Source organism: Saccostrea cucullata, unplaced genomic scaffold, assembly GCF_032062105.1.
Source record: "Saccostrea cucullata isolate Sc308-1 unplaced genomic scaffold, CSIRO_AGI_Scuc_v1 ctg3415, whole genome shotgun sequence".
NCBI lineage: Eukaryota > Metazoa > Mollusca > Bivalvia > Ostreida > Ostreidae > Saccostrea > Saccostrea cuccullata.
In genome coordinates, this window is record NW_026933351.1 from 1 (window position 1) to 55,930 (window position 55,930).

The following is a 55,930-nucleotide window of genomic DNA, read 5'->3' on the forward strand; positions in this document are numbered from 1 at the left end:
AAATCATGACCGGCCGTGGGGAGGGGGGTAGGGCTGTGCCACAATAGGTATTACAAGTTTTTCTTACTTAATATCATGAGTTCCAAAATACAAAATAGGAGCAGAGCAAACACGGACCCCCAAAACATCAGAGGCGGGATCAGGCGCCATGGAGGAGAGTGCATCCCATGCCGACCGGTCACATCTGGTCATGATCGAGATATAACGGAAAAATCCGTCGTCAATTCAGTGTAAAAATAATGGACTAACAATTAGTATGAAAAACGCCAGGCAGCATTTGACTCAATGATAAATTGCATTTGCTGACAAGGTCATGGTATTGACCCAATCTAATTAAAAATCAGATCCTTTGATCCGCTCACATAGATCGCTACACAAGGTATGTGAGCGGATCAAAGGATCTGATTTTAATCAGATTGGATATCGACTGTAGAATGATGACTTTAAAACCAGACTGCTGATTCAATAATTTATAAAGGAGATGGGTGAACATGACGAGAGATAAGCCCATAGTGCAACAAACAAACAAATTTGTCTTCAGTCAAATGATAATTTTTTTAATTGGTGTATGAAACATATAGAGATAACGAACAGTATTCCAGATCAAAAGTCCTTAAAACAATACAAGATAGGAGCAGAGCAAACACGGACCTCCGAAACATCAGAGGTGGGATCAGGTGCTACCAGGTGTTTAAAATTAAAAGCTGGATCCGCAGAAGTATGGACCTTCCTTAATTTCAAACTTGTTTATGATATTTTTTTAAAAATTATTTTTAAAATATTTTTTACCCTACTCTTGAGTTCCTCTTTTACAAGTTGTAATTTCAAGTGGTGTATGACACTTTGTGTAAAGTGCAAGTCATATCATGACGAGATTTGTAAGATAACCAATTTCATTTCTTGCTAATAAACAGTGTATTTGCGCAGAGAAAATCAATTTCTCCTTTACATGATAATAAAAGCAGATTTTAGAACAACACTTAAACTAATATAACTTTCCCACGTGAAGAAATATTATTATAGAAAGCACAACGAAATTCATTTTTATAAATATACCAACAACAGCCTCAAGCCGGGGTTGAACTCCCAATCTCCCTGACAAAAATTAACTTTTGTTAACAGTAGTAAATACTTTGATTTACTTTGAAACTTTATTCCAGAACTTTTTTGATGATTTAGGGATTTAAAATTCTTAAATTACATGTATACAAACGGTGTACATTTTCAAGATAATATGCAAATATACGAGTAAAACTTCCTTTTAATGTAAGAAAATACATGTAGGATGTAGGCATTTAAGAGATAAAATATAAGATATAACGATCTTTATTCAAAGTAAATATACCTTATTAATTATAGTAAAACACTGATACCATAGTAAAATGTAGTTAATAATAGTATAATAGAGAAAAATTTGAAAATGTGAAAAGTTTACAGACAGGCTGACAGCAGGTGATCACAAAAGCTCATTTGAGCTTACAGCTCAGGTGAACTAAAACTGAGTTGGAAAAAATATGTCGATTACTTAAAAAAGATTTTTTTTTTAATTTGTTATACAGCAGAAAGAAATAAACTGTTCAGATGAGGATGACTCTCTCAAAGATGTAATGTATGGTGCCCATATAAACATGTTTTCATTCGTCACTCACTCTATTATTTTTTGATGAAAGGAATCAAAAGAAACCCTTTTTTTAATGATTAGATACTTTTACAAACACTTCATATGAAGAAGTTTTAAAGATTTATTAAAAATACCCGCGTATTTTTCAACTTAAATGTTTTAAATATGACTGAATGCAAAAAAGCTCAAAAAAAAAAAAATGAATAAAACTAGTAAATCTTCAATTATCACATTTTTACGTCTTACATTGAGCAGAGAATTACAAATTAGTAAAGGGGTGAGAAAATCTTTGAACGTGACGATTAATCACGAGCAATTCTCCAGCTATCCAGGTTTTGTCCCTTTTCTAAATCTTAATTTCTTGGAAATTTAAGACGAATATCATTTTGACTATCGTTTTAGTATTTAACACGTATAATAAGGTTGAAATGGTGTTAATGAAGTGATAAAATGCCCTTAATATAGGTATTTATGTTGTGGCTTTAATAAGAGTCTAGATCCCCGTGAATGTTCTCAGAAAAACTACGGTTTGACAACTCCATTTGTATTCAAAGCAAACAAAATGTTACATAACAGAGATAGGTCTTTCACCTTTCCTCATATAAATCAATTATTCCTTTTTAAGAGAATTTAATGAGATAATTAAACCTTAACCTACATTAGGAAAAATGTTTAATTTCTAATCACACAATACAATCAAAATATTTAACGCAGAAATCAAAATTTTGACATATAATTTCATGTCAGAAATGTGAAATCTTCTTTGATGTTTTTTCATCCTTCTTCTTTATGCCCATGTCTATTTTTATATTCTCTAAGTTACTCAAATCCTGAGATGAAGAACACTCTAGTTCTTGTCTTAATCTCAATATTTAGATATATAAACAACGTTTTATCAATTAACAATGGTTACTTTCATGTCATGTGTTCTCTTCATATTCTACCGATATTGGTAAAAAAAAAAGACACCTCAAGGACAGTCAAATCGTTGAAAGTTTGAATGCTAATATCTTTCTTACTAGAAATGATAATGGCAAACTAACAACAATACTGTATCAAAGTCGACATGAATTAAGCTTTCCAAGTTAAACTTTATCTACGTAGTAGTTTTCCACTTTAATTTACAATAAGCTAATTTAAAGAATTATGGTCTCCCTCTTTCAGTGCCTTTGTGGATGAGATGTGATTTTTAATGGGATATTGCGTCAAATATGAACGCCCTATACTATCAAATATCATTCAGAAGTTATCAACGAAGATGGTTTTTTTTTTTTACATTTGGTCAAATTTGAAGGTCAAGGTCACAAGGTGAAAAAATCATTAGTGTATTTAGAAAGTTCTTGTCACAGGCGTTACACAAATTTAATATAAAAGCCCTATCTCTACTCATTCAAAAGTCATGACCAAAGTTAAAATTTTTGAAAAGTAGGTCAAACTTCAAGGTCAAAGTCACAAAGTCAAAAACCATAATCACAGTGTATTTAGAAAAGTCTTTCACAGGTTATACCCAGATAGCATGACTATGTTGGGCCAACATTTGTTAAAGGTTGTATGGTTGGCGTTGGGGGAACAACGTTGGGCCAACGTTGGACCAATGTTACCAAGTCAACCTTCTCGACCATGACGGAATTCCTATGTTGGCCCAACCTTGGTCCAACGTAAGCAACTTCCATTCACTTTAGTTTCCAAAGAAGAAAGGATCATGGCGTTGGCCCAACGTTGGACCAATGTTTATAATACACCCTTAAAGAAAGTGTATTTACAAGTTGGTAGTAGTATGTTGGCCCAACTTTGGCCCATTGTTTGTAATACACCCTTAAAGAAAGTGCCTTATCAAGTTGGTAGTAGTATGTTGGCCTAACGTTGGCACAATGTTTGTAATACATCCTTAAAGAAAGTGCCTTATCAAGTTGGTAGTAGTATGTAGGCCCAACGTTGGCCAATTGTTTGTAATACACCCTTAAAGAACGTGTCCTATCAAGTTGGTAGTAGTATGTTGGCCCAACGTTGGCCCATTGTTTGTAATACACCCTTAAAGAACGTGTCCTATCAAGTTGGTAGTAGTATGTTGGCCCAACGTTGGCCCATTGTTTGTAATACACCCTTAAAGAACGTGTCCTATCATGTTGGCCCAACGTTGGCCCATTTTTTGTAATACACCCTTAAAGAACGTGTCCTATCAAGTTGGTAGTAGTATGTTGGCCCAACGTTGGCACAGTGTTTGTAATACACACAAGTGTTATTTTGTTTAGGTCTTTCAAAGATGGGATATTTATATTGGGCCAACGTTGGCCCAATTATCATACTTCCAACTAATTGATGGTGTTAATTTTATAATTAGCTGCTGAGCTTTACGTTGGGACAAGGTTGGCACATTCTGAAATAATTAAAAGGACTTTCTATGTCCATGCTTATCATTGGATGACTGCTTTTGTTTAGATATGATATTTTCAACATTTTAACTTTGCACTTAAATGATCAAGCACCAAAGAGTGTTTTATCTATTTTTTGAATTGTGTATATGCTTATTTATTTGTAATAACCCAGATAGCGGAACACCGTTGGCCCAATCTTACATTATGGTTCTATTATCTATGTTGGGTTACCTTGATTGGGCCAACAATGGCCCAACATGGAATATTGATAGCTGGTTATGTATAATAGTGCGCTAATGTTGAGCTAACTGTTGGCATTATATTATAAAACTATAATCATGAGAGAAAATATTTGTTTGGGGATTGGCATCGGCCCTACGTTGGTCCAATATACCATGAATCTGACTGAGGATCATGGGTAGACAACAACCGGGCTACTTGTAATATCCGCGCCATTTTTAATCTGACACGAGCGAGCGTAATGAGTCTGATACCTTGCATATCTGCATCCACTTCGTAAGTATTAATAATATGTTTGCCTCCGCACTGCTGAATTAACGTTTAGTTTTTAAAAGATATCATGTACAAATCTGTGTAAATCAGACAAGGGGAAGTGCAGAGGCCAGGTGCTGTTGGGTCAACACTGTACAGATAGCATGCTAACATTGGGCCAACGTTGGGCCAATGTAATCGGTTACATCGGGCCAATGTTGGAAAATGGCATTGACCCAATTTAAGTTGCTCATCGGCCCAATGTTGGCCCGATATGTTGGGCCAACGTTGGCCCAATGTAGAGTGTTATTTCTACAGATATTGGCCCAACGTTGCGCCAACATTGGCCCAATGAATGCGACATTGTTGGCGAAACGTCAACAAGAACATTGGTCCGATGTTGGCAAATGACGTTAGCCCAGTGTCATTTTGCTCCTTGGCCCAATGTGGCCCGATATATTGGACCAATATTGGGCCAATGTGTATAAACATTTAATTGTTACAAATCTGTATATTAATAAATCTGATCGTCTCTACAATCAGAAATAAATCTACAACCAATCCTTCTTGAAAAATCAAGCTAGCTAAAATAAATTTAAAATTCTTATAATTTATCAAACAAAATAAATTATCAGTGATTAAATTTTTTGTTTCTATACAAGAAAAATAAATGAAAGTATAAAAAATGTGTTTTGATACAGTTAAAACAATAAATGATTTGCTCCTTATTTAAATTGAAATTTGTGTCTATAGTAGAATACATTTCCGAAGTCTGACTTAATGTACTAGTCTTATATACACTTAACGTCGAGTACATGATCAAACATTTTGAAAATGATGAACTTGCTGAAGTTAAAACAAAATTTATTCAGTACTAAAAATAATTATAAATTGGGTTCTTTCATTTAAAATTTGTTCATTGTAACGACAAATTTTCAATACATGTATTCTATATGGGGCAACATTGAATCAAAATTGTTGTGATGATGATTATCAAGCGTATAAATATCATTCATAAATGCCTTCATCACGCAAGCTAATCACTTAATCACACCATGAAACAAAAAAGACGGTTGTTCCTTAATTGACAGCTTAAACATATAGTGATATACTTGTTAATTTAATCGTATGTTTACTCTTTACTGAGAAAAGTAACAAATGTATTAAGTACTAAATATTACAATTTTAGTGGTACTGGAGATTCTAAAAAGACATGGAGAACACAATCAAAGAATGGCTAAGGTATGCCAAGGACAGGGATGGGGGAGGAAGAAACGGACAGAGAAGAAAAGAAGGGGAGGAGGAGACTCGGGAAGAGGAAATGGAGACTTAGGAGAGGGATCAGATGGAAAATGGCAGTGCCTAACTTTTTTTCTGTAATATAGTGTGACATACCTGTAGTTCTACCCTTTTTTGTGTCTGTTTGTCGGTTATAAACACGATGCAGATGCCAGAAACATTTTTTTGTGTAAGTAAACAAAATGACGGTATTCATTTTAGTATTATTTTAAGAACAGGGGGGCTTTGTTTATTTGTTAGACGTGCTTATTGATACCTGTAATTTACTGAACTTGTGCATAATTTACATCAGAGAGGGAGTATACAGTCATGTAACCCTACATGTATCGCTTGAAGTGAGCATCGACTTTTAATTCTTTATTAATGTTTTCTTCATGCACTGAGCAATAAAATTATAGTATGTTATAACTTAATTTTATATTTTGATTTCCTTTTCCTCAGTTATTTAATTAATGTAGAGCTACTTACAATGCAATACTTGTTGATGGCAATTCTATGAGATATTGAGAATATGTATTAAACTATTAATCTAGCATATATAGCATACAAGATAGTATTAAAGGGCTTTTACCATTAAACTGTACAACAAGTATAACCTTATTGTATATATTTGTTTGTCAATTTTGAGGACAAATGGCCAACCAGTGAAGAGCAAATGAGTTGTCATGATGGAGAGCCAATAAGATACAAACCAACGTTGGCCCAAAAATGATGTTTTTCTAATATTGAAAGAATAAGTGGCCCAACAATGGCTCAATGATATCCGTTCGTTGGTCCAACAATAAGCCAACAAGTTGGTCTGATTAAGGGCCGATGAACAAACTACCGTTGGCCCAACATTAATTGCTTACAATGGCCCAACTGTACAAAAATGACGTTTACCCAACATTGAAAAAATACATTGGCCCACAAGTGGCCCAATATTAAATGTTACATTGGCCCAACGATAAGCCAACAAGTTGGTTTGATTAAGGGCCGATGAGCAAATTACCGTTGGCCCAACATTAATTGCTTACAATGGCCCAACTGTACAAAAATGACGTTTACCCAACAGTGAAAAAATACATTGGCCCAACAGTGGCCCAATATTAACTGTTACATTGGCCCAACGATAAGCCAACAAGTTGGTTTGATTAAGGGCCGATGAGCAAATTACCGATGGCCCAATGTTGAATTCAAACAGTGGCCCAACATAAGGAGCGTTGTTGACCCAACAAAGGTCCAATAACATCCTGCTATCTGGGTACACATGTTTAGTATTAAGTCCAATCTCTTCTCATTCAAAAGTATAGCCAATTTTAAGTAATATTTAATTTTTAAAAGTAGGTCAAACTTCAAAGTCAAGGCCTTGGGGTCAAAAGTCATAGCGTAATCAGAAAGGTCTTGTCACAGGTTATACTCATGTTTAATATGAAAGCCCTATCTATCTCATTCAAAAAATATGACCAAGGTTAAATTAACTGCATTATTACAATGCACTTTCAAAATTACGCACTTTGAAACATTTTGCAAAGTGCCGTAAAATTTGGGACCAAGTAAACGCACTTTAAAACAAAAATATTTCTTTTTAAAGAGCGTTGATATTGACCATATTGACGCATTTTGAAAATAATGTGAGTGGCTTGGCTAATATTCTTTCTAATATTAAGTATGATGGATAGCTTTTTGAACCTGGTTGGATAACCTCTGAGTGATGACGTGGATCTGAATATATACGTCTTGTTCCTGAAGGTTCTCATCAATGTTATAAATAAGAAATGAGTCTTTAAGAAATAATAGAGGAATGATTGTTTTTTAAGCACAATGATTTTTATCTATTATTTCAGTCATTCTGTTGTGGATGTAGGGGTCAATAAGTGACTTTAAGCGCAAGTTTCTCTGTGTACATTTCTACGCGTGAGTATACATGAAAATGGCATTCAAGTCAATTGCACAGGTAGCTGAGTAGAAAAAGAAAAAAACAAAACGAATGTAAATATTTCTAAATAGAAATTCATCGCAGCTCATTGCAGGAAATAATACCTGTACTGAGTAACACAGCTTGAATTATTCTTCTCTTCAAAGAAGTGTGCTATACCAAGGCATTGTTCAACTTGATTATTTCAGGCATAATATTTATTTATCTATGAGTTCTTTGGTTTCTATTTTTAATAAATATGCATTAAGGAATGAAAACTGAAGAAAAATATTAATTTTTGCAGAAAAATTTGTAGTGTTCATGGCAAAAGTGAGAATTTAAAACTAAAGTATAGAAGTGTTGTGTAGCACTATATGGATTCCAACCGCGACTCTAGAAAGTACCTGTCAGTTCAATTGTCAGCTGTGGTAATGGTCAGCTCTGTTGATAGCCAGCTGTGTTACAGATGAAACATTTTTCCTAATTAACGTTAAGATTTACTTATCAAAATTCTCTTAGTGTAGTGTGGCACTATATGGATTCCAACCGCGACTCTAAAAAGTACCTGTCAGTTCAATTGTCAGCTGTGGTAATGGTCAGCTCTGTTGATAGCCAGCTGTGTTACAGATGAAACATTTTTCCTAATGAAGGTTAAGATTTACTTATTAAAATTCTCTTTAAAAGGAATGATTGATGTATATGACGAAAGATGAAAGATTGATCTCTGTTATGTAATATTTTGTTTCCTTTGAATGCTGATGCAGTTGACACTTCACTTGTAATACATTAACTTCATTACCGCCATTTTAACCTTATTATATGTGTTAAATACCAAAACGATAATTATAATGATAATCGTCTTTAAATTTCTTAGAAATTAAGAAGAATGACAAAAACCTGGACAGTTGGAACATTTCTCATGATTAAACGTCACGTTCAAAAACTTTCTCAATCTTGAAGTGATTTGTTATTCTGTGCTCAATGTAAGTCGCAAAAATATGATTATTTCATATATACTAGTTTCAATCCTTCCTAAGATCATTTTTTTGCATTCAGTCACAATTGAAACATTTAACTTGAAAAATGCGCGGGTATTTTAAATACATCTTTAAAAAGTCTAAAAGTCTTCATCATAATGTTTTTTGTAGTAGTATTTTTCATCAAAAAAGGTTTTATTTTATTTCTTTTATTCAAAAAAATCCCGAGTGAGTGATTTATGAAAACATATTTATATGGGCACCATTCATTACATTTTTGAGAAAAACATCCTCATCTCAACAGTTTTACTTCTTTCTATTGTGTCTGAAACCGTGTCTGACTTTTTTTCAGAAATAAAAATCTTGGGTAAAGGGGAGTTTAAATTCTTAAAATGGACAGCATAGCCCATTTACAAGGGGAGATAATTAAGAATAGACAAAAATAGGGCGGGGTCATTAAAAAATCTTCTCCTCAAGAACCACTTGGCCAGGAAAGCTCAAACTTATTTGGAAGCATTCTTGGGTAGTGTAGATTCTAAATTGATCAAATTGGAACACCTGGGGGGTAGGGCAGGGCCACAATAGGGAATCCATCTTTTACATTGAAATATAAAGGAACAATCTTTAAAAATCTTCTTCTCAAGAACCACTTGTTGAAACTTATATGGAAGCATTTTGGTGTAGTATTGATTCTAAATTGTTCAAATCATGACCCCCGGGGGTAGGGCGGGGTCACAATAGGGAATTCAGGTTTTACATTGAAATATATAGGAATTTAAAAAAAAAAAATCTTCTCAAGAACCTCTGGACCAGGAAAGCTTAAACTTATGTGAGAGCATCCTAGGGTAGCGTAGATTCTAGGGCCATCTTATTTATCACATTTCTATTTGCTTCATTTTTGTCTCGTGGTGTTGTGTAATAAGATACTTTTTTTGTATTGTATGTAATTATGGATTTTTTAATTAGCTTTTGGACATTTCCGTTGCATGACCTCCAGCAATACCAGAAATGGTTGATGGTGGGGTGTATCCATGGTAGCAGACTGCAGTTGAAAGCTTTCTTTGCCAAATCTCCCAACAAATAAGCCAGTTTTTTTTAGCTTTGTGCGATATGTCAAGGCTGTGGTGAATTTGGCAAAATCTGTCCATCTCTAAAGAAAAAAATCTCAATCTTATCATACTGTTTATTATTTTCAATTGCGTTAAACCACAATATAATATTATGAAAATATAGATAATTACTCAATAGAGCAATGATAGTTTTACTGCCGTCTGATACGATCTCCCAAACTACAAGGGGAAAATTGTAAACCACAGTTTCTAAACCTCTCTCAATCAGCAATTTCTCCTTTCATGAACTACTTCTTTGAACTTCGCGCAAGTCGGCAATATCTAAATGAACGTTTTCCATGAACACCGCAGTGACTTTATTTGCTGAAAAACCTGCAATGTATATTCCACATCATCACAGATTGTAGATATGTACAAATGTTACAAGTATGTGTTCATAAAATATCAATCAGTTGACCATAGTGCATGCAGCAGGTCTCACAAGCTTTCTTTGTGAAATTTTATGTGATTATAAAACAGACAAATTTGTGTTCATTTTTTACTGCCAATAATTCTATGACAGTATATACCAGCATAAAAATGATAATATAGCTGTTTATCTCATACGTATGGGTGATACAGGCCGTTGGATAAACTTATGCTTTATCAACGGGTAGATACTTTATCAATAGCACTTCCGGTTTTGACATGATCCCTTGCTTCAAGATTTTATTTTATTGAAACTTTTATTTGTGAAAATTATTGCCCTTATAAAATGAATGATAATGGACAGTAATATTGTTAAAAGCAAGAAAAAGACTCGTATATGTCAAAGAAGTGTCTTATTTTATCAAGAACCTGTATTGGCTACTTGAAGACAGATGTTACCCCCCCCCCCCCCCCCCTCCCTTTAAGATGTTAAGATGTTGTTATAAGATTCCTTTAACATCTTCAATAATGCTTTCTTATATTATACTACGTATGCCTACCTAGTACATGTAACGTAAGTGTAACTTACCATGGATCAACAATGAGTCTACAAAGCCTTGCCTAGCACGTTTTGTACTGCCACCGTACAAAGAGTTAATTTTCACGATCCCATGGTCCTTACAACTTTCAGTCAGAAGTTCGTTTGATGTAAAAATCCAGCAATTGTCTCATAATATTTTCAAAGACGCAGATAGCAAAAATTTTAACTTTTGAACATGGTCTACTTTCTTTCGAAGCATGTCAACATCAACGGTGCTACGTCATCAAGTTATACGTCATCGATTTGAATTGGCAATCATTCATGTAGTTTTGCAGGGGAAGTCTCAAAAGTTTTGTTAAAACGAAAGTTGTATGAGATAAATAGAACATCTTTAATTGTGTGATTTGATATTGGCTTTATCCAACTCGTTACATGGTGTATATTCGCTCGGCAAGCCTCGCGAATATATGCACCATTTCAACTCGTTGGATAAAGCCAATATCAAATCACACAATATAGATATCCTCTATTTATTCATGACTACAGTAGCTAAAAACTGACATCCCTTTAGCTATAAGAGTACATATCTCCTGAACTTGGTGAGTCATCACGAACGTCCACTGCTAGACTCAAGGGCTTGCCCGCTAATTTTTTATGCACATTACTCAGGTGTTTTTCAAAAAGCTGTTAATTGCCTCCTGCAAATTTAGAGAGTAACATCTAGTTTGTCAACTTTGATCTTTTTAAAATTAATTCCAAATATGATTGATTTTTAAAACAATCGACTATTTTCAGAAATAGTAACAGGAAATAAAACGCGGGTGCATTATTTTTAGCGCAAAGAAATTTTTATGATAAAGTATAGATGACAAAACACGGAGAGCCTCCAGTTATAGCCAACCGCTGTCAGAGCACAAAGAAGATTCTCTATGCCATTGTCTTTGATAGGGAGGGTGTTGTGTTACAATTTCCTGAAAAGATGTCCAAATGTGAAATTTCGCATAAACTTAAACAGCAATACAAAACAAACGTCCCAAACCTGGTTTTAAGGGTCTCTTGTTGTTGCACGATAATGCTTCACCCCACAAGTCCAAATTGGTCACAGATTCTCTAGATCTTTCCCCCTGTGACTTTTTTCTCCTCTCAAAATTTAAAAGACATTTAGCTGGAAGACGCTATAACTCTAGGTCATCAATTGGTTTCGAAATTCATCAGTTTATGAAGGGTCTGCCTAAAAAGGAACATAGGAAAGCTTTTCAGGAGTAGATTTCTCGACTAAAAAAATGTTAAAGGGGAGTACTTTGAAGGAATGAAATAAAGAAATGTAAATTATTTTATGTCCTTATTTTTTTTATTCCACTAAGTACTAAACTTTTTGAATAATCTTCGTACATGTATACAAATGGTTTACAATTTCAAGATAATATGCAAATATACAAGTAAAACTTCCTTTTAATGTAAGAAAATAGGTTGTATGAATTTAATAGATGAAATGTAAAATAAAACGATCTTGATTCAAAGTAGACATACTTCGTTAATTATATTAAAACTCTGATAATATAGTAAACTGCAGTTAATAATACACTTAAGTTTACTTTAGCATTTTTTTATTTGGGGACCTACGGAATATGTCTTCTAGAAGTAAGTACTGCGTTCTAGACCGCTAGGCCATCTAGGCAAATCAAAAAGGATAATTCGTAGAAAATACATTCAGTAAATAATGACCTTACATTAAGTATGAAAAATGCCCATGAGCGTTTGTCTAATTATTAGTTTGTATTTGTCGATAAGGTCAATATATCTACCATAGAACTTGCCAAATGATAACTTTAAACGATACTGTTGTTATCCTTGTTTCATTAGTATGTTTGTCCATAGCTTGATTCGTTTTAGAAATTGTTTTTACGCAGATCATGCTTTTGTGTATCGAATTAAAAGAAAGACGTATATCCCATATGCAGTGATAAGGGTATAATTTTAGATAAGGAAGGACAGTTGACGATTGAAGTTGAAGTCATAACGTTGTTGTTAGATTATCATTGAAGTATTTTGAGTAAAATATCCAAATATAAATAAGATATGTCAGACTCTGTGGAATATTTTATTTTCAGCTTAATTTGATATGTATCAACTCGACAAATGGATGGAATTAACTGTTGTTAATTGAAAATACATGGTTAACTTAGCTTGATGTCGAATTTAAAGCCACAGGAGTGTTTTCTTCTTAACATAAAAAAATTGTGAAAAGATTTCTGTTTGTGCTTACAACGTTTATTATTCAACAAGTTAAGAAACCCTTCAACTGCTTCTGTTGGAAAAATCTGTTATAAAAATATCTTAATAGTTCAAATTCAATAACTTATGAATTATGAAAGACTAGTAAGTAGTAAGTAAGCGCCGAGAAATTCAAAATTAAGAGGCCAAACCCGAATAACCAGATGAAGATTTTCATAAAGATACAAGTTCTTAAGATTGCAGTCAGTAAAAAAAAACCCCAAATTTTCTAAATGTTGTCTGTAGGACAGAATTTGTTTAGTATATCATAGAATATTAATTGATAAAGAAAGCTGGAGACGCAAGATTTTATTAAAATTCTTTAATCATCAAATGATTGCACACTGATCTCTTCAGATTAGATTTGTTTTTTAAACTTCAGTTATTGTTGTTTGGCCGGTGACCTGCCTTTCTCCATTCTTGTCCTTTTAGTGTCAACCATAATCTGTAATATGCACATGTATAATATAAAGATTGTATCATATTTGAATTTCTGTACGAAAGTTATAGTAAAAGCTCTTACATTTTATTCTTGAAACAGAAAGATGATAAGGATTTTGTAAAAATTTAACAAACTAGCAATGTTAAGAGGAAAGAGCATAATTAGGAAGAGTTTAAACAAAATATATTTATATATTTATTGTTAAATTCACATATTATGCATTGACATATACTTACTCGGCATAATGTCACAGCAGTAGCCACGCTTAGATGGGAAAATGGACACAATTTGGCAAAATTGTCCGCGGTTACAATCGAAGTCATTGTAACACAACATTTTTTGTTCTCCAGATGGATGCCAGTAAGCTGAAATTTAGAGTTTGTAAATTTAATTTTAATTCCCCAAAGTATATTATAAATTTCCATCTGAAAATTAAATTGAAAACTGAACTCGGGTGATCATCGTGTCTTTTAATCATTCATATTCAGTAAATGAATTACTCATCGTTATTAAAACTAGTTTTAGAAATACCATATTGTCTCTTTTTTGAAATGGAGGGGGTTGGAAAATAAAAAATTGTATGATCAAGATCAATGCACTTTTAAGTGGATTCATAAGAGAAATAAATTGCCATCTTATTTCATAAAGAATGTTGGAGAAGGATAACGTAAGGAAACGTAACTATTGTTTACCGTAATCTTTAGAGAGACCTAATTTACTATTTTGTTGTTAGGTATTCTTTTAAATACAGTGATTTCATAACACAATGCCCCCACAAAGTCTTCTAGATCATAAATTGAATACCTGGGTGTACTAAAAAAAAAACAAATTACAGAGAGAGAGAGAGAGAGAGAGAGAGAGAGAGAGAGAGAGAGAGAGAGAGAGAGAGAGAGAGAGAGAGAGAGAGGAGGGGGTAAAATAATAGAAGTGAGCTTACCGGTCGTCATTGCCACCAGACAGAGAACGGTCAATAGAAACAACAGTTTTCCCATGATGATTTAGGACGCTGCAGATAACTAGAGAATCGAGATTGAAGCCTTATATACTGGAAGAGTATCTACAGCCACCAATCAAAGCGTCTTCCGAACAATTTCCTTGTTGAATTTTTTTTTCAAAGAATCTTTGGGCAGAAAAGAGATAAATTATGTTAACGTTTTGGGAAAACAAATGATAATTATTTGTGCCTCAAATTGTTGTTATCACATATTTGCAATTTTTTATATTTTGAAAACGTTATTTCATTAAAAAAAGTTTCATTTCTTTTTCTGAAAAAAGAAAAACTCCTTAAAGCTTTGTGTTACGCGCGTTATCTTTCATGTATGGGAGAGATAATGTCTGATTCAATTTTAAATCAACTGTTTGCTTTAATTAGTACGTTTATTGTACTATTGTTCCCTTTTTCTAATTTTTTCTAAAGAAATGGGCTTTTTATATAGCGATTGACGTTAGACGAAAAAGAAATTATCTAACGTTAATTCTTTTCAAACAAAAAAATTACGCTTTAATGCACATCATTTTAATATGCATCTAAAGTAGTATCATTATTTTCTACATCTTCATCTGTGATGGGAGGCTAGTGCTAGGCACAAGGATGGTTGAATACAATTATAAATAATAAAACTTTTGATTTATTATAGAAATTCTCTTTGAGAATTTTTATTCATATTGAGACCCTTCCACTTGCCGGTGGAGGGCTGCAAATTCAGACCTATACTCGGCACTTGGGTCTTTTACGTAGTTACAGATATTTTTCGTGCCAGCACCTTCTGTGAAAAAGAACCTCGGTTTACAGTTCTTTTCTAAAGAATCGGTCTGAAGGTCTCGAAGTGGGATTTGAACCCGCAACATAAGGATCAACACTTTAGAGCAAACTATTTTACCACAACGCTTGGAGAACTACATTTACTTTTTGTGATTCTGCTTTGAAACAAATTTTATGTAATTAAATGTTCGAAAAAATAACCAGAAGCCCCTGGCATACGACGCTCACCTGAGTGACATTGGCCATGCTGTTCTTCACTAGATTTTCCCATTTGAAAAACTTAATGTGTCCTCACCCTACGCCTTGGGGTCATGATATCAACAATTTAGAATCCACGCTACCCGTGCATGCTTTCACATAAGATTAAACATTTTTGGTCCAGAGGTTCTTGAGAAGATTTTTTAAAAAGTTTCCTTTATATTTCTATGTAAAACCTGGATTCCCTATTGTGCCATCGCCCTACCCCCGGGGGTCATGATTTGATTAATTTAGAACCAACACTACCCGAGAATGCTTCCATATAAGTTTCAATTTTTCTGGCTCAGCGGTTCTTGAGAAGAAGATTTTTAAAGATGTTTCCTATGTATTTCAATGTAAAAGATTGATTCGCTATTGTAGCTTCTCCCTAACCATGAGATGTTATAATTTGATTAATTTAGAATCTACACTACCCCCAAAATGCTTTTACATAAGTTTGAGCTTCCCTGACCATGTGGTTCTTGAGGCTATGATTTTTTATTGACCTGAACCTATTTTTGTGGGCTGTCCATTTTAACCCACAAAGCAACGAGGACGATATTTGCCTTTTTTGTGATTCTGCTTTAAAACAACTTTTCTGTGATTAAATGTCCGAAAAAAATAACCAGAAGCCCCTGGCATACGACGCTCTTCTGAGTGACATTAGCCATGCTGTTCTTCACTAGATTTTCCCATTTGAAATACGTTATGTGTCCTCACCCTACGCCTAGGGTGGGGAGGGGGGTAATGATTTCAACAATTTAGAATCTACACTACCAGTGGATGCTTTCACATAAGTTTAAAACATTTCTGGTGCAGAGGTTCTTGAGAAGATTTTTTAAAAGAGTTTTCTATATATTTCAAAGTAAAACCTGCGTACCCTATTGTGACCCCGCCCTACCCCAGGGGGTCATGATTTGAACAATTTAGAATCAACACTACCCCAGAATGCTTGCATATCACTTTCAACTTTCAACCTTTAATTTTTACAGGCTCAGGTTATTGAGAAAAAGATTTTTAAAGATTTATTCTATATATTTCAATGTAAAAGATGGATTTCCCTATTTTCCCCCGCTCTATCCCCCAGGTGTTACAATTTAATCAATTTATAATCTACACTACCCCAGAATGCTTCCACATAAGTTTGAGTTTTCCTGACCAAGTGGTTCTTGAGAAAAAAATTTTTTAATGACCCACCCTATTGTTGTCTATTCTTGATTATCCCCCATTTGTAAATTGGCTATGCTGTCCTTTTCAATAATTTAAACTTCAATTTACCAATGATGTTTTGTACCAAGTTTGGACGAAATTGGTCCAATGGTTCTTGAGAAGAAGTTGAATACGTGAAAAGTTTACAGATGGATAGAAAGAGGTGATCAGGTGAGCTAAAAACTGAATTGGAAAATATGTTGATAAATTGAATTTTTTTTTATTTCGGAAAAAAAGTCAAACACGGTTTCAGACACAATAGAAAGAAATAAAACTGTTGAGATGAGGATGCCTTTCTCAAAGATGTAATGAATGGTGCCCATATAACATGTTTTCATAAATCACTCACTCGGGATTTTTTTAAATAAAAGAAATAAAATGAAATCTTTTTTAATGATAAAATACTTCTACAAGAAACTTTATGATGAAGACTTTTAGACTTTTTTTTAGATGTATTAGAAAAACTCACACATTTTTCAAGTTAAATGTTTTAAATCTGACGGAATGCCAAAAAAAAAAATATCTTCGAAAGGATTAAAAGTAATACATATGAAACGATCACATTTTTGCGTCTTACATTAAACACAGAATAACAAATCACTAAAGGAGTGAGAACGTTTTTGAACGTGAAGTTTAATCAAGAGAAATTCTTCAACTGTCCGGGTTTTTGTCATTCTTCTTAATTTCTTTCTTAATTTCTTGGAAATTTGAAGACAATTATCATTAAAATTTTCGTTTTAGTATTCGACACATATAAGAAGGTTAAAATGGCGCTAATTAAGTTAATTTATTACAAGTGAAGTGTCAACGGCATCAGCATTCAAAGTAAACAAAATATTACATAACAGAGATTTCATCTTTCGTCAAATACATCAATATTTCTATTTCTATTTTTTTTTCTCTGTGATAACTCTTTGCAAAATAGCGGATTTGATGTCTTGATAATTCTACCGGAATGTAATTATATAAATTAGGCAGGTCGATAGGTCAGGGGCTAAGGATGCCTAATATGCATGCAAATCTCGTGTGCATCTGTCTCTGTGTCTAACGCTAAGGAGACAAAATATGCAAATTGGCACGGGAGTCCTCGTGTAATTTAAATCTATGTCTACATTTTTAAAGTCTAAATCTAAAATTTTAATTCACAATGAAATGGCAATATAAGGAATAACTCTCTAGTTAGTATAGAATGCCAAGGACATCAACGATAGTGGGACACATGAGATAATTTATGTCATAACGAGCTTCGCCCGTCATGCAAATCATCCCATGTTTCCCACTATCGTTGATGCCCTGACATACTATACTAACTAGACGTACATTCTCGGATCCCTTCATAATTCAACCGAGTTCAATTTGTTATACTGGTTACTGAGATAACACTATTTTTCTTATGAATATACGTTTGCTAAAGCCTCTATATCAATTCATAATTTGAAGATTGTAAATATTTTCCCCGATATATTTCTGGTATGAGTGTTTAAAATTGGTTGCTCAAAGAGGAAAATTCACTGCTTTGTCGTACAAGATGGCAGGGTAGAACTCCGAGGCAAAGTAGGTCAGAAGAAAGTCAAATGAGATATTTTTTAATTGGTGTATGAAACATATGGAGATAACGAACAGTATTCCAGATCAAAAGTCCTTAAAACAATACAAGATAGGAGCAGAGCATACACGGACTTCCAAAACATCAGAGGTTTGATCAGGTGCTAAAAGGTGTATAAAATTAAAAGCTGGATTCGCAAAAGTATGGATCTTCCTTAAGTTCAAACTTGTTTATAATTTAAAAAAAAAAATATTTTTAAGATATTCTTTACCCTACTCTTTTGCAAGTTGTAATTTCAAGTGGTGTATGACACTTTGTGTAAAATGCAAGTGATATCATGACGAGATTTGTAAGATAACCAATTTCATTTCATGCTAATAAACAGTGTATTTGCGTAGAGAAAATCGATTTCTCCTTTATATAATAATATAAAAGCATATTTTAGAACAACACTTAAACTAATATAACTGTCCCAAGTGAAGAAATATTAATATCGAAAGCACAACGAAATTCATTTTTATAAATATACCAACTACGGCCCCAACCCGGGGTTGAACTCTCAATCTCCCTGACAAAAATTAACTTTAGTTAACTATAGTAAATACTTTGTTTTACTTTGAAACTGTACTCCAGAACTTTTTTGATGAGTTAGAGCTTTAAAATTGTTAAATTACATGTATACAAACGGTGTACATTTTCAAGATAATATGCAAATATACAACTTCAAGTAAAACTTCCTTTTGCTGTAAGAAAATACATGTAGGATGTACAGTTGTGTGCCAAAAGTGAAGATAATTTTATTTTTTTCTTATATATTTCATTGAAAACAATATTTTGTAAAATCGCTGGTATGACAACATTTATTGACAGATTTTATAAAAAATTTCTTGATTATCCAAGAAATTGTTGTAGTTAAAAAAAAAACAAAAGTTTTTATCTGAGAAGCATTGATAATTTAAAAATATTGTAATTTAAGTGTGACATGAATTTTTAAGTCATATACTCACAATGAATTATATAGTCAACATTGATCTTGAATTTTAGAACTGATGTTTAGTGATGAATTATATTTTACTACATATTAAACGTGTAATGATCTTTTAAAGAAAGATAACTACACATTTTCTGGTTTAAGTACTGAAATAGATAATTAAATTGGACAAAAGTTGACCATTTACCTATGATTTTACAAAATGTTGTTTTCAATGAAATATATAGAGAAAAAATAAAATTATCTTCACTTTTGGCACACAACTGTAGAAATTTAAGAGATAAAATATAAGATACAACGATCTTTATTCAAAGTAAACATACCTTATTAATTCTAGTAAAACTCTGATAGTAAACTGTAGTTAATAATAGTACACTATAGTTTACTTTAGTACTTTTTTATTATGGGAACCTACGGAATAGCAGTAACGAACGGCGTTCTAGACCGCTCGGAAATCTAGGTAAGTCAAACAAGGATAATTCGTAGAAAATACCTTCCGTAAATAATGACCTAACATTAAGTATGAAAAATGTTCATGAGCATTTCACTAATTACTAGATTTTATTTGTTGATAAGCTCAATATATCAACCATAGAACTTGCCAAATGATAACTTTAAACGATACTGTTGTTATCCTTGTTTCATAAGCATGTTTGTTCATAGCTTGCCTCGTTTTAGAAATTAATTTTAAGCAGAGCATGTTTTTGCGTATCGAATTAAGAGAATGACATATATCCCGTATGCAGGTGATAAACTTTAAGGTATAATTTTAGATAATTAAGGACAGTTGACGAATGAAAAGTTAAAGTTATCACATTGTTGTTAGATTATCATTAAAGTCTTTTGAATAAAATATCCAAGTATAAATAAGATATGTCAGACTCTGTGAATTGTTTTATTTTAAGGTTAGTTTGATATATCGAGTCGACATATGGATGGAATTAACTATTGTTAATTGAAAATACAATTTATCGATATTAATTTATCGTAATATCGAGTTTAAGTCCACAGTAAGTGTTTTCTTCATCACATAGATAAAATTGTGAAAAGATTTCGGTTTGTGCTTATAATGTTTATTATTCAACCAGTTAAAACATCCTTCAACTATTTATGTTGAAAAAATCTGTTATAAGAATATCTTGATACTTCAATTTCAATAATTTTTAAATTATGAAATACTAGTAAGTAGCAAGTACTAAGTGCTGAGCGATTAAAAAATAAGAGGCCAAATCCATAGAATCAGATGGAGATTTTCATAAAGATACAAATTCTTACCATTTCAGTCAGTAAAAAAACAAACACTAATTTTCTAAATGTTGTCTGTAGGACAGAATCTGTATAGTATACCATAGAATATTTAAGAAATGAATTTAATTTTTGAAGATTCATGAGGTTATGAACTACAACTCTTCACGCCGGCATATTTCATGATGCGCGTTAGCGCTTCATGATAAATATGCCGGCGTGAAGCGTTGTAGTTCATGTACCTCATGAATCTTCAAAAATTAAATTCATGTCTTATATTTACATTATTTTTCTGATGACTTGCCATAAATTTTCGCCATTCAACTGTCATTTTTAAAGCAAAACAGTGTGTGTTGATGATAATCTTCTTATATGTGACGTTAAAGTGCATGTGACATTAAGTAATTATTTCTATTATGACATCATCTTAATTATGACGTCATGGTAATGTCATGTTATGCAATGTTTTGAATAATCAGTCTAGATAAACAAGTCAATGTGATTAGAGGTGTTTTTCTTTCTATCTGACTCAACATTTGGTGCCGTGGCCATTGGGAAATTAATAGCAAACTACAATAGAGATGGATGTGATCAAGTTAAAGGCACAGCGTTCAGGCCATCGTGGAGTTATAACCAAAATTTTGAGGAGAATGAAGATGAAAATGGAAAAGCTGAAATGATCAAGATACTGGAAGAGAAATGGGACACATTAGAAAAAATCAACAGCCAGATTCTACAAGAACTAGAGAAAGAGGAAGAAATTCAAATGGAGATCGAAGATTCAGATGAGTACATGTTACAATTAAGACTGAAATTAGCAGATTTAACAAAGAATGGGAAGGATTCTGAGAATTTTAATCAATCTACATTTAGGAATTTTTAAATGTTAATGCACCACAGTTCATTCTAAAAAGTGAATCATTGGAACCCAGCATAGGAAAACCTAACATTCAAATTCATAAACTGACGAAATTAAACCTGCCAAAATTTTCAGGAGACTAACTTGAATGGCAAACATTTTGGGATTGTTTCGAGACAAGCATACATGGGAACAACAGTTTATCCAATGTAGGAAAATTTAGCTATCTACGATCATTGCTCTGTGGGGAGACACTTCGCACTGTATCTGGATTCAGTTTGACCAACACCAACTACAGACAAGCAATAGATGTTTTATTTGAAAGATACGGACAAAATCACAAAATCATCAAAGCCCATATCCAAACTTTGATTGACATACCATTCCCAAAGTCTAATCCGGACAGTTTGAGAAACTTCTTTGACAGAATGGAGTGCTGCATTAGAGCATTAGAAGCTTTAGGAACTGATGAAGCCACCTATGGGACAATTTTAACTCCAATGTTATACAACAAACTACCAGCAGAAATTCGGAAGAACATCACCCGGGACAAAGGAGATGATCAATGGGAACTGCATTCACTGAGGAGAGCCATTAAGAAGGAGCTATGTGTTCAAGATGCTGGACAGGCAATGCACTCAAAACAGGAAGCACAGGAATTCATTCCAACAGCTAACTTTGTTGCAGGGTCAAGCCATATAAGGACCAACAAGCAGGAAATCGTGAAGCAATGCTTATTCTGCAATGGAAATCATTCACCAATCAATTGCCATAATGTCCAAGACTACGATAAGAGAATATCAATCATCAAACAGAAGAGAGTGTGCTTCAATTGCTTTGGAAATCACAAAGTAAGTGAATGTCAATCAGATTTCAAATGCCGGAATTGTAAGAAGTTTCAACACACAAGTATTTGCAAGAATTCGCAACTACCTCGAAGTTCCTCAGAGAGAGATGTTACAAAGTCCGAAAGCACACAATCGAATCAAACCCGTCAACGAGAGCAGTCGTTCCAGCTTCACTCTTCAACACAGGTGACAGCCAACACTGAAGTGCTACTGAAAACTGCTGTGACACCAATTTGGTATGGAAATCAAGAAATCAGCTGTAATATATTGCTTGATGAAGGGGCTCAAAATTCTTTTATTACCGAGGAGCTAGCACAGAAACTTCATGTTATATCAAATGGAACCGTTACCCTAAGAATGTCAGCATTTGGAGACAAAAATAGTGAAATTTGTCATCTCGAGAAAGCAACGGTACAGCTATAAACACAAACTGGAGACAAAATTCCAATGGAGGTCATCATTATTCCAAAGATTACAGCTCCAATCTCAAACAGATCACGCGTCAATATCAAGGAACTCGCATACCTTAGAGGATTAAAATTGGCACACCCGGTTAGCACAGAGGAACAGTTCCACATTTCAATGCTCATCGGCGCGGACTACTATTGGAACATAGTAGGGGATAAAATCATCAGAGGAAATGGACCCACCGCAGTAGAATCAAAGGTTGGATATCTAATATCTGGACCTATCCACTCAACAGGACTGATTGGGAGTGCACATTCTAGGATACAATTTGAAAACCAGATTTATGATGTTCCTCCCAGAGGCATATTTATTTCAAAATTTTTGAGACAGATATATCAAGACGATGAAAGAATTACTAGAACTGAGCACGAGATATTTCCAATTTCAAGGTCATATCAAGGTCACTCTGATACAAGCAGAATGAAGTCAAGGAATCCTCAGAGAGATCCCAGATTTGTACCACAACAGATGGTGGGCTTCTATACTGTATTACATGAACTGAGCAGTGAGCAGTATGGAGCCTTGGAGAGCGATGAAAATAGACAGTAATATAGGAATAGAATGAGGGAAGAACCAAATGAAGTAATTCGTAGGGAGAACAGAGTTCACATACAAAGAGGCAGAGGGACGTACAACAGACTTGTCAACAGAAGACAATATCACTGAATCAGAAGGACAGGAACCAGATGCAACAAAATCAAAATTGGAGACGTCGTCCAAGTCCATGATGATTTCACAAAACGCATCAATTGAAACTTGCTGTAGTGGTGGATCTCATAACTGGCGGAGATGGACTCAGAAGATCAGCAGTCTTACGTTTTAGTAACGGAAGCATATCAAACCGTTCCATTACGAAATTATATCCCCTTGAACTAAACGAGTCAGATTCCAAAGTGAGGAGGAGTGAAAGACTTTCAAGTTAAATTTTTTTTTGTAAAACACAACGCGAAATACGAACTGTCTATCATTGTAAATTATGATTATTGACATTTTGCGGCCCGGAGTATGTTGATGATAATCTTCTTATATGTGACGTTAAAGTGCATGTGACATTAAGTAATTATTTCTATTATGACGTCATCTTAATTATGACGTCATGGTAATGTCATGTTATGCAATGTTTTGAATAATCAGTCTAGATAAACAAGTCAACGTGATTAGAGGTGTTTTTCTTTCTATCTGACTCAACAGTGTGCACTATATTTCTTGACGTCAAGTGCGGCATTATGACGTAACAATGGAGATATCCATGCTCATTCGTGGTACACATGTAATGTAGTTCATGAGAAAATGAACTGCATTTTATTTTGTAAAGAATCATAGGGTAAATTTATTGGAAATGTAAATATTAATTGATAAAGAAAGATGGAGACGCAAGATTTTATTAAAATGCTTTAATCATCAAATGATTGCACACTGATCTCTTCAACTTTGATTTTTTTAAAAATTCTGTTATTGTTATTTGGCCGGTGACCTGCCTTTCTCCATTCTTGTCCTTTTAGTGTCAACCATAATCTGTAATATGCACATGTATAATATAAAGATTGTATCATATTTGAATTTCTGTACGAAAGTTATAGTAAAAGCCCTTACATTTTATTCTTGAAACAGAAAGATGATAAGGATTTTGTAAATATTTAACAAACTAGCAATGTTAAGAGGAAAGAGCATAATTGAAAAGAGTTTAAACAAAATATATTTATATATTTAATTTCAAATTCACATAATATGTATCGACATATACTCACTCGGCATAATATCACAGCAGTAGCCACGCTTAAATGGGAAAATGGACACAATTTGGCAAAATTGTCCGCGGTTACAATCGAAGTCATTGTAACACAACATTTTTGGTTCGCTAGGTGGATGCCAGTAAGCTGAAATTTAGAGTTTGTAAATTTAATTTTAATTTTTTCGAAGTATTTAAGATGTAATATCCCTCTGATAAGAGAGATAAAGTTCTGAAGACATTTTTCCATGAAATTCAATAAATTGTCTTGTCAGAATATACATAGTTCTCTAATGAGGACCATTTTTATAGTCAGCTCAAAACAATCTAAGCTAATTTACAGTTGTGATTTTTAGTTTCTATTGCCAATATTTTTAAAATTATCTATAATAGTGTACCTAAAACATTTATACTAAGTTCCTTTAAACTGTGAAAATTGAAATATTTCAATCTCTCAATGTCTTTTAATTGTTTCATAATTTCAGATGCAGAATTGTTTACATCGTCGCAAGCCACGGGTATTGTGTCCATTCTAGTTTGTGGAAGTAGAATGGACACAAAACCCGTGGCTTGCGACGATGAATTGTTTATAAAAATCAAATTAATATTTTGTTTCACTAAAAATATTTTCAAGGGCGATAATGGAAAGATAACTGTTGTTGATGCATATTATTTTACAAGCACAGAAAGCATTTTGATATTCTAATTTAAAAGCAACGCTTCGTTATGTTTTTTAATCAGAATTAGACAGGTATGACATTAAACAATACTTTCATATATACCTCATACTTTTAATTTAATTGTAAGATAAAAATAATATTGATATTGATATTTCTAATTACAATATCAAATTTTATTCACATCATCATTAGACAAAATATTCATTTCTGAAAAGTATGCAACACTTCATACTTTAAAATATTTCCCATTTGGGTCTTGCGCTATTGTTATGGATGAAAATCAATGTATGGAATTAAAAAAAAATAAATTGGTGAAATTTGGAGGCAGAGGGATATTTCACCTTAATAAATTTCCAACTGAAAATTGAAAATTTAACTCAGGTGACCATCATATCTTTAAATCATTCATATTCATTAAATGAATTATTTATCATTATTAAAACCTTTTTATAAAAAATACAATATGGTCTCTTTTTTGGACGGGGAGGGGGTTGGAAAATGAAAAAAATCTGTTTGACAGCAAGATCAATGCGCTTTTAAGTGAATTCATGAGAGAAATATAGTGCAATCTTATTTTACAAAGAATATTATAAAAAGATTATTGTAAGGGGCTTAACTATTGTTTAACGTAACCATTAGAGAGATCTAAATATCTATTGTGTTGTTATATTATTCTTTTAAACACATTGATTTCAACAAACAGTGTCAGGGCAAAGTATTAAGATCATGATTTGAACTAGTGCTAATTGTAACGGGGACCGTTACAGATGTTCCCCAAACGCTCCCCAAATCCCTTTTTGTGCTTAATTTTTGTTAGACATTTTAAAAAAATATAATCAGTATCTAAGGATTTCATTAAAGAATAACAAAAGCTACAATGATATCAACTATAGTCATTTAACGCATTGTTCCTGCATGTACGTGCATGTACATGCAAGATGATCACGGCATGTTGTCTAAGCAATCAACATATCTATATATCGTGAGAATAAATAAAAAAAATCTTTACAATATACATTTTAATGTTGTTTTTTTTTTATATTTGCCATTTTGCGTATTTCGCGCGTGCATGAATGTATGTTCTTGCATTCAGTGTTGATAGTGCCATTATGTAGGAATCCATTATACCTATTCATATTCTAAATTTTATCCCGTTTCGTTGAAAACTAAGAAAGTTATAGATATTTAAATTTTCAGCCAATCAGATTGCAGCAATCATGCATGCGCATGCTTTTCATCATAATTCTTATATACCATGCTGTAGATCTTCATAAAATATAACAATGTTCAAAATTTCATAGGATTTTGAAACCATGAAAGATATTGAGACTTTAGTTTCAGCCAATCAGAGCGAATGCACGTGCATGCTCGTGAGATCTTGCTATTTTGACCATGTCCTCTAGTCTATGCTTCTAATATATCCTTATATTATAAGTTTCAAAACGTTCCATCAAAAATTTAAATAGTTACGTCTATATCAATTATATTGGACATTTCTGGCGTTGCACGTGCGCGCTCTTGCATGTATACGTGCATCCACATGCCTTCATGATACTTCATTTATATCAGGCTGTAGATCTCCCTGATGTATGACGTTATATTCAAAATTCAAAAGATTTTTTCAAAAAACAAGAAAGATATTGAGACTTTAGTTTCAACCAATAAGAACAAAGCGCACGTGCGTGCGCGTGAGATCTTGCTATTTTGACCATGTCATCACGTCTGCACTACTAATATATACTTATATTATGAGTTTCAAAGCATTTAATCAAAAAATAGAAAAGTTACGGCTATATATATTATATTGGAAACGTGCACGTGCGCGCTCTTGCAAGCACGTGTGCGCAAAATGACCTTCGTTCCGCAAATCTACATAACATGCCTACTGACCCTAAATAGGTTTCAGCTTAGTCGGATGTGTATTTTACAAGATCATTCGAGGAAAAGATTTTCCCAGGAAGAAGAAAAAAAAAATAATAATAATAATATTAATAATAAGAAACAGAGTAAAAACAATATGTTCCCCAACTTCGTTTGGGGAACATAATAACTGGGTGTACTTAAAAACAGAAATGAACAAGAGAGAGAGAGAGAGAGAGAGAGAGAGAGAGAGAGAGAGACAGAGACAGAGACAGAGACAGAGACAGGGAGTAGAAGTGAACTTACCGGTCGTCATTGCCACCAGACAAAGAACTGTAAATACAACCAGGAGTTTTCTCATGTTGTCACTGCAGATAACTAGAGGATCGAGATTGAAGCCTTATATACTATCAGAGTACCTACACCCACCAATCAAAACGTCTTCGGAACAATTTCCTTTTTGAAATATTAAAAAAAATCCCTGAAAAGAAAAGAGATAAATGACTTTAACCTTTTGGAAAACCAAATGATAATTACATGTTTTTTAAATTAATGTTATCATATCTTTGGTTAGTTTTACATATCTTGAATATATAATTTTATTTAAAAAAATCAGAATTTCTTTTCTTTCTCTGAAAAGTCTTTAAAGGTTTGTGTAACATACCTTACCGTTCATATAACGGGAGAGATAATGCCTGAATCAGTTTTACATAAAGTATTGGTTTTTATTTGTAAGTTTATTGTAATATTGTTCTCTTTTACTAAACAAATGGACTTGTCATGTAGCGATTGACGAAAAAGAAATAATCTAACGTGTAGATTCTAAATTGTTCAAATTATGACCCCTTGGGTGTAGGGCGGGACCGCAATAAGGAATCCAACTTGAACATAGATCATTGAAATGTAAGGGAAATTAAAAAAAAATTCCTCTCAAGAACCACTGGGCCAGAAAAGTTGAAACTTATGTGAAAGCATCCTGGGGTAGTGTTGATTCAAATTTATTCAAATCATGACCTTAAGCGTAGGGTGAAGCCACATTTGGTATTGCAAAAGGGAAAATCTGATAAAGAAGAGCATAGCCAATGTCACTCAGGTTATTATTTATTTATTTATTTTTCCGGACATTTAATCACATTAAATTTGTTTCAAAGCAGAATTGAAATTGAAATTGAAATATATAGGAAACTTTTTAAAAAAATCTTCTCAAGAACCACTTGATCAAAAAGCTGAAACTTATGTGAAAGCATCCTAGGGTAGTGTATATTCTTAATTGTTGAAACCATGACCTCCAGGCGTAGAGCGAGGTCACAAACAAAATTAATCCAGTGGTTCTTGAGAAAAATTTGAAAATGTGAAAAGTTTACAGACGGGCGGACAGCAGGTGATCACAAAAGCTCATTTGAGCTTACAGCTCAGGTGAACTAAAACTGAGTTGGAAAAAATATGTCGATTACTTAAAAAAGATTTTTTTTTAATTTGTTATACAGCAGAAAGAAATAAACTGTTCAGATGAGGATGACTCTCTCAAGGATGTAAGGTATGGTGCCCATATAAACATGTTTTCATTCGTCACTCACTCTATTATTTTTTGATGAAAGGAATCAAAAGAAACCCTTTTTATAATGATTAGATACTTTTACAAACACTTTATATGAAGAAGTTTTAAAGATTTATTAAAAATACCCGCGTATTTTTCAAATTAAATGTTTTAAATATGACTGAATGCAAAAAAAAAAAAAAAAATGCCCTTAATATAGGTATTTATGTTGTGGCTTTAATAAGAGTCTAGATCCCCGTGAATGTTCTCAGAAAAACTACGGTTTGACAACTGCATTTGCATTCAAAGCAAACAAAATGTTACATAACAGAGATAGGTCTTTCACCTTTCCTCATATAAATCAATTATTCCTTTTTAAGAGAATTTAATGAGATAATTAAACCTTCACCTACATTAGGAAAAATGTTTAATTTCTAATCACACAATACAATCAAAATATTTAACGCAGAAATCAAAATTTTGACATATAATTTCATGTCAGAAATGTGAAATTTTCTTTCATGTTTTTTCATCCTTCTTCTTTATGCCCATGTCTATTTTTATATTCTCTAAGTTACTCAAATCATGAGATGAAGAACACTCTAGTTCTTGTCTTAATCTCAATATTTAGATATATAAACAACGTTTTATCAATTAACAATGGTTACTTTCATGTCATGTGTTCTCTTCATATTCTACCGATATTGGTAAAAAAAAAAAAAGACACCTCAAGGACAGTCAAACCGTTGAAAGTTTGAATGCTAATATCTTTCTTACTAGAAATGATAATGGCAAACTAACAACAATACTGTATCAAAGTCGACATGAATTAAGCTTTCCCAGTTAAACTTTATCTACGTAGTAGTTTTCCACTTTAATTTACAATAAGCTAATTTAAAGAATTATGGTCTCCCTCTTTCAGTGCCTTTGTGGATGAGATGTGATTTTTAATGGGATATTGCGTCAAATATGAACGCCCTATACTATCAAATATCATTCAGAAGTTATCACCGAAGATGGTTTTTTTTTTACATTTGGTCAAATTTGAAGGTCAAGGTCACAAGGTGAAAAAATCATTAGTGTATTTAGAAAGTTCTTGTCACAGGCATTACACAAATTTAATATAAAAGCCCTATCTCTACTCATTCAAAAGTCATGACCAAGGTTAAAATTTTTGAAAAGTAGGTCAAACTTCAAGGTCAAAGTCACAAAGTCAAAAATCATAATCACAGTGTATTTAGAAAAGTCTTTCACAGGTTATACAGATGTTTAATATTAAGTCCAGTCTCTTCTCATTCAAAAGTATAGCCAATTTTAAGTAATATTTAATTTTTAAAAGTAGGTCAAACTTCGAAGTCAAGGCCTTGGGGTCAAAAGTCATAGCGTAATCAGAAAGGTCTTGTCACAGGTTATACTCATGTTTAATATGAAAGCCCTATCTATCTCATTCAAAAAATATGACCAAGGTTAAATTAACTGCATTATTACAATGCACTTTCAAAATTACGCACTTTGAAACATTTTGCAAAGTGCTGTAAAATTTGGGACCAAGTAAACGCACTTTAAAACAAAAATATTTCTTTTTAAAGAGCGTTGATATTGACCATATTGACGCATTTTGAAAATAATGTGAGTGGCTTGGCTAATATTCTTTCTAATATTAAGTATGATGGATAGATTTTTGAACCTGGTTGGATAACTTTTGAGTGATGACGTCACTTCAGGATCTGAAATATATACGTCTTGTTCCTGAAGGTTCTTATCAATGTTATAAAAAAGAAATGAGTCTTTAAGAAATAATAGAGGAATGATTGTTTTTTAAGCACAATGATTTTTATCTATTATTTCAGTCATTCTGTTGTGGATATAGGGGTCAATAAGTGACTTTAAGCGCGAGTTTCTCTGTGTATATTTCTACGCGTGAGTATACATGAAAATGACATTCAAGTCAATTGCACAGGTAGCTGAGTAGAAAAAGAAAAAAACAAAACGAATGTAAATATTTCTAAATAGGAATTCATCGCAGCTCATTGCAGGAAATAATACCTGTACTGAGTAACACAGCTTGAATTATTCTTCTCTTCAAAGAAGTGTGCTATACCAAGGCATTGTTCAACTTGATTATTTCAGGCATAATATTTATTTATCTATGAGTTCTTTGGTTTCTATTTTTAATAAATATGCATTAAGGAATGAAAACTGAAGAAAAATATTAATTTTTGCAGAAAAATTTGTAGTATTCATGGCAAAAGTGAGAATTTAAAACTAAAGTATAGAAGTGTAGTGTAGCACTATATGGATTCCAACCGCGACTCTAGAAAGTACCTGTCAGTTCAATTGTCAGCTGTGGTAATGGTCAGCTCTGTTGATAGCCAGCTGTGTTACAGATGAAACATTTTTCCTAATTAACGTTAAGATTTACTTATCAAAATTCTCTTAGTGTAGTGTCGCACTATATGGATTCCAACCGCGACTCTATAAAGTACCTGTCAGTTCAATTGTCAGCTGTGGTAATGGTCAGCTCTGTTGATAGCCAGCTGTGTTACAGATGAAACATTTTTCCTAATGAAGGTTAAGATTTACTTATTAAAATTCTCTTAAAAAGGAATGGTTGATGTATATGACGAAAGATGAAAGATTGATCTCTGTTATGTAATATTTTGTTTCCTTTGAATGCTGATGCAGTTGACACTTCACTTGTAATACATTAACTTCATTACCGCCATTTTAACCTTATTATATGTGTTGAATACCAAAACGATAATTATAATGATAATCGTCTTTAAATTTCTTAGAAATTAAGAAGAATGACAAAAACCTGGACAGTTGGAGCATTTCTCATGATTAAACGTCACGTTCAAAAACTTTCTCAATCTTGAAGTGATTTGTTATTCTGTGCTCAATGTAAGTCGCAAAAATATGATTATTTCATATATACTAGTTTCAATCCTTTGTAAGATCATTTTTTTGCATTCAGTCACAATTGAAACATTTAACTTGAAAAATGCGCGGGTATTTTAAATACATCTTTAAAAAGTCTAAAAGTCTTCATCATAATGTTTTTTGTAGCAGTATTTTTCATTAAAAAAGGTTTTATTTTATTTCTTTTATTCAAAAAAATCCCGAGTGAGTGATTTATGAAAACATATTTATATGGGCACCATTCATTACATCTTTGAGAAAAACATCCTCATCTCAACAGTTTTACTTCTTTCTATTGTGTCTGAAACCGTGTCTGACTTTTTTTCAGAAATAAAAATCTTGGGTAAAGGGGAGTTTAAATTCTTAAAATGGACAGCATAGCCCATTTACAAGGGGAGATAATTAAGAATAGACAAAAATAGGGCGGGGTCATTAAAAAATCTTCTCCTCAAGAACCACTTGGCCAGGAAAGCTCAAACTTATTTGGAAGCATTCTTGGGTAGTGTAGATTCTAAATTGATCAAATTGGAACACCTGGGGGGTAGGGCAGGGCCACAATAGGGAATCCATCTTTTACATTGAAATATAAAGGAACAATCTTTAAAAATCTTCTTCTCAAGAACCACTTGTTGAAACTTATATGGAAGCATTTTGGGGTTGTGTTGATTCTAAATTGTTCAAATCATGACCCCCGGGGGGTAGGGCGGGGTCACAATAGGGAATTCAGGTTTTACATTGAAATATATAGAAATTTTAAAAAAAAATCTTCTCAAGAACCTCTGGAAGAAAGCTTAAACTTATGTGAGAGCATCCTAGGGTAGCATAGATTCTAGGGCCATCTTATTTATCACATTTCTATTTGCTTCATTTTTGTCTCGTGGTGTTGTGTAATAAGATACTTTTTTTGTATTGTACGTAATTATAGATTTTTTAATTAGCTTTTGGACATTTCCGTTGCATGACCTCCAGCAATACCAGAAATGGTTGATGGTGGGGTGTATCCATGGTAGCAGACTGCAGTTGAAAGCTTTCTTTGCCAAATCTCCCAACAAATAAGCCAGTTTTTTTTTTTAGCTTTGTGCGATATGCCAAGGCTGTGGTGAATTTGGCAAAATCTGTCCATCTCTAAAGAAAAAAATCTCAATCTTATCATACTGTTTATTATTTTCAATTGCGTAAAACCACAATATAATATTATGAAAATATAGATAATTACTCAATAGAGCAATGATAGTTTTACTGCCGTCTGATACGATCTCCCAAACTACAAGGGGAAAATTGTAAACCACAGTTTCTAAACCTCTCTCAATCAGCAATTTCCACCCATTCTCAATATAAGGGCTCAAATAATGTCGCCTCATTTTCATTTAAAAATAATACCACTGATGTAATTTTTAAATCAACATTATAAATAGTCATATAACAATGAATAAGAATTCATATAATTATCGATCTGAAAGGGTATATAAGGAGTTCCAAATTCAAATATAGTAGCCTATTTGAAATGTACGTTACTGTCGCCGAGGCAAATATTATTCTGAATCCCCTCTGTGTAATGTATAGTTTTGATTCTCAGGTAAAAAATTTCTGATAAGTTAAACCTTGTATCCTATATATTTCTTTTCATAACAATAAATACATTTTCTTTGTGATAATAAATAATTTTTATTGTGCAATGTCCCTGTCGCTTAATTCTATTTCAACCACATTACAAGCAAACACAAAGATTATACACCTGATAGTTTTGTTCTCCTTTATTTATTGATGGGTTAAATTTGAAATTTGATTAATTACTCCTACTTAGATAATGTAACATGAAATTGAACAACTTGAGCAACTTTTATAAATATGTTTACGGAATGAAAGACGTTTTCAATCGTAGAGATAAGAAAGAAATGTACGTTACCTATATTCTTCCATTAAGAATACATATTAAGTAGAAAATATGAGACGACTCTGAATAAGCAACCCCTTGTATCCTGTAAACTGGCAAAGACGTTTTGCTTAACACAATTAAAAGTTATTTTTTACATGAAAAGTGATCATTTGAAATGTACGTGACTGAAATGTACGTTACCATGAAATTCGAATTAAGTGAATCTCGCACGAATTTTCATGTATTCTAATACTTTCACACACTCGAATGTGTACACAAAGGAAAGTTTCAAAGGTTGGAGGTCGGCTAAATCCCAAAATTAATGAAAAGAAACGTCTCTGCTGAGGAAAAAAATATATTAAGGTCAATTATTATGTAATATAATTTTGATACCTGGTATATATTTCTGAATACGAAACCTGTATGATGCATTTCTTATGATATGCAGGTTCAGATAGTATCAATATATTGCGTGTCTAACGTATGCTTGTGGAAGAGAATTGATTTTTATATTTGAAATGTACGTTACGTATGGTAACGTACATTTTATGTATTTCTAACTGACATTTTTTTTAAATTTAGTCAATGAATTGCGTTTACACGAGCGAAACAAAATTATCATTACAATCCATTTGACAACTGGCCACATAAATCCATCTAAATGCACCCCCAATCCTCGTAAATGTTTTAAACTGTTACCACATGCTAGAAAATTTATTTCTAAGTGTCTTAAATTCATCTTTGGCAACCTTTTTGCAGTTTGTTTACTTTTCATATGCGACTTTTCGTCAATATTAATTGAATTGTTGTTGATAATTTAAAACAAGGTATGCATAGGCTTATAATTGGTAAAAAAAAAAAATAATAATGAAAAGAAAAAGAAACAAAACAAATAAACCCAGAACACAAGACGGTCACGTACATTTCAAATACTGAATGAATCATTGCATTTTGGGTTATATTTTTCCAGATCTGCTGAAAAGCACGTATGTTTGTGTTTTGAAAAACGATGTAGCAACATACTAGATGAAATTGTTAACAAGACTGTCGATGGATATATTCGGAATAGATTTATGTTAAGTTTCAATGACCAAACACGAACATTTGTTAGATCATAGCAAAATACATCTGACTCTTATATTTTTTTGTCTATACCCTTGCACACAGTTAGAAGTAACTAGGCTACGACCGGTGTCAATTTCAGTGAAACAGCACAAAAGAATGGTAGTGAACTGAGGTGGAGGGGACTCCCCAATAATATGTGAAATGAACGTTACCGAAGTGACGTGACAGTTATGTAGTTGATGATAATAACCTCGTTTGTTACATTATGATTTATATTACTGCCTTAAAACGCTTCATTGATATGATTTTTATGTCAATAATTGCTTTTTTTCAATATTTTCTCATTACTAATTTACATATTATTACAAGCTTGAAACGTAAGTTACCTACTCATATTCTGAGGCAATCGTGTCTTTATAGTGGTGATTGTGGCATATAACACAATGTGATTACATAGAGAATCTTTTTTGGAATAAACTGAAACAAAACGATGAATTTTTAAATGAATTTTAGATGAATTTTAAGCTTTTTATTAAACAGAAATATATCTTGAAATGTACGTTACATTTACATAGTTTTCTAAATCGGCATGGATATATGTTAAAAAAGACTAACTACAAAATAGAATTTTACTACATGTACATGTAAGGTTCCAGTATCTATTAAAAATGACAAGATTCCAAACTGATCGCTCTGAACAAAACAGAGAGAAGAATTTAAAGCATGTATTTAAAAAAATGTTTTTATACATCTGGATCAAAAAGTAACCTTTGTTTTTTGAAAGGAAAAATCAAACGCACGTTCGTATGGCGCGAAAATATGTTGCTGACAGGGTTGGTAGGATGTGCTGGTGTTAAGATGAGATATTCCAATTGTGATTTTAATGACTTCATTTTTTTTGACATATTTTTTTTGGACATTGAAGAAAGAGTAACGTACATTTCGAGCTACATTTCTGAGTAAAATCACCCTCTTCTTTATCGTCTTGTCATTTTTCCATGTATTATGATTTGATGAAAAAAATCTGGAAACAAAATCTTCAGATACTTTCTTTCAAAGGTAATTGATAGACAAATTGTTATATTGAACTTCATTTTTTAAAAAATCAGAGAGGCATTTGTGCCCTTATATTGAGAATGGGTGTTCTCCTTTTATGGACTACTTCTTTGAACTTCGCGCAAGTCGGCAATATCTAAATGAACGTTTTACATGAACACCGCAGTGACTTTATTTGCTGAAAAACCTGCAATGTATATTCCACATCATCACAGATTGTAGATATGTACAAATGTTACAAGTATGTGTTCATAAAATATCAATCAGTTGACCATAGTGCATGCAGCAGGTCTCACAAGCTTTCTTTGTGAAATTTTATGTGATTATAAAACAGACAAGTTTGTGTTCAATTTTTACTGTCAATAATTCAATGACAGTATATACCAGCATAAAAATGATAATATAGCTGTTTATCTCATACGTGTGGGTGATACAGGCCGTTGGATAAACTTATGCTTTATCAACGGGTAGATACTTTATCAATAGCACTTCCGGTTTTGACACGATCCCTTGCTTCAAGATTTTATTTTATTGAAACTTTTATTTGTGAAAATTATTGCCCTTATAAAATGAATGATAATGGACAGTAATATTGTTAAAAGCAAGAAAAAGACTCGTATATGTCAAAGAAGTGTCTTATTTTATCAAGAACCTGTATTGGCTACTTGAAGACAGATGTTACCCCCCCCCCCCCTTTAAGATGTTAAGATGTTATAAGATTCCTTTAACATCTTCAATAATGCTTTCTTATATTATACAACGTATGCCTACCTAGTACATGTAACGTAAGTGTAACTTACCATGGATCAACAATGAGTCTACAAAGCCTTGCCTAGCACGTTTTGTACTGCCACCGTACAAAGAGTTAATTTTCACGATCCCATGGTCCTTACAACTTTCAGTCAGAAGTTCGTTTGATGTAAAGATCCAGCAATTGTCTCATAATATTTTCAAAGACGCAGATAGCAAAAATTTTAACTTTTGAACACGGTCTACTTTCTTTCGAAGCATGTCAACATCAACGATGCTACGTCATCAAGTTATACGTCATCGATTTGAATTGGCAATCATTCATGTAGTTTTGCAGGGGAAGTCCCAAAAGTTTTGTTAAAACGAAAGTTGTATGAGATAAATAGAACATCTATAATTGTGTGATTTGATATTGGCTTTATCCAACTCGTTACATGGTGTATATTCGCTCGGCAAGCCTCGCGAATATATACGCCATTTCAACTCGTTGGATAAAGCCAATATCAAATCACACAATATAGATATCCTCTATTTATTCATGACTACAGTAGCTAAAAACTGACATCCCTTTAGCTATAAGAGTACATATCTCCTGAACTTGGTGAGTCATCACGAACGTCCACTGCTAGACTCAAGGGCTTGCCCGCTAATTTTTTATGCACATTACTCAGGTGTTTTTCAAAAAGCTGTTAATTGCCTCCTGCAGATTTAGAGAGTAACATCTAGTTTGTCAACTTTGATCTTTTTAAAATTAATTCCAAATATGATTGATTTTTAAAACAATCGACTATTTTCAGAAATAGTAATAGGAGATAAAACGCGGGTGCATTATTTTTAGCGCAAAGAAATTTTTATTATAAAGTATAGATGACAAAACACGGAGAGCCTCCAGTTATTGCCAACCGCTGTCAGAGCACAAAGAAGATTCTCTATGCCATTGTCTTTGATAGGGAGGGTGTTGTGTTACAATTTCCTGAAAAGATGTACAAATGTGAAATTTTGCATAAACTTAAACAGCAATACAAAACAAACGTCCCAAACCTGGTTTTAAGGGTCTCTTGTTGTTGCACGATAATGCTTCACCCCACAAGTCCAAATTGGTCACAGATTCTCTAGATCTTTCCCCCTGTGACTTTTTTCTCCTCTCAAAATTTAAAAGACATTTAGCTGGAAGACGCTATAACTCTAGGTCATCAATTGGTTTCGAAATTCATCAGTTTATGAAGGGTCTGCCTAAAAAGGAACATAGGAAAGCTTTTCAGGAGTAGATTTCTCGACTAAAAAAATGTTAAAGGGGAGTATTTTGAAGGAATGAAATAAAGAAATGTAAATTATTTTATGTCCTTATTTTTTTTATTCCACTAAGTACTAAACTTTTTGAATAATCTTCGTACATGTATACAAATGGTTTACAATTTCAAGATAATATGCAAATATACAAGTAAAACTTCCTTTTAATGTAAGAAAATAGGTTGTATGAATTTAATAGATGAAATGTAAAATAAAACGATCTTGATTCAAAGTAGACATACTTCGTTAATTATATTAAAACTCTGATAATATAGTAAACTGCAGTTAATAATACACTTAAGTTTACTTTAGCATTTTTTTATTTGGGGACCTACGGAATATGTCTTCTAGAAGAAAGGTACTGCGTTCTAGACCGCTAGGCCATCTAGGCAAATCAAAAAGGATAATTCGTAGAAAATACATTCAGTAAATAATGACCTTACATTAAGTATGAAAAATGCCCATGAGCGTTTGTCTAATTATTAGTTTGTATTTGTCGATAAGGTCAATATATCTACCATAGAACTTGCCAAATGATAACTTTAAACGATACTGTTGTTATCCTTGTTTCATTAGTATGTTTGTCCATAGCTTGCTTCGTTTTAGAAATTGTTTTTACTGCAGATCATGCTTTTGTGTATCGAATTAAAAGAAAGACATAATTTATATCCCATATGCAGGTGATAAGGGTATAATTTTAGATAAGTAAGGACAGTTGACGATTGAAGTTGAAGTCATAACGTTGTTGTTAGATTATCATTGAAGTATTTTGAGTAAAATATCCAAATATAAATAAGATATGTCAGACTCTGTGGAATATTTCATTTTCAGCTTAGTTTGATATGTATCGACTCGACATATGGATGGAATTAACTATTGTTAATTGAAAATACATGGTTAACTTAGCTTGATATCGAATTTAAAGCCACAGTAGTGTTTTCTTCTTAACATAAAAAATTTGTGAAAAGATTTCTGTTTGTGCTTACAACGTTTATTATTCAACAAGTTAAGAAACCCTTCAACTGCTTCTGTTGGAAAACTCTGTTATAAAAATATCTTAATAGTTCAAATTCAATCATTTATAAATTATGAAACACTAGTAAGTAGAAAGTAAGCGCCGAGAAATTCAAAATTAAGAGGCCGAACCCGAAGAATCAGATGAAGATTTTTATAAAGATACAAATTCTTAAGATTGCAGTCAGTAAAAAAAAAAACCCACTAATTTTCAAAATGTTGTTTGTAGGACAGAATTTGTATAGTATACCATAGAATATTAATTGATAAAGAAAGCTGGAGACGCAAGATTTTATTAAATTTCTTTAATCATCAAATGATTGCACACTAATCTCATAAAGTTAGATTTTTTAAAAAACTTCAATTATTGTTATTTGGCCGGTGACCTGCCCTTCTCCATTCTTGTCCTTTTAGTGTCAACCATAATCTGTAATATGCACATGTATAATATAAAAATTGTATCATATTTGAATTTCTGTACGAAAGTTATAGTAAAAGCCCTTGCATTTTATTCTTGAAACAGAAAGATGATAAGGATTTTGTAAATATTTAACAAACTATAGCAATGTTAAGAGGAAAGAGCATAATTAGGAAGAGTTTAAACAAAATATATTTATATATTTAATTTTAAATTCACATATTATGCATTGACATATACTTACTCGGCATAATGTCACAGCAATAGCCACGCTTAGATGGGAAAATGGACACAATTTGGCAAAATTGTCCGCGGTTACAATCGAAGTCATTGTAACACAACATTTTTTGTTCTCCAGGTGGATGCCAGTAAGCTGAAATTTAGAGTTTGTAAATTTAATTTTAATTCCCCAAAGTATATTATAAATTTCCATCTGAAAATTAAATTGAAAACTGAACTCGGGTGATCATCGTGTCTTTTAATCATTCATATTCAGTAAATGAATTATTCATCGTTATTAAAACTAGTTTTAAAAATACCATATTGTCTCTTTTTTGAAATGGAGGGGGTTGGAAAATAAAAAATTGTATGACATCAAGATCAATGCACTTTTAAGTGGATTCATCAGAGAAATAAATTGCCATCTTATTCCATAAAGAATGTTAGAAGAGGATAACGTAAGGAAACGTAACTATTGTTTACCGCAATCTTTAGAGAGACCTAATTTACTATTTTGTTGTTACGTATTCTTTTAAATACAGTGATTTTCATAACACAATGCCCCCACAAAGTCTTCTAGATCATAAATTGAATAACTGGGTGTACTAAAAAAACAAATTACAGGGAGAGAGAGAGAGAGAGAGAGAGAGAGAGAGAGAGAGAGAGAGAGAGAGAGAGAGAGAGAGAGTAAAATAATAGAAGTGAGCTTACCGGTCGTCATTGCCACCAGACAGAGAACGGTCAATAGAACCAACAGTTTTCCCATGATGATTTAGGACGCTGCAGATAACTAGAGAATCGAGATTGAAGCCTTATATACTGGCAGAGTATCTACAGCCACCAATCAAAGCGTCTTCTGAAAAATTTCTTTGTTGAAAATTTTTTTTCAAAGAATCCTTGGGCAGAAAAGAGATAAATTATGTTAACGTTTTGGAAAAACAAATGATAATTATATGTGCTTCAAATTGTTGTTATCACATATTTGCAATTTTTTATATTTTGAAAACGTTATTTCATTAAAAAAAAGGTTTCATTTCTTTTTCTGAAAAAAGAAAAACTCCTTAAAGCTTTGTGTTACGCGCGTTATCTTTCATATATGGGAGAGATAATGTCTGATTCAATTTTAAATCAACTGTTTGCTTTAATTAGTACGTTTATTGTAATATTGTTCCCTTTTTCTAATTTTTTCTAAAGAAATGGGCTTTTTATATAGCGATTGACGTTAGACGAAAAAGAAATTATCTAACGTTAATTCTTTTCAAACAAAAAAATTACGCTTTAATGCACATCATTTTAATATGCATCTAAAGTAGTATCATTATTTTCTACATCTTCATCTGTGATGGGAGGCTAGTGCTAGGCACAAGGATGGTTGAATACAATTATAAATAATAAAACTTTTGATTTATTATAGAAATTCTCTTTCAGAATTTTTATTCATATTGAGACCCCTCCACTTGCCGGTGGAGGGCTGCAAATTCAGACCTATACTCGGCACTTGGGTCTTTTACGTAGTTACAGATATTTTTCGTGCCAGCACCTTCTGTGAAAAAGAACCTCGGTTTACAGTTCTTTTCTAAAGAATCGGTCTCAAGGTCTCGAAGTGGGATTTGAACCCGCAACATAAGGATCAACACTTTATAGCAAACTATTTTACCACAACGCTGCGAGAACTACATTTACTTTTTGTGATTCTGCTTTGAAACAAATTTTATATAATTAAATGTTCGAAAAAATAACCAGAAGCCCCTGGCATACGACGCTCACCTGAGTGACATTGGCCATGCTGTTCTTCACTAGATTTTCCCATTTGAAATACGTAATGTGTCCTCACCCTACGCCTTGGGGTCATGATATCAACAATTTAGAATCCACGCTACCCGTGCATGCTTTCACATAAGATTAAACATTTTTGGTCCAGAGGTTCTTGAGAAGATTTTTTAAAAAGTTTCCTTTATATTTCTATGTTAAACCTGGATTCCCTATTGTGCCATCGCCCTACACCCGGGGGTCATGATTTGATTAATTTAGAACCAACACTACCCCAGAATGCTTCCATATAAGTTTCAATTTTTCTGGCTCAGCGGTTCTTGAGAAGAAGATTTTTAAAGATGTTTCCTATGTATTTCAATGTAAAAGATTGACTCGCTATTGTAGCTTCGCCCTAACCATGAGATGTTATAATTTGATTAATTTAGAATCTACACTACCCCCAGAATGCTTTAACATAAGTTTGAGCTTCCCTGACCATGTGGTTCTTGAGGAGATGATTTTTTAATGACCCAAACCTATTTTTGTCTATTTTTGCTTATCTCCCCTTGTAAATGGGCTGTCCATTTTAACCCACAAAGCAACGAGAACGATATTTGCCTTTTTTGTGATTCTGCTTTAAAACAACTTTTCTGTGATTAAATGTCCGAAAAAAATAACCAGAAGCCCCTGGCATACGACGCTCTTCTGAGTGACATTGGCCATGCTGTTCTTCACTAGATTTTCCCATTTGAAATACGTTATGTGTCCTCACCCTACGCCTGGGGGGGGGGGGGGGGGGAGGGGGTCATGATTTCAACAATTTAGAATCTACACTACCAGTGGATGCTTTCAGATAAGTTTAAAACATTTCTGGTCCATAGGTTCTTGCGATGATTTTTAAAAAGAGTTTTCTATATATTTCAAAGTAAAACCTGCGTACCCTATTGTGACCCCGCCCTACCCCAGGGGGTCATGATTTGAACAATTTAGAATCAACACTACCCCAGAATGCTTGCATATAAGTTTCAACTTTCAACCTTCAATTTTTACAGGCTCAGGTTATTGAGAAAAAGATTTTTAAAGATTTAATCTATATATTTCAATGTAAAAGATGGATTTCCCTATTTTCCCCCGCTCTATCCTCCAGGTGTTACAATTTAATCAATTTAGAATCTACACTACCCCAGAATGCTTCCACATAAGTTTGAGCTTTCCTGACCAAGTGGTTCTTGAGAAGAAGATTTTTTAATGACCCACCCTATTGTTGTCTATTCTTGATTATCCCCCATTTGTAAATTGGCTATGCTGTCCATTTTAATAATTCAAACTTCAATTTACCAATGATGTTTTGTACCAAGTTTGGGCGAAATTGGTCCAATGGTTCTTGAGAAGAAGTTGAATACGTGAAAAGTTTACAGATGGATAGAAAGAGGTGATCAGGTGAGCTAAAAACTGAATTGGAAAATATGTCGATAAATTGAATTTTTTTTTTATTTCGGAAAAAAAGTCAAACACGGTTTCAGACACAATAGAAAGAAATAAAACTGTTGAGATGAGGATGCCTTTCTCAAAGATGTAATGAATGGTGCCCATATAAACATGTTTTCATAAATCACTGACTCGGGATTTTTTTAAATAAAAGAAATAAAATGAAATCTTTGTTTTAATGATAAAATACTTCTACAAGAAACTTTATGATGAAGACTTTTAGACTTTTTTTTTTAGATGTATTAGAAAAACTCACACATTTTTCAAGTTAAATGTTTTAAATCTGACGGAATGCAAAAAACAAAAATTATCTTAGAAAGGATTAAAACTAATACATATGAAACGATCACATTTTTGCGTCTTACATTAAACACAGAATAACAAATCACTAAAGGAGTGAGAACGTTTTTGAACGTGAAGTTTAATCATGAGAAATTCTTCAACTGTCCGGGTTTTTGTCATTCTTCTTAATTTCTTGGAAATTTGAAGACAATTATCATTAAAATTTTCGTTTTAGTATTCGACACGTATAAGAAGGTTAAAATGGCGCTAATTAAGTTAATTTATTACAAGTGAAGTGTCAACGGCATCAGCATTCAAAGTAAACAAAATATTACATAACAGAGATTTCATCTTTCGTCATATACATCAATATTTCTATTTCTAATTTTTTTTCTCTGTGATAACTCTTTGCAAAATAGCGGATTTGATGTCTTGATAATTCTACCGGAATGTAATTATATAAATTAGGCAGGTCGATAGGTCAGGGGCTAAGGATGCCTAATATGCATGCAAATTTCGTGTGCATCTGTCTCTGTGTCTAACGCTAAGGAGACAAAATATGCAAATTGGCACGGGAGTCCTCGTGTAATTTAAATCTATGTCTACATTTTTAAAGTCTAAATCTAAAATTTTAATTCACAATGAAATGGCAATATAAGGAATAACTCTCTAGTTAGTATAGTATGCCAAGGACATCAACGATAGTGGGACACATGAGATAATTTATGTCATAACGGGCTTCGCCCGTCATGCAAATCATCCCATGTTTCCCACTATCGTTGATGCCCTGACATACTATACTAACTAGACGTACATTCTCGGATCCCTTCATAATTCAACCGAGTTCAGTTTGTTATACTGGTTACTGAGATAACACTATTTTTCTCATGAATATACGTTTGCTAAAGCCTCTATATCAATTCATAATTTTAAGATTGTAAATATTTTCCCCGATATATTTCTGGTATGCGTGTTTAAAATTGGTTGCTCAAAGAGGAAAATTCACTGCTTTGTCGTACAAGATGGCAGGGTAGAACTCCGAGGCCAAGTAGGTCAGAAGAAAGTCAAATGATATTTTTTTTAATTGGTGTATGAAACATATGGAGATAACGAACAGTATTCCATATCAAAAGTCCTTAAAACAATACAAGATAGGAGCAGAGCAAACACGGACCTCCAAAACATCAGAGGTGGGGATCAGGTGCTAAAAGGTGTATATAAAATTAAAAGCTGGATTCGCAAAAGTATGGATCTTCCTTCAGTTCAAACTTGATTATAATTTAAAAAAAAATATATTTTTAAGATATTCTTTACCCTACTCTTTTACAAGTTGTAATTTCAAGTGGTGTATGACACTTTGTGTAAAATGCAAGTGATATCATGACGAGATTTGTAAGATAACCAATTTCATTTCATGCTAATAAACAGTGTATTTGCGCAGAGAAAATCGATTTCTCCTTTATATAATAATATAAAAGCAGATTTTAGAACAACACTTAAACTAATATAACTGTCCCAAGTGAAGAAATATTAATATCGAAAGCACAACGAAATTCATTTTTATAAATATACCAACTACAGCCCCAACCCGGGGTTGAACTCTCAATCTCCCTGACAAAAATTAACTTTAGTTAACTATAGTAAATACTTTGATTTACTTTGAAACTGTACTCCAGAACTTTTTTGATGAGTTAGAGCTTTAAAATTGTTAAATTACATGTATACAAACGGTGCACATTTTCAAGATAATATGCAAATATACAAGTAAAACTTCCTTTTACTGTAAGAAAATACATGTAGGATGTAGAAATTTAAGAGATAAAATATAAGATATAACAATCTTTATTCAAAGTAAACATACCTTATTAATTCTAGTAAAACTCTGATACTATAGTAAACTGTAGTTAATAATAGTACACTATAGTTTACTTTAGTACTTTTTTATTATGGGAACCTACGGATTATAGCGTTCTAGACCGCTCGGCAATCTAGGTAAGTCAAAAAAGCTCCATAAATCACTTCTAATTTCATATCAATTTTCTTTTAATTAGATCTGAGAAGTTCAAAGAACCTAGAAGTACATTGAGAAGCATATAATGAAAATTGTCGTGCATAATTCGTAGAAAATACCTTCCGTAAATAATGACCTAACATTAAGTATGAAAAATGTTCATGAGTTTTTCACTAATTACTAGATTTTATTTGTTGATAAGCTCAATATATCAACCATAAAACTTGCCAAATGATAACTTTAAACGATACTGTTGTTATCCTTGTTTCATAAGCATGTTTGTTCATAGCTTGCCTCGTGTTAGAAATTAATTTTAAGCAGAACATGTTTTTGCGTATCGAATTAAGAGAATGACATATATCCCGTATGCAGGTGATAAACTTTAAGGTATAATTTTAGATAATTAAGGACAGTTGACGAATGAAAAGTTAAAGTTATCAAATTGTTGTTAGAATATCATTAAAGTCTTTTGAATAAAATATCCAAGTATAAATAAGATATGTCAGACTCTGTGAATTGTTTTATTTTAAGGTCAGTTTGATGTATCGAGTCGACATATGGATGGAATTAACTATTGTTAATTGAAAATACATGGTTAATTCATCTTAATATCGAGTTTAAGTCCACAGTAAGTGTTTTCTTCATCACATAGATAAAATTGTGAAAAGATTTCCGTTTGTGCTTATAACGTTTATTATTCAACCAGTTAAAACATCCTTCAACTATTTATGTTGAAAAAATCTGTTATAAGAATATCTAAATAGTTTAATTTCAATAATTTATAAATTATGAAATACTAGTAAGTAGCAAGTACTAAGTAAGCGCTGAGCAATTCAAAAATAAGAGACCAAACCCGTAGAATCAGATGGAGATTTTCATAAAGATTCAATTTCTTACGATTTCAGTCAGTAAGAAAACAAACACTAATTTTCTAAATGTTGTCTGTAGGACAGAATTTGTATAGTATACCATAGAATATTGATTGATAAAGAAAGCTGGAGACGCAAGATTTTATTAAAATGCTTTAATCATCAAATGATTGCACACTGATCTCTTCAGATTAGATTTGTTTTTTAAACTTCAGTTATTGTTATTTGGCCGGTGACCTGCCTTTCTCCATTCTTGTCCTTTTAGTGTCAACCATAATCTGTAATATGCACATGTATAATATAAAGATTGTATCATATTTGAATTTCTGTACGAAAGTTATAGTAAAAGCCCTTACATTTTATTCTTGAAACAGAAAGATGATAAGGATTTTGTAAATATTTAACAAACTAGCAATGTTAAGAGGAAAGAGCATAATTAGGAAGAGTTTAAACAAAATATATTTATATATTTATTGTTAAATTCACATATTATGCATTGACATATACTTACTCGGCATAATGTCACAGCAGTAGCCACGCTTAGATGGGAAAATGGACACAATTTGGCAAAATTGTCCGCGGTTACAATCGAAGTCATTGTAACACAACATTTTTTGTTCTCCAGGTGGATGCCAGTAAGCTGAAATTTAGAGTTTGTAAATTTAATTTTAATTCCCCAAAGTATATTATAAATTTCCATCTGAAAATTAAATTGAAAACTGAATCATCGTGTCTTTTAATCATTCATATTCAGTAAATGAATTATTCCTCGTTATTAAAACTAGTTTTAAAAATACCATATTGTCTCTTTTTTGAAATGGAGGGGGTTGGAAAATAAAAAATTGTATGACATCAAGATCAATGCACTTTTAAGTGGATTCATCAGAGAAATAAATTGCCATCTTATTCCATAAAGAATGTTAGAGAAGGATAACGTAAGGAAACGTAACTATTGTTTACCGTAATCTTTAGAGAGACCTAATTTACTATTTTGTTGTTATGTATTCTTTTAAATACAGTGATTTCATAACACAATGCCCCCACAAAGTCTTCTAGATCATAAATTGAATACCTGGGTGTACTAAAAAAAACAAATTACAGAGAGAGAGAGAGAGAGAGAGAGAGAGAGAGAGAGAGAGAGAGAGAGAGAGAGAGAGAGGAGGGGGTAAAATAATAGAAGTGAGCTTACCGGTCGTCATTGCCACCAGACAGAGAACGGTCAATAGAACCAACAGTTTTCCCATGATGATTTAGGACGCTGCAGATAACTAGAGAATCGAGATTGAAGCCTTATATACTGGCAGAGTATCTACAGCCACCAATCAAAGCGTCTTCCGAACAATTTCCTTGTTGAAATTTTTTTTTCAAAGAATCCTTGGGCAGAAAAGAGATAAATTATGTTAACGTTTTGGAAAAACAAATGATAATTATATGTGCTTCAAATTGTTGTTATCACATATTTGCAATTTTTTATATTTTGAAAACGTTATTTCATTAAAAAAAAAAGTTTCATTTCTTTTTCTGAAAAAAGAAAAACTCCTTAAAGCTTTGTGTTACGCGCGTTATCTTTCATATATGGGAGAGATAATGTCTGATTCAATTTTAAATCAACTGTTTGCTTTAATTAGTACGTTTATTGTAATATTGTTCCCTTTTTCTAATTTTTTCTAAAGAAATGGGCTTTTTATATAGCGATTGACGTTAGACGAAAAAGAAATTATCTAACGTGAAAAAGAAATAACCTAATTCTTTTCAAACAAAAAAATACGCTTTAAAGCATCATTTTAATATGCATTAGTAATCATTATTTTTACATCTTCAAGATGAGTGAAAAGTGGTGCTAGGCACAAGGATGGTTGAATACAATTATAAATAATCATAAAACATATTTTTAGTAAATTTAAAACTACTTTTAAGGTAGTGATTGTATGGACAGCAAATTTACTAGTCTTCTTCGTGACTTTCACTAGTTATTTTTTTCAGTGTTCTTTTAAAACAAAAAAATTACGCTTTAATGCACATCATTTTAATATGCATCTAAAGTAGTATCATTATTTTCTACATCTTCATCTGTGATGGGAGGCTAGTGCTAGGCACAAGGATGGTTGAATACAATTATAAATAATAAAACTTTTGATTTATTATAGAAATTCTCTTTCAGAATTTTTATTCATATTGAGACCCCTCCACTTGCCGGTGGAGGGCTGCAAATTCAGACCTATACTCGGCACTTGGGTCTTTTACGTAGTTACAGATATTTTTCGTGCCAGCACCTTCTGTGAAAAAGAACCTCGGTTTACAGTTCTTTTCTAAAGAATCGGTCTCAAGGTCTCGAAGTGGGATTTGAACCCGCAACATAAGGATCAGCACTTTAGAGCAAACTATTTTACCACAACGCTGCGAGAACTACATTTACTTTTTGTGATTCTGCTTTGAAACAAATTTTATGTAATTAAATGTTCGAAAAAATAACCAGAAGCCCCTGGCATACGACGCTCACCTGAGTGACATTGGCCATGCTGTTCTTCACTAGATTTTCCCATTTGAAATACGTAATGTGTCCTCACCCTACGCCTTGGGGTCATGATATCAACAATTTAGAATCCACGCTACCCGTGCATGCTTTCACATAAGATTAAACATTTTTGGTCCAGAGGTTCTTGAGAAGATTTTTTAAAAAGTTTCCTTTATATTTCTATGTAAAACCTGGATTCCCTATTGTGCCATCGCCCTACCCCCGGGGGTCATGATTTGATTAATTTAGAACCAACACTACCCCAGAATGCTTCCATATAAGTTTCAATTTTTCTGGCTCAGCGGTTCTTGAGAAGAAGATTTTTAAAGATGTTTCCTATGTATTTCAATATAAAAGATTGATTCGCTATTGTAGCCTCGCCCTAACCATGAGATGTTATAATTTGATTAACTTAGAATCTACCCTACCCCCAGAATGCTTTTACATAAGTTTGAGCTTCCCTGACCATGTGGTTCTTGAGGAGATGATTTTTTAATGACCCGAACCTATTTTTGTCTATTTTTGCTTATCTCCCCTTGTAAATGGGCTGTCCATTTTAACCCACAAAGCAACGAGAACGATATTTGCCTTTTTTGTGATTCTGCTTTAAAACAACTTTTCTGTGATTAAATGTCCGAAAAAAAATAACCAGAAGCCCCTGGCATACGACGCTCTTCTGAGTGACATTGGCCATGCTGTTCTTCACTAGATTTTCCCATTTGAAATACGTTATGTGTCCTCACCCTACGCCTGGGGGGGAGGGGGGTCATGATTTCAACAATTTAGAATCTACACTATCAGTGGATGCTTTCACATAAGTTTAAAACATTTCTAGTCCAGAGGTTCTTGAGAAGATTTTTTAAAAGAGTTTTCTATATATTTCAGAGTAAAACCTGCGTACCCTATTGTGACCCCGCCCTACCCCAGGGGGTCATGATTTGAACAATTTAGAATCAACACTACCCCAGAATGCTTGCATATAAGTTTCAACTTTCAACCTTCAATTTTTACAGGCTCAGGTTATTGAGAAAAAGATTTTTAAAGATTTAATCTATATATTTCAATGTAAAAGATGGATTTCCCTATTTCCCCCCGCTCTATCCCCCAGGTGTTACAATTTAATCAATTTAGAATCTACACTACCCCAGAATGCTTCCACATAAGTTTGAGCTTTCCTGACCAAGTGGTTCTTGAGAAGAAGATTTTTTAATGACCCACCCTATTGTTGTCTATTCTTGATTATCCCCCATTTGTAAATTGGCTATGCTGTCCATTTTAATAATTCAAACTTCAATTTACCAATGATGTTTTGTACCAAGTTTGGGCGAAATTGGTCCAATGGTTCTTGAGAAGAAGTTGAATACGTGAAAAGTTTACAGATGGATAGAAAGAGGTGATCAGGTGAGCTAAAAACTGAATTGGAAAATATGTCGATAAATTGAATTTTTTTTTTATTTCGGAAAAAAAGTCAAACACGGTTTCAGACACAATAGAAAGAAATAAAACTGTTGAGATGAGGATGCCTTTCTCAAAGATGTAATGAATGGTGCCCATATAAACATGTTTTCATAAATCACTCACTCGGGATTTTTTTAAATAAAAGAAATAAAATGAAATCTTTTTTAATGATAAAATACTTCTACAAGAAACTTTATGATGAAGACTTTTAGACTTTTTTTTTAGATGTATTAGAAAAACTCACACATTTTTCAAGTTAAATGTTTTAAATCTGACGGAATGCAAAAAAAAAAATTATCTTAGAAAGGATTAAAACTAATACATATGAAACGATCACATTTTTGCGTCTTACATTAAACACAGAATAACAAATCACTAAAGGAGTGAGAACGTTTTTGAACGTGAAGTTTAATCTTGAGAAATTCTTCAACTGTCCGGGTTTTTGTCATTCTTCTTAATTTCTTGGAAATTTGAAGACAATTATCATTAAAATTTTCGTTTTAGTATTCGACACGTATAAGAAGGTTAAAATGGCGCTAATTAAGTTAATTTATTACAAGTGAAGTGTCAACGGCATCAGCATTCAAAGTAAACAAAATATTACATAACAGAGATTTCATCTTTCGTCATATACATCAATATTTCTATTTCTAATTTTTTTTCTCTGTGATAACTCTTTGCAAAATAGCGGATTTGATGTCTTGATAATTCTACCGGAATGTAATTATATAAATTAGGCAGGTCGATAGGTCAGGGGCTAAGGATGCCTAATATGCATGCAAATCTCGTGTGCATCTGTCTCTGTGTCTAACGCTAAGGAGACAAAATATGCAAATTGGCACGGGAGTCCTCGTGTAATTTAAATCTATGTCTACATTTTTAAAGTCTAAATCTAAAATTTTAATTCACAATGAAATGGCAATATAAGGAATAACTCTCTAGTTAGTATAGTATGCCAAGGACATCAACGATAGTGGGACACATGAGATAATTTATGTCATAACGGCTTCGCCCGTCATGCAAATCATCCCATGTTTCCCACTATCGTTGATGCCCTGACATACTATACTAACTAGACGTACATTCTCGGATCCCTTCATAATTCAACCGAGTTCAGTTTGTTATACTGGTTACTGAGATAACACTATTTTTCTCATGAATATACGTTTGCTAAAGCCTCTATATCAATTCATAATTTTAAGATTGTAAATATTTTCCCCGATATATTTCTGGTATGAGTGTTTAAAATTGGTTGCTCAAAGAGGAAAATTCACTGCTTTGTCGTACAAGATGGCAGAGTATAACTCCGAGGCAAAGTAGGTCAGAAGAAAGTCAAATGAGATTTTTTTTAATTGGTGTATGAAACAGATGGAGATAACGAACAGTATTCCATATCAAAAGTCCTTAAAACAATACAAGATAGGAGCAGAGCATACACGGACCTCCAAAACATCAGAGGTGGGGATCAGGTGCTAAAAGGTGTATAAAATTAAAAGCTGGATTCGCAAAAGTATGGATCTTCCTTAAGTTCAAACTTGTTTATAATTAAAAAAAAAAATGTTTTTAAAATATTCTTTACCCTACTCTTTTACAAGTTGTAATTTCAAGTGGTGTATGACACTTTGTGTAAAATGCAAGTGATATCATGACGAGATTTGTAAGATAACCAGTTTCATTTCATGCTAATAAACAGTGTATTTGCGCAGAGAAAATCGATTTCTCCTTTATATAATAATATAAAAGCAGATTTTAGAACAACACTTAAACTAATATAACTGTCCCAAGTGAAGAAATATTAATATCGAAAGCACAACGAAATTCATTTTTATAAATATACCAACTACAGCCCCAACCCGGGGTTGAACTCTCAATCTCCCTGACAAAAATTAACTTTAGTTAACTATAGTAAATACTTTGATTTACTTTGAAACTGTACTCCAGAACTTTTTTGATGAGTTAGAGCTTTAAAATTGTTAAATTACATGTATACAAACGGTGCACATTTTCAAGATAATATGCAAATATACAAGTAAAACTTCCTTTTACTGTAAGAAAATACATGTAGGATGTAGAAATTTAAGAGATAAAATATAAGATATAACAATCTTTATTCAAAGTAAACATACCTTATTAATTCTAGTAAAACTCTGATACTATAGTAAACTGTAGTTAATAATAGTACACTATAGTTTACTTTAGTACTTTTTTATTATGGGAACCTACGGATTATAGCAGCAACGAACGGCGTTCTAGACCGCTCGGCAATCTAGGTAAGTCAAAAAAGGATAATTCGTAGAAAATACCTTCCGGAAATAATGACCTAACATTAAGGGACTCCGACCCTCAGCCAGGAAGGACAACTCTTTAATTTATAATTTAATTCAAAAAGTCTTTAAATGAAGCTTCAAGGTTCTTTGCAAAGCTCCATAAATCACTTCTAATTTCATATCATGTTAATAAACATTGATATCTAAAAATGCTTTTTCGGAATAAAAATTTCTGCTTTTAATTAGACCTTTCTGAGAAGTTCAAAGAACCTAGAAGTACATTGAGAAGCATATAATGAAAATTGTTGCATGAAAAGATTTAATTTTCAAGCTTCATTTAAAGACTTTTTGAATTAAATTATAAATTAAAGAGTTGTCCTTCCTGGCTGAGGGTCGGCGTCCCTTAAGTATGAAAAATGTTCATGAGCTTTTCACTAATTACTAGATTTTAAACGATACTGTTGTTATCCTTGTTTCATAAGCATGTTTGTTCATAGCGTCCCTTAAGTATGAAAAATGTTCATGAGCTTTTCACTAATTACTAGATTTTATTTGTTGATAAGCTCAATATATCAACCATAGAACTTGCCAAATGATAACTTTAAACGATACTGTTGTTATCCTTGTTTCATAAGCATGTTTGTTCATAGCTTGCCTCGTGTTAGAAATTAATTTTAAGCAGAACATGTTTTTGCGTATCGAATTAAGAGAATGACATATATCCCGTATGCAGGTGATAAACTTTAAGGTATAATTTTAGATAATTAAGGACAGTTGACGAATGAAAAGTTAAAGTTATCAAATTGTTGTTAGATTATCATTATAGTCTTTTGAATAATATATCCAAGTATAAATAAGATATGTCAGACCCTGTGAATTGTTTTATTTAAGGTTAGTTTGATATATCGAGTCGACATATGGATGGAATTAACTATTGTTAATTGAAAATACATGTACATGGTTAATTTATCTTAATATCGAGTTTAAGTCCACAGTAAGTGTTTTCTTCATCACATAGATAAAATTGTGAAAAGATTTCCGTTTGTGCTTATAACGTTTATTATTCAACCAGTTAAAACATCCTTCAACTATTTATGTTGAAAAAATCTGTTATAAGAATATCTAAATAGTTTAATTTCAATAATTTATAAATTATGAAATACTAGTAAGTAGCAAGTACTAAGTAAGCGCTGAGCAATTCAAAAATAAGAGACCAAACCCATAGAATCAGACGGAGATTTTCATAAAGATTCAATTTCTTACGATTTCAGTCAGTAAGAAAACAAACACTAATTTTCTAAATGTTGTCTGTAGGACAGAATTTGTATAGTATACCATAGAATATTGATTGATAAAGAAAGCTGGAGACGCAAGATTTTATTAAAATGCTTTAATCATCAAATGATTGCACACTGATCTCTTCAGATTAGATTTGTTTTCTAAACTTCAGTTATTGTTATTTGGCCGGTGACCTGCCTTTCTCCATTCTTGTTCTTTTAGTGTCAACCATAATCTGTAATATGCACATGTATAATATAAAGATTGTATCATATTTGAATTTCTGTACGAAAGTTATAGTAAAAGCCCTTGCATTTTATTCTTGAAACAGAAAGATGATAAGGATTTTGTAAATATTTAACAAACTAGCAATGTTAAGAGGAAAGAGCATAATTAGGAAGAGTTTAAACAAAATATATTTATATATTTATTGTTAAATTCACATATTATGCATTGACATATACTTACTCGGCATAATGTCACAGCAGTAGCCACGCTTAGATGGGAAAATGGACACAATTTGGCAAAATTGTCCGCGGTTACAATCGAAGTCATTGTAACACAACATTTTTTGTTCTCCAGGTGGATGCCAGTAAGCTGAAATTTAGAGTTTGTAAATTTAATTTTAATTCCCCAAAGTATATTATAAATTTCCATCTGAAAATTAAATTGAAAACTGAACTCGGGTGATCATCGTGTCTTTTAATCATTCATATTCAGTAAATGAATTATTCATCGTTATTAAAACTAGTTTTAAAAATACCATATTGTCTCTTTTTTGAAATGGAGGGGGTTGGAAAATAAAAAATTGTATGACATCAAGATCAATGCACTTTTAAGTGAATTCATCAGAGAAATAAATTGCCATCTTATTCCATAAAGAATGTTAGAGAAGTATAACGTAAGGAAACGTAACTATTGTTTACCGTAATCTTTAGAGAGACCTAATTTACTATTTTGTTGTTATGTATTCTTTTAAATACAGTGATTTCATAACACAATGCCCCCACAAAGTCTTCTAGATCATAAATTGAATACCTGGGTGTACTAAAAAAACAAATTACAGAGAGAGAGAGAGAGAGAGAGAGAGAGAGAGAGAGAGAGAGAGAGAGAGAGAGAGGAGGGGGTAAAATAATAGAAGTGAGCTTACCGGTCGTCATTGCCACCAGACAGAGAACGGTCAATAGAACCAACAGTTTTCCCATGATGATTTAGGACGCTGCAGATAACTAGAGAATCGAGATTGAAGCCTTATATACTGGCAGAGTATCTACAGCCACCAATCAAAGCGTCTTCCGAACAATTTCCTTGTTGAATTTTTTTTCAAAGAATCCTTGGGCAGAAAAGAGATAAATTATGTTAACGTTTTGGAAAAACAAATGATAATTATATGTGCTTCAAATTGTTTTTATCACATATTTGCAATTTTTTATATTTTGAAAACGTTATTTCATTAAAAAAAAGTTTCATTTCTTTTTCTGAAAAAAGAAAAACTCCTTAAAGCTTTGTGTTACGCGCGTTATCTTTCATATATAGGAGAGATAATGTCTGATTCAATTTTAAATCAACTGTTTGCTTTAATTAGTACGTTTATTGTAATATTGTTCCCTTTTTCTAATTTTTTCTAAAGAAATAGGCTTTTTATATAGCGATTGACGTTAGACGAAAAAGAAATTATCTAACGTTAATTCTTTTCAAACAAAAAAATTACGCTTTAATGCATATCATTTTAATATGCATCTAAAGTAGTATCATTATTTTCTACATCTTCATCTAAAACAAAAAAATTAGCTTTAATGTGACTTTCACTGTTCTTTTAAAACAAAAAAATTACGCTTTAATGCACATCATTTTAATAGGCTGTGATGGGAGGCTAGTGCTAGGCACAAGGATGGTTGAATACAATTATAAATAATAAAACTTTTGATTTATTATAGAAATTCTCTTTCAGAATTTTTATTCATATTGAGACCCCTCCACTTGCCGGTGGAGGGCTGCAAATTCAGACCTATACTCGGCACTTGGGTCTTTTACGTAGTTACAGATATTTTTCGTGCCAGCACCTTCTGTGAAAAAGAACCTCGGTTTACAGTTCTTTTCTAAAGAATCGGTCTCAAGGTCTCCAAGTGGGATTTGAACCCGCAACATAAGGATAAGCACTTTAGAGCAAACTATTTTAGCACAACGCTGCGAGAACTACATTTACTTTTTGTGATTCTGCTTTGAAACAAATTTTATGTAATTAAATGTTCGAAAAAATAACCAGAAGCCCCTGGCATACGACGCTCACCTGAGTGACATTGGCCATGCTGTTCTTCACTAGATTTTCCCATTTGAAATACGTAATGTGGGGTCATGATATCAACAATTTAGAATCCACGCTACCCGTGCATGCTCTCACATAAGTTTAAACATTTTTGGTCCAGAGGTTCTTGAGAAGATTTTTTAAAAAGTTTCCTTTATATTTCTATGTAAAACCTGGATTGGCTATTGTGCCATCGCCCTACCCCCGGGGGTCATGATTTGATTAATTTAGAACCAACACTACCCCAGAATGCTTCCATATAAGTTTCAATTTTTCTGGCTCAGCGGTTCTTGAGAAGAAGATTTTTAAAGATGTTTCCTATGTATTTCAATGTAAAAGATTGATTCGCTATTGTAGCTTCGCCCTAACCATGAGATGTTATAACTTGATTAATTTAGAATCTACCCTACCCCCCGAATGCTTTTACATAAGTTTGAGCTTCCCTGACCATGTGCTTCTTGAGGAGATGATTTTTTAATGACCCGAACCTATTTTTATCTATTTTTGCTTATCTCCCCTTGTAAATGGGCTGTCCATTTTAACCCACAAAGCAACGAGAACGATATTTGCCTTTTTTGTGATTCTGCTTTAAAACAACTTTTCTGTGATTAAATGTCCGAAAAAAAAATAACCAGAAGCCCCTGGCATACGACGCTCTTCTGAGTGACATTGGCCATGCTGTTCTTCACTAGATTTTCCCATTTGAAATACGTTATGTGTCCTCACCC

At 32.6% G+C, this 55,930-nt stretch overlaps 1 protein-coding gene and 3 long non-coding RNA genes across 4 annotated transcripts; 1 reads left to right on the forward strand and 3 right to left on the reverse strand.

Annotated features, from left to right (window-relative positions):
- Positions 1–19,865: 19,865 nt before the first annotated feature.
- On the forward strand, positions 19,866–22,516 carry LOC134238068 (uncharacterized). The gene is made up of 3 exons (XM_062720196.1): positions 19,866–19,887; positions 20,893–21,175; positions 21,523–22,516. The coding sequence occupies exons 1-3, from the start codon at positions 19,866–19,868 to the stop codon at positions 22,514–22,516; spliced, it is 1,299 nt and encodes a 432-aa protein (XP_062576180.1).
- A 16,179-nt stretch (positions 22,517–38,695) lies between these two features.
- Positions 38,696–39,828, reverse strand: LOC134238069 (uncharacterized). Its single transcript, XR_009985926.1, has 3 exons — positions 39,689–39,828; positions 39,003–39,131; positions 38,696–38,767 (listed from the first exon to the last, which is right to left on the reverse strand). It is a non-coding gene; the product is annotated as an uncharacterized LOC134238069 (long non-coding RNA).
- Positions 39,829–45,519: 5,691 nt separating this feature from the next.
- LOC134238070 (uncharacterized) lies at positions 45,520–46,744 on the reverse strand. The gene is made up of 3 exons (XR_009985927.1): positions 46,569–46,744; positions 45,891–46,019; positions 45,520–45,657 (listed from the first exon to the last, which is right to left on the reverse strand). It is a non-coding gene; the product is annotated as an uncharacterized LOC134238070 (long non-coding RNA).
- A 6,287-nt stretch (positions 46,745–53,031) lies between these two features.
- LOC134238071 (uncharacterized) lies at positions 53,032–54,191 on the reverse strand. The gene is made up of 3 exons (XR_009985928.1): positions 54,048–54,191; positions 53,366–53,494; positions 53,032–53,132 (listed from the first exon to the last, which is right to left on the reverse strand). It is a non-coding gene; the product is annotated as an uncharacterized LOC134238071 (long non-coding RNA).
- Positions 54,192–55,930: the final 1,739 nt, after the last annotated feature.

Excerpts from the sequence above, each read along its gene's own strand:
- LOC134238068 (XM_062720196.1), top strand. The coding sequence starts at position 19,866 with ATGACATATATCCCGTATGCAG. Across the intron at positions 19,888-20,892 it reads GACATATATCCCGTATGCAG|AGGTGTTTTTCTTTCTATCT; the intron begins GTGATAAACTTT and ends CAATGTGATTAG. Across the intron at positions 21,176-21,522 it reads GAGATCGAAGATTCAGATGA|TTTGACCAACACCAACTACA; the intron begins GTACATGTTACA and ends ATCTGGATTCAG.